The 63,705-nt window shown below is 44.6% G+C and overlaps 2 protein-coding genes across 4 annotated transcripts; one reads left to right on the forward strand and one right to left on the reverse strand.

Annotated features, from left to right (window-relative positions):
* Positions 1-9,472: 9,472 nt before the first annotated feature.
* Positions 9,473-34,984, reverse strand: CAPN9 (calpain 9). 3 transcript variants are annotated; one of them, XM_086627251.1, is made up of 20 exons: positions 34,772-34,984; positions 30,027-30,096; positions 29,447-29,565; positions 28,698-28,831; positions 27,912-28,080; positions 26,283-26,366; positions 25,944-26,029; positions 24,332-24,409; positions 21,226-21,386; positions 20,371-20,528; positions 19,499-19,707; positions 18,822-18,858; positions 17,252-17,332; positions 16,703-16,760; positions 16,078-16,142; positions 13,631-13,699; positions 12,146-12,224; positions 11,379-11,495; positions 10,322-10,380; positions 9,473-9,499 (listed from the first exon to the last, which is right to left on the reverse strand). In XM_086627251.1, the coding sequence occupies exons 1-20, from the start codon at positions 34,982-34,984 to the stop codon at positions 9,473-9,475; spliced, it is 2,073 nt and encodes a 690-aa protein (XP_086483377.1). The 3 variants fall into 3 exon arrangements, with proteins under 3 accessions (XP_086483377.1, XP_086483385.1, XP_086483392.1); XM_086627259.1 differs by lacking the exon at positions 24,332-24,409; XM_086627266.1 differs by lacking the exons at positions 29,447-29,565; positions 30,027-30,096.
* Positions 34,985-52,135: 17,151 nt separating this feature from the next.
* AGT (angiotensinogen) lies at positions 52,136-58,720 on the forward strand. Its single transcript, XM_009986452.2, has 4 exons — positions 52,136-52,928; positions 56,768-57,032; positions 57,519-57,663; positions 58,529-58,720. The coding sequence occupies exons 1-4, from the start codon at positions 52,136-52,138 to the stop codon at positions 58,718-58,720; spliced, it is 1,395 nt and encodes a 464-aa protein (XP_009984754.1).
* The last annotated feature ends 4,985 nt before the right edge of the window (positions 58,721-63,705 follow it).

A 63,705-nucleotide genomic window follows, 5' to 3' on the forward strand; every position in this document is an offset into this window, starting at 1 on the left:
AGGAAAAATTTATTCACCAAAAGGATTGTCAAGCACTGGAACAGGCTGCCCAGGGAAGTGGTGGAGTCGCCACCCCTGGAGATATTTAAGACGTATAGATGTGGTGCTTAGGGACACGGTTTAGTGGTGGACTTGGCAGTGCTAGGTTAATGGCTGGACTCAATGATCTTCAAGGTCTTTTCTAACCTAAACGATTCTATGAAATCTAGAAGCATAGAAATAAGCAGCAAATACCTGCTGGGTGCAGATCATCCTTCAGATCTATGGATGGACACAAGGGACAGCTGGTTTCTTGTTTCAAGAAGACCGACCGCATTGTAGAGGCTTCCCCACCCTACAGAGCAAAAGGTCTGACTGGGAAAAAAAAAGGCATTTTTCTGGAAGTTCTATGTTCGTTATTGCCTGCTTGGCCCAGCCAGTTGGCCAGTATTTCGAGTTCTGAAGGCTGGCTCCTGTTTAGAGGCAAAACAAGTGATGAGAGTTTGATAGGGCCTTTGGTATGACAAGGTGTTTTGATGGAGAGCACCCACAACGGCTGATTCCCCTCTTGCCACGGACACTGGCCACAGTGGCCTCTTCCTTACAGCCACCACATCCAGGTTGCCCACGTGGGAACACACGCATGTGCCTATGTCTTTCCCTTCTGGAGTCCATGAAAACCATGTGATATTTTTGTTGGCTTTTCAAGCCCAATATGTTACTGAGTAACTGGAGAAACTGAATTTTCCCCTTGGGACAGAGGTGGGTCTGTGGCTAAAGGCAATTGTCTGTGCAGAGCAGGCTTGCGGCTTTGGTACCCTTTCCCAGCTAATTGTGAAACTGGATAATCCATGCATGGCAAATCAAAAGTTGGCTGACAGTACTTTTAGGGGTCCAGCCGCCTTGCTACTGGGGGTTGTTACTGAAGCCTTGTATACAAGTTGTCCTACATGTATATAAATATATGTATCTATAGAAAAAAATCATTATTTATATTACATATTTTATTTAAAGTATATACATCTAACTTAATATATATATTGCTATACCTCTGAAGCAGTGGTTTTCCATGTCTCCCTCCCTTGTTTGTGCATCTGAGAGATATCCAGGAGCAGGAGACTACGGGGAGGAAAGGAATACCGCTTAGTTAAAAACCGCAGCATTAGAAAACTAACGTTAGGTCCTCAAAGGCCGTTAAACCACTAATTCCCACCCTTGTGGCAGTTTGGTGCTAATGTTTTTCAAGAGCTGGTTGTTAGTGATCAGGGAAACTACTAAATTAACAACTCTGGAGACTTAATTGTCTGAACACTTTCAATCATTTATTAGGGAAGGAAATCCCTGCCTGTAAACAAAGCCAGTGTAGGGTTATTTGATGTCAGGAGCAGTAACAACACATCGAAGCATTCCCAAGCCATGAGTTAGGGCCACTAAAATGATCAACAGGGTTTAGACTTCAAAAATAATAAATTTGGGTTAATCTTTATTTGTATTCTGGTTTCTGAACGTTTAAGGCCTGCTCGAATGCCATTTTCTAGATATTCTCTGTAATCATAAAAGCTGAGACTTCCAGTAAAAAAAGCTGGCAATTCTCACAGTCTCAGAGGCTTCTGGAGAAGATGAAATTCTGTGGCACTGACAACACAGCTGTAAAGGCTGCCGGTCAGGAAGGCACCTTTCTAAAACAGATTAAAATTCCGAGCAGCAGTGGAGTGATTTCCACCCCACATGAGGCACAGAGTGTCTTTTCAGTGAGCCCAAATCACGGGCCATGCCTTTCCACCATAACCAGGGCAAAAGTGCCTCGTCTGGTGCCTCCTGGGCCATCTTAGGTCCCAGGTGTTGTGTGGTAAAGATGCCTTTGCTGTCGTCTATGGAGGGGAATAAGGATGGGGCCACACTTGCCTTACGCAGGCATATTGTCCCTGTGCCGTGGGTGTTGCGGGTACATGCCCACATCCACCCACAGTAGAGGGGTCTGGCCTCTGCCTACCCAGCCCCTCAGACCATCCTTGTGGGGGCATTTGGGGTGCAATGTGGCTGCATCCCGAGAACAAAGCCACTCTGTGCGCGCAGCTCTTCAGCTTTGATACCATGGGAGTTTTTTTTACTCCCAAATAGGCATCTGGTTTTAGGCAATGCGGAGGTCAGATGGCTGCCCTCTAGGATATGCCTGGAAGAGCATGAGGTCAGCTCAAATGCAAACTTTATACACAATCGGGAAAGTTTATTTCCAATGCCATCCATAGGTGTCTGACTAATGAGGTTAAGTGGTTTTACTGGAGGTCTTTACTTTATAGGCTAAAATAATGAAGACACGCATCCCAACTCCAGAAACTGCATAGAGACAGCCTCCTTTTCCCAGAAGAACTTGCCCCATCCATCGTTCCTGGACATTTGTGGGCTCTGTGGGACGCTCAGCCCACCTGACAAACAGGTCTCTTCTCCTCAGGCCCTTCAGGATGGGGACGGAGCCTTTGCTTCAGGTTCCCAAGGCTTAAACTCATGACCATTGTGGCTGTTTATGGCTCGCAGGCTTTCATTGCACTGGCAGAAGGGAGCAGCATGTTTGCTCCTCAGTGGGCTAGGCAAACTGGATCGCCACTTAGTTAAGGCAGACTTGCAATGAAATGTTTGTGGACTGCAATGTGAGCTGTTGAGGGAGCCATCGCTCCCCAGCTCCTTGCAGACTCAACATGTCACGCTTAATCCAGCTCTCATTTTCTTTTCCTCACACTGAGTACATGTCTTTCCCCCAGGGGTTATGCAAACTGCACCGTGACTCTTTTTCAGCCGGCCAGCCAGCCATGCACCTGGTTTTGATCAAAATTTTTCTACTGTAGCTCTTGTTGGCTCAGAAAACTGCTTTGACAAGCTTGAAATTTCCTGCCTCAGGAAGGAAAAACATCTCTCTAAAAGAGAGCCATGGGTATTACCCATGAGCTGCAGAGAAAGTTGGACTTATTAAAAAGATCAGAAACTGAAACAGCCCTTGTGGTGGCAGTACTAAAGATGTCCCAGAGCTCCTGACTCCAGTGTTGAGTCTCTGCCATTGTGGCACCTTCATTATGACACTTCTCAACCTCTGTTTCTTGTGCTCAAATGTTTGCCTACCCCAGTTCAAGAAAATACAGCATATATGATGTCCTTGTGAGAAATAAAGTCAGACACTCTTCAGCTGAGCCTGGTAGGGCAGAAAGCTGAGCTGAGGCTGCAGCTGGTCGTGACTCCCCTTTCCCTCATGACATGAAGAAACCCTCCCTGAAACCAGAGAAATATTTACGCTTGCTTTCATGCTGGAGAAGAAACCTGTGAGAATGGCAATTTTTGTACAATGGCCCTTTGAATTTTGTCTCCACTCTCCTTGACCTGCGTCCTGCTAAAACTTTCAGTAAGCTATTTACCAGGTACGTATGTAAACCAGCTATCATCATATCAACATATGGTGACAGTGACTGAGAGCTACCCTATTAATTGCTGACCCCATTTCTATTTCAGTCACTTGACATGTCCTCTAGGAAATGAGTGGGATCAGTCATGATAAATCCATTCTCTGTGGCACCAGATAATCTGTTTTCAAGGAGAAGCAGCCCATGCTGGCAGCCTGCTCCTGAATAACCAAGGGGGTTGTAGTGCAAGGTAGCTGCATCCTTGAAGACATGTATTGGTGCCTTCTTGTACAATAAATGGTTTTGCACTACAGTATTGTGTCCTAAGATGCCCTGCTGAGGTATGGAACATTCCGCTCTTGCATGCTGCATGGAAAGGATGCAACTTTCTAAAGGTCCCACAGATCAGTTCATGGATGGCTGACAGCCTTTGATTTGTCTGTCATTAAACTGATGCAGTAAAGTTGAGTGTCTAACAACTAGAGGAGAGATAGGAGAAAGGTAAATGTTATTTGAATTGTTCAAGGGTTTTAAGCCCAGATCTCCTGTTTCTGCTCTAACCACTGAGATATGAGACACCGTGGTGTGGTGGTAGGAGTCTTCTCAGCTCCCCGTGCTGGAGCTACTTTGCTCTGCACTGAAACAAAGCAGTCCTTTGAGAGGTCAGGGATGGTGGAGGGAGTATCTAAGTATTTAAAATTTAGTGTGATTTGCCAGTCGGTGGAGGGAGTATCTAAGTATTTAAAATTTAGTGTGATTTGCCAGTCCTGCTGGTCAGACAAGGAGAACACTTACCGTAAAACAGTTAACCATCGAGAGGAGCAGAAACCATCCCAGCAGTGGGTGCCCTGAGTGCTGGGCTGGAGAGCTGGACATAGCTTTGCCCTCTGGCTCCAGTAGTGTGTAAAGCTGCCATGCACAGACATGGCTGCAGCTGCAGGGGGAAAACCATGTGGGCCTGAGCAAGGAGGGGAGAGGAAGATGAGGGATCCAAAGTACGGGGTGCCCTCCCAGAGCAGTGCAGCTCTTTTCCCGCGGGACAGTTTGTTTTCACTGTATTTGTGTCCCTGGGACCGTGCTGCCTAGCAACTGGGTAAAATTGTCACAAAATGCTGGCAGTGCCCTCCTTACCAGAGCAGGGGCCAGGCTGTGTCCCTGGGGGGGATGTCTGCCAGGCGAGGTGGCCACGCAGTGCTCATGGGGGACCCCCATCTCTGTCCCTGTCCCCCCTGGTGGGCTGTCCCAAAGGCATGAAGGAATCTGGTCTTCACGCATGGCAAAGCTGCACTGCAGGCAAGGCATGCAGGCAGCACCTCCTGTTGTGCCCGTCTGTCTGCAGAGCAGGTGGCACCTCGGGGGCAGATGAAACGTGGGCACTCTTGATCACGACATCTTGTTGGATCTGAGTAGATAAATGCTTCTTCCTCTCTGAAAGACCAGGGAAAAAAAGTACACTCAAGCGTATTAGAATCATAGAATGGTTAGGATTGGAAGAGACCTCAAAGATCATCTAGTTCCAACCCCCCTGCCATGGGCAGGGAGGCCTTCCACTACACCAGGTTGCCCAAAGCCTCATCCAACCTGGCCTTGAACACTTCCAGGGATGAGACATCCACAACTCCTCTGGGCAACCTGTTCCAGTGCTTCACCACCTTCATTGTAAAAAATTTCTTCCTTATATGTAATCGAAATCTCCTCTCTTTCAGTTTAAAGCCATTGCCCCTTGTCTTACCACTACATGCCCTTGTAAAAATCCCCTTCTAGCTTTCTTGTAGGTCTCCTTTAGGTACTGGAAGACTGCTATAAGATCACCCCACAGCCTTCTCTTGTCCAGGCTGAATAGCCCCAACTGTCTCAGTCTTTATTTTCTTGAAGTACCTGAAAATGAAAATATTTGCCATTTCTGGCTGTGTATTTGGGAGAGATGGGGATAAATACACAGTCTTACTTGAGTTCAGGGCATTTTAAATAAAAACAAAGGAAAAATGGTGATGAAGAGTTACAGCTATTTATTCTTTGGGCCAGAAGAAGAGCAGCCATGTGACTAGTGCCTGCTGCTGTCCATGCTCTGTTTGACTTCTCTGCCTCTGTGGATAATACTCAAAGATGTGTTGGCCAGGAGGCCAAACCCTGCTCAGCGGAGCTGACTTCCCTTGAAGGGCCATGCAAAGGGCAAGGGATGAAAATTAATTAGAGTTTTTAGGAGAGCAGTTTGCAAGTTCACTTGCTCTTGTAAGTGGCTGACGTGCAAAAGATAGTTGTTGGCAATTGCTGACAGCTTGTGTGTTTACCTCAATCAGCAAGTATTTGTAATTCCTTTTAAAAATGTTGAAGTTCCAGCCTTATTGGGAACATTATAAACTGCCCTCAGCACTCTGATGTGCTTCTAAAACACATGCTGCCATGAGTCAAAAAGCACAAAAACTCAGATATTTCAGGGGAGAGGTGAGGGAGAAGTGGGGAGATGGTGCAATTGAAATGAAAATGATTTAGATAACTTGGTATCTACTCACAAATATTAATTTTCATGACTGAAGGCAACCACAACTGTTACAAATGGAGTGAATTGCCACATCACTTCTAGCATCTCTCCTCCCTGATGCCACAGCACCACAAAATGGAGGCTTTGCCAGCTGCGGGATGACTAGGCTTCACTTTTTTTCTTTCCCTCCACTCTCCACCCCTACAATGCCTCATGCACCCCCTGTGCTGACGCATGAGTTTGTGGGGCCCCAGAAAACCTAGTGGGGATTAAAATAGGCCTGTGAAAAAAACATGATTTTCTGAGGCAAGTATTGCTGCTGAAGAGTCAGCATTGCTGAGCCACTCCCTGGGAGCTGTTCGAAGAAGCATGGAATACTTTTGCCCACTCTTGTGCCTAAAATATTTATTGACAGTTTCTGTCTCCATTTGCATGGAGAAATGGCAGAATGCAATTTCACTGTTTTTCAGTTTCTTTACCTTTTTATGGCTGTTCTTCATGGCAGTTTTCAATAACTATATCCCTTCTGACCTCAGCAACAGCTTGGGCAGGAGACCTTTTTCAAGACAGGAAAATGCCATTGCCAAATCTACCATCAGGGTGGTTAGGGTGGTGGAGGTGGCTGAGTTCAGGACAGACTCCAAATGAATCCTCTCTCACATGGGTTACGCCTTGAGCTGACGTTGCTCCTTTAAACTCAGAAACGTGCCGTGCCTCTGAGCACTGCCCAACACCTTGGGGAGCTGAGGCTGCTGAGAAGGCGGCAGCCAGCCCCTGCTAACACCTGGGCTGAGGCTTTAGCAGCAGGTTTTAGAGAGAGATTTTTGTTTCTGTGAGGGAGTGGGAGAGCATGCTCAGATTGCAACCCCGCAGCTAAGCGATTTTTAGTTTTTTTTCCAGTAGTTTAATTATGAAAAATGCCCCTCATGTTCCCCATTAAGGCTATTAGTAGACAGGCAGATCTCCCAGCATGAGCCAGTTCTTGCTAACAAGGTCTGTGTGTACCACATTAGGGAATGCAGCACTCATGCAGCTTTCAGAGCACCATAAGTGATTTGCCACAGCTCCCGTAAGGGTACGGAGCCAAACATACCCACACCTCGTGTCAGAGAAGGCAGCAATGTCTAGCTTTAAATTCAAGATCCTTGATTAAAAGAAGACCAGCAAGCCCAAACCCCTGCTTCTGGATACTGAGTTGCCCTCCTGCTCAAACACCGGGCGGGTGCAGTGCTCAGAAGGACTATCACTTTCCGATGGGGTCCTCACCCACTCAGTCACTCACATGAGCAATATAATAGCGGACTGAAAAAAAACCTTACCAGGGATTATATAAGCCTCCATCTTCACATGCACTTACTTCTAAGGTTACTTTTCCCTTTTTAAGGTGGGCCTTACCCCAATGCAGAAAGAAAATGGTCTAGCCCATAGGACAAGGGGGAGCCATTGCTGTTCTTCACCTCGATTTTAGTCAGGCTTTCAGCACAGGCACCCATAACATCCTTATAGCCAAAGTGGTGAGATAGGGACTGTGATGTAACAGCCCGGTCGTATGTATAGGTTTTCTTGTGCTTAACTCCCTTACATGCACCTCTGCCATGGCTACGGGTGTTGTGTGAACCCCAAGGTAGGACAGGGACTTGGATCTCTGCAGCGAGCTGGCGGCTCAGGAAAGAGGCTTGATTCATAAAGGACTCATATGTTAGCTCTCAAATTCCTTGTGATACAGACAGCGGGCAACTGCTGCGAGTAGGCATGAAACTCCTCAGGGTGTTTTTTTCTTAAATGAATGAATTTTCTTTTAAATGCAGGCGAGATTTTTACCTGTGCTCTGTTGCTCCCACCTCAGTATTTATCACTTTCTTATGTCAGTCTTGATTCTGCCAAGACATTGCCAGCTCTGTGTAGAGGAACAGAAAGCTGCACTGGTGATGCTGGACATTGAGACATCTCTTTTCTTCTGCATAGCTTGTGAACGATGCTATATTACAACAAACTTGTATCCACATCTAAGCTCACACAATGAACCAATTAAGGATCTGTGATTTTTTGTTTCAAGTATGTGGCTGAATGTTTATAGGACAGTCTAGATTTTAATCCAAACTTTCACAAATTTAGACAGCTGTCTCCAGTGCTGTCAAAAAGGCATACAATCAGCACATCTGAAAATCGATACACCTCATGGGACTGAGTACCTCGGTTAATCAAATACTGCAACCATTAGCTTTTGCTCAGCTTTCAGTTAGCTCCAAAACATTTTCTGCATAGTTTCAAGATTATAATCATTAGAAAAAAAAGAAAGTGGCTATTTTAAACATCGTGGTCTCTATGTTTTTTCATTGTTTGAACTTCACCTTTACTGCAGCTTGATTTTCCTTCCAGAGTTGCTCATTAGGTCTACATCTAGAGAAAACAAAACCCTGGCTGTCTCAGTGATCCTGGACAGTAGGGAATGCAAGGCTTGCCTAGGGCCATCTGCTTCACTGGATGAAAGGTTTGAGAAAACAAATCCAGACAGTTGATTCATTACAAAATAGACATAAGTTATGAAGATAATAATGGAGACAAATCCTATGAAGATCTCTTAAGTCCCTGGCCTCCATTACTGTTATTTTTTAAGTCAGCACTGGCTACCCACATCACATGAATATGTAGAGTCCCAGATGCAAAATAGCCATAGCTGCAGAGATCAGGGTCTTACCAATGGGTACATTTTATTCATCTAAAATTATTATAGTTGCTATTCTGGAGTGTGGTTGGTGTGGGACACAATCTCAGACTGCCTGGAGGAAAATGGCCTCACACAAGGACTCACTGTCTCGGAGGCCACGTGTTTCTCTGAAGATGAAAGCAAACTGTGTGCAACTCCACAGGGATTGGCTTGTGGGACACACTCTGACCACAGATTGAAGAGTGTAGCAGAGGAACTTTGTTGGTAGCAGAGGAAAGACTAAGGGAAGGTGAGATGCAACAATTTTTCCCTAAATTAAATCTAGAATGAATGTCAAACCTTAGCTTAAGCATCCTTCTAAGGAAGCCTGGACCAGGGATCTTTGTCATAAATATTCAAGGATTAATTTTCATCCATACATTCACTACTCTTCCTTTGTTTGCAGTCCATCAGACTGCAAATGTATGTGGCTACGACAAGGGACTTGTTATGTAGCCACACAGCATGCCTGGAAATAAATTCCAAACTGAACAAAGTTTTACGCAACCTTGTATTTTCAAAAGCACCTTACAGTAATCTGTAGCCAAGCAGCAATAAAGACTTTTAATGACTGTAGTCTGTGCTGTACTGAAACTAAACACAATCCTATTTCATAAAAACCTGTGGTCACTCAGGGACATCAGTTTCAGTCTGCTTGAGAGGCATATGTGCCCCGTCCAAATGCCTCTCGCAGTAACAAATCCAGTATCAGGCTTTACCAAAAAATAAAAACAAAACGTGATCTGACTGTTGAACTCATCAACAGGGCTGGAGAACAGAAAAGGTGGGCAGCATGCATGTTCCTCCACACGAAATCTCCTGGTAAAGTTTGCATGTGAAGGGGACCTCAGCTGTTGCAGCAGAAATCTTGGCAGCAATGTCGCAAGAGACTCCCAGCATCCAAGTCAGACTTCTTCAGATGTTCATAGTCAAGTTGATGAACTAATATCGGAAAAAAGATCAACTTTACAATAAATTATTTCACACCCCCTCTCCCTCCCTTTCCGCAAAGGAGAGAGAGATGAGCAAAAGCAGTGCCTTGCTCTGAGTTTATCCCAAACAGGGAAGAGGAGGACCCTTGCTCACTAGGCTTTTATGTCCTGTCACTAAGCAGAGACCTCAGCCAGCATTTACTTCTGTGTTTGGAGGGAAGGATGCAGAGCTCTCCAAGCACTAGATGCTGATAATGACAGTGATTTTTTTTTGCATCCCAGGAGTCCACAGAGGCTCCCACATTTGTTGTGCCAGGGAATTCATTGTGCCTTGCCCCAGGAAGCTTTGGGTTAGCGTAAAATAAAAGACAACCCACGTAGGCAACAGGGAGACAAACAGAACATAAGAAAATAAGAAGTCTGTGCTAAGCAGTGAGAGAAGCAGGTTATGGACATGCACAGAAGAGGCTGATCCAAAGTCCTGGGGGATTCAGGGAGAATGAAGACTTTCCATCCCCATCTGCTGCTTCCCCTTTGCCCCACTGAGAGCTGACAGCCAAGGAAGGAAAAAGCAGAGAATCTAAAAAGAGGGATGGGAAGTCATCAATATGGAACAGGGCAAGGAAGAAAGGAAATAGCGTGGAGGAGATGTAATCAGTGCATGCGCTGTAAAATCCCAGAGCTGCTGAAACCTGTGGCAGATGTCCCCCATACTCTCATGGACATAGATGTCACCTGAAGCGTTGTGCAGAAATACTCTGGTTCTCACAAGAGGACAAAGCCCTAGAGAAGCCCCATCATTTTGTCAGTGTTTATGAAGCTGTGCTCGTACCTCGCCTATATTCAGGTTAATGAACTCCTTGTTTTTCACACTCAGTGCTTGGAATACTCCTGAAATGAAAAACAGGACACTGCTGCTATAAATACATCTCATTCATATTCATACATGTGCTCCCCATCCCACAATGATGGGTGGCCGTGCCAAGGAGATGAATGGCCTGGAGCAAAAGCGGATCGCTTAGGACTGCTTGGTGGTAGTAGCTGTTCTGACAAAACAAAGTCCTTGTAAGAGTCTTGCTGACTTAAGGCGTTGGTGCAAGTCCCACTTCAGGACTTGACTGGAAGAGGGTGTCCTGGATGTGCTAAACGGTTGGATTTGGATGACACTCCAAAATGAAGCCAATTCAGCTTTTCTCTCTCAGTAGCTTAATACTTCTACAGCGACAGATCAAACCAGAAAGTAAAGAGAAGAACAAAACAAGAAAAAAAACAGTCAAGAAAGTTGATTTTGCTTCTCATAGAGTGAGTTGTGTTTGATTTGAATCTGGAGCCACACTAATGATCACTTCAGGATTTATCTAACCACTTTCCCTATCTCTACTACTGCTGCTCTGGAACAAGAGTGATCCAGCACACAAATGAACTGAGACCTACAGTGCCTCGATGTACGAGGAACCATACCTTCAGCCAAAAGTGGACAACTTATGTAAAAGTTACAGGAGATACCTGCCCAAGCACATGTCTATTATCTCTTTGCATGAGGCACAAGCAATATTTGAACCTTGAACTTCTGTGATCCCAAATTAAGCTCGCGGATGAGCCACAAGAAAGGCTTTAATACGAACTTTGCCAGCATTCTTCACATGCCTTCTACGTTGCTGCCGTTTATGAAGCAGGCTCTATTCACATGGGGAGATTTTCCATTAGCAGTAGAACATTTTTCATTTAACAGGAGAAAAGCCACCCTAAAAGCAAACGCTAAACACAGCTCCTTTCTGTTGCTGTGTACACATTTAATCTCAGATATTGTGCAATATGCCCAACAACAGCCGAAAGTGGAACTTTTTTTTTTCAAAGGCGAAGAAATTCCAGAGGAAGAAGATACTCACGACTTGCATTCTCTAAGCGAACTAAGCAGTTCAGAAAATCATCAAATTCAATCTGGAACTGTTCATTGGAGTATCGGAGGACAATCAGTTGCAGCAGGTAGTTGTTGAGTCGGTATCCTTCCCAAAGACACATGCACAAAGGAAAAGTGAACAACCTCATAGGTCAGGTAGGACTGTGTAGATCTCTACTAACTAATCTTGAAAACTAGTTAATGAGAGGATACTCTGTGGCACACATCCATCCAGAAAGAGATCTGGCCACAAAGTTCTTGAAGCTTGCAATGAGTAAAAAACTCTGAACAAGAAGTTTTGCAGTCGCTGCAGTTTCTAGTCCATGCACTGTTTAATGTATGAGGGACCATTCAGTCTCCTTGAAATTTGGAGCGATTTCTGCAAAACTAGGTGCTTTAATAAAACTAATTTGTAATGAAATACAAATGCACTGACTGCTCTTCATAACAAACTGCTTACTCACTGTTCCTCCAATTCTTAACTGGAGATGGACTCTGAAGTGGTTTGTTTCAGGGTCTAACCTTGTACATGTGCAGCTCTATTGAGTTTAACAAAGCGCAATAAAAATGCAAAGATTTCTCTGACTGACAAAATTAGTCTACTCGGTGTCCTCTCTAAGTGTCCAGGACCGCCTCTGGGGTTTAGATCTCCTCTCTGTTCAGGGGGACCCGGCTTAGGTAATTGTTTGCAGCCCTTTTCACCCACAGCCGATCTGCCTGGCAGGTTTCCCAGATAAAATGCAGTGTTTGTCTTACCTGCAGCTTTAAGAGCACTGCGAAGCTCATAGGAGGACATGGAGCCAGATTTATCAAAGTCAAATTGAAGAAAGATATTCTGTTACGAAAGGAGCAGATGAAAAGTTCAATATTTGTATAGGAAAGGGAGCACAGATATGGCATAGAAAGGCAAGATGTTTATCTCTAACTGCGTAGCATAAGCATTTAAGAAAGCTGACAAGACTTTGGTCTAGATCCAGTCTGATTTCATAACTGAGGAGTAAATTTGGGTCTCAGTTGTCTTTGTCATATGAACAGGCTGTTGTGAAACTTAAACAACTACAGCCAAACCCAAGCATTCAAAAACAATGAGTTGCTCTTCATAAAAAATTCCATTATTTTTCAGAAAGTGATTTTATCTGGGAAGGATGTGTTGTTCTTTATCTTCTAACTCTTAACTGATGCATTCTCTGAATCTCTTTTTATGTTTTTCTCTATAATTCAAAAAGCTAGAAATAAATTGTTTAACTTGAAGTTAAGATTGTCACTTACTCGTTTTCTTGTAGGTTTAGAAGATCTAAACAGCTACCCTCATGGTACAACCAAGAGAACTGGTACAAATAGTTTGAATTTTGACCTAAATATTAAATAATTATTAAGCTGAAGTTAAATTCCATCCTTTTAATGAGACAACAAAAACGACCGCCCCTTGCAATATGAGTTATTTAGAGCTGTCGTAACATTCAGCTTAAAATTTTCCAGCAAATATAAGTACAAATCTTCCTACAAGATACAAGGATTTCCCAAGCCCCCTTGTTAAAAAACAGTGCGTCCTTTGTTGAAAGAGATGTGGCATTAGTACCCAGAAAAAGTGTTTGCCGTTTCTGATGGGCTAGACAAGAAGCAGAAAACTGCATATTTTGAATGCTTGGGTGAAGCATGAATTCAGAAGAAACTATTAATGACCATGAGGAAATAATTATGATGTCTTTATTTGAATATTCAGTCTGTGGCCTGATTCTGAAAGCCTGCTTATTCTTACTGCCATATACAGTGGCAAGGAAATGTGTTTAAAATTAGGATCAACGCTTTCCCAGACTTCAGTACAGTCGACTCCTGAGAGATCAATAACGAAAATTCAGTGACTTTAGGAAATGGTTGTTTTCTACTAGTCATGAATCATCACTTTCTTCTGTACAACTAGCAGTAAAGGAAACTCCTTAAGTTTCATTTTGATTGGCTTGCTCATTAGTGCCCATTGCATACTTTATCCCAAACATAGTTGATTAGCTTACAAAAATCTCTGTTATTCGCAGAAAACCATTATGATTTAGTATCATGGAAAGCTAAGAATATCTTTGACTATCCAAAAACAGCCCCCATATTTTTAAAACATTTGTTTTGAGTTAAAATTTGTGACTTGTAAACACTCCTGTCTCCATTTTTGTCTGCGCATATATAATAAACTATGCAGGAAATCGCTGATGAAACAGAGAAATAAATGCAATGAATAATGTCACCTACTATCCATTTCTTCATTCTTTCCCAGAAAACTTTGAACTCACTAAATTCCAATTTCCCGTTGCCGCTGGTCTGGTAATCTGAATTAAGGAAAAGGAGTTGTTACATGAAGGTCCAAATTCTGTCTGAATGTATCAGCGCTGTTCCTTTAAGCAGAAAATGTTGCCTGGAAAGCCTATGGAGCTGCTGAAATGGATATTGGGATTTCTCACGAGGTGCAGCTCAAGCAGTTACAGTCATGGCTGTGGCTGTGATACTTGGGGAACATGATGTGATATGAAAACACAGCTGAGCAATGCAGGCTCCACAGGAGAAAGACAGACAGATTGTTCTAAGGCAAGAACAGTTTTGGATGTAAATGGGCTATAAATGAGCCAGAAAATTAAATAATCACCTAATACTGATTAAAACAAATTGCTGCTATACTCGAAGGAGTTAGTTAACCGATGTGCTATTCAGCAGTTTTATCTAAAGACCAGGTTCCGTTGCAACGGCTCAACCGAAAAATAATAGGATTTGTGGGGTGAGGCTGCCAAAATCTGATCCTTATGGTCTGAAAAGTTTGTATAGCGGTTCTGAGAGGCAATGATTAGATTTGTCTGGCTTTCCCTCTGCCTGAAGGGTCTTGATACTTACTTTAGTGAGTTACTGATGTCACTCAGGCACAGCTCACTTGCACGATGGGACACTTGCTCTGAAATATTAAATAAGGTATGGGCCCATTCCCCTCTCCATCTTACTTGCCAGGACAAAGCCCTTGCTCAGGTGGACACCAGGTCAGCGAGCGTTCACAAAAGTCAAAACGTGCCAAGTGGGATCTAGCTAAAGCCTGCCATTGTTTAAGCACCGACACTGGTACATTATTGGAGGCACCCACAGATTCTAAGGACGTTACCACTCCTGCAAAAAGTCTGTCTTTTTACCTAGATGGGTTCTTCTTCTGGGGCCGTGTAGAACTTTGCTCCCTCTCTGCACCACTGCATGGTGACTGTAGCCAGGGAATTTGGTGGCATATGACACAAAGGAGACTCTGCCAGCATTGACCTGAGTTTGCATTCATGTCATTTTGCTCCTCCATTGTGCTCCAAATACTGTGTTCAGAGTGGGATGGTTGTGTCTGCATTCTTTGTGCTTCCAAAGCAGAGGAAGAGATGTCTCCCCATTTATTCAAAACTATGCAGAGATTTGCTTGGAAGCACTGCAAATCACGGAAACTATTTAGTTATATCCTAAATAGTAAACCTAGGACTGCTGCCATGCTCCTGAGTCGAGTGCAGACCCTGGCTCTGTCCCAATACCATGTAAGGATGAGATGTGAGCATGGACCAGCTCTCTACTGAAGCCTGGTTTTTAAGGGAGGAAATTTAGGACGGGTCTCCTGTTTCTCATTTCATACGCAAAGATGACTGATATGCACTGAATTTTAACATTATGGACATAGCTTTAACGTGATAAAGTTTTGTCTGTTTTAGTTTTCTGTTAGAAATGTTTGAGAGGATGTTACCTCTGCCATGGACTGGAGCAACAAAACCAAAATATAATAACTTCTCAGCTGAACAAGCAAGACATAAACCAAATGTTAGATACTTGCCTTCTTAGGAATGTATCTGTTTTGTTTCACTTCTAACAAAATTGTCTATCAGGAAAGCATACTGCAAAAAACAGCTCTACCTGAGGAGAAGTCATGCTAAGCAAACTCAACAGGCATCGGAACATTGCAAAGGACAAATCTGTTGGGGAAGTACCAGGACTGTGATTCATCTCGCCTAATGTCTGGGTAGTTGTTTAGCATCCCTCACGGTTAGGTGCATCCAGAACAAGCATAACTACCCCATCCTTTTCGCTGTCTACAAAGGAAGTCTTGAAAGCTAGCTTAGATGTAGACACCTACAGCACAAGTGCCTAAATTTGGACAGACAACTCTCGCCCACATGTCTGCTTCCTGGAGTTGCAGGATCTAGCTGAAAGACCAGATTTTCTAGCTTTTAGTCTGGTTGTCAAAAAAATCCACAGCTTTGATATTGGTAATTTTCAACAGTCTGCTGATCCTTCATTTCTGACCCATACCTTGCATGCACAACTCTATCTGGTGAATTTAATCTTCCAGACAACAGACTTCTCTTGAGTTATCTCTTCTAGGCCATTTTCAAATAAACCACAGATTGAAAAATGCACTGTTCTATACAGAATTAATCTGAAAATTATTTTTAAAAGCACTCAGCATCAAAGCATCTGCCTCTAAGTCTGCAGTAGAAAATGGCCTCTCTTGAAGCTCTTAATCCTAAATTTCTAAAATAAAAATCAACATACAACTTTCACATTTTTTTTTCTTTGGATAGTGTTCTGCCATGATGTTACCGCATCCATCTCTGGTATCTATGACAGATAATGCTATGGACAAATATATTCAGTATTCATTTAGCCTCACAAGGTCTTATTTGAAAGGATACATCCATAAGAGAAATTATATTTCGGCATGAAATTAGACTTAAGTTCTTGAATTTGATGTTCTTTGCTGGAAAAAGACAATAAGAAGAAAGAAATCATTGGGCAAATCTGCCTTTTATAAATTGAAAGTAGAAAACAGGATATCATCAGCAGAGATAGCTGGCTCTTAGTCCTCATTGTGGGAGGACCTGTGCACTGAAAGATGAAGACAGCCCTCGCTATAGAGAAGTCACAGTCCAGACAGAGGAGGTATTTACTGAAGACATGACAGGAAATACTGTCCTTGGTTTGTAAATCAGGAGATGAGGATCAGAGAGCCACAGGTTTCCTGTTGTACAAAGGGCCTGTAGCAGGGTCAAGAACTATGTCCAGGTCTTACAGGTCCCAGCAGAGTGCCTGTCTCTCCACAGCAGTGCCGTAGCGCAATGGAGAGCTGGCCTCACTGTGCTGACATGGATCATGCTGGAGGCAGGGCAAGCTTGTAGCTTGAGGACACAAGCTCGGTTGGCTGGAGGACACCAGGCAGGAGTTGTAACACAGCCTTTATTTCTCTATCTGTAGGTGATTTTAATGGCAGGTTTTATAAAGTGCTTTACAGCCCTTAACTTAGAGGTTATCAGGACTTACTTTTTTTTAATACAGCATTCAGAACATATTCGAGTTCTTCTGCAGCTATCTCCATGTCCTAAAATAAAAATTAAAAAAAGTGCAGCATCTGTTACTTGAATGTTTCTGTAATCAGACATACCAAAAACTGCAGAAAACACAAACATCACCCATCTGTACTGTATTGCAGGAAAAGCGAACCATACAAACCCCAGAAAAGGCTAAAAACCAAAGGGCTGGCAAAATACAGGAGCGCTACTGTGCATAAAGCTGCCTAAGATCTCAAGCAGGAATCATTGATTCAAAGAAAAATAAACTGCAGCTGGACACTGAACCAGGTAGGCTCCTTCAGGAGCTTGAGCTCTGTCTTTGGTCCTCCTGCTTGCTCACCAAGAACTGCACCCTTCTCTATCTAGATATAAGGCATGGTGACATCTGGTGCCCAAACAACACACTGCAACTAAGCATACTCCTCCCCAAACACGTCATTTTCATTTCACCTGGCCCTGGGTGGGAGCAGAAGTGTCTCATTCTACATCTTGCTATGACCTACAAGGGTTTTTCACTGACCTTTCCTGAAATCTGCTCAAACAGTGCCCGGAACTGCTTTTCTTCTTCAGTTTCTTGTGGGCTTGGAGTTGGGTTTGGAGGCTGCAACATCAATCACACAAGTCATGATAAGAACTGTAAAATATGACATTTCTCCTGCACACAGACTCTCTGTGCATCAGGGCACCGTAGTACATCTTAAAATAAAGATACACATGCTCCTGAACATTGCTAGACCAGTGGCATCCCAACGACCCAGCTGTCTGAGAGGAGTCTCACTGTCTCATTTGTTTTACCTGGGCAATTTTGTACTGTGCCATTGCCTTGGCTATGTGAAAAATCAAGATCACCCATCCTGGAAAGCACCTCTCCTTTCATCCCATCCCTGCAGCACTCTGCTTCCCCGGTCCTTGAACAACCACAGCTCTACTGAACTCTTTCCAGAGGCATCATCCAAGGATCTCTAGCTCTTCTTGAGAGCACCAGCCAGAGGTGGCCACTCTTCAGCACATTACCCAGAGCCATCCTGAGCCTGGAAGCACTTTCAGCTGGCTGCCAGCTGAGTGTCTCAGGCAGACTCAGGGGTGTAGAGTCCAGGTTTCAGTCTACACTGATGAACAGAGGGATGCAATAGTGTAGAGCCACTGCTATAGCTGGGGTGACAATGTGAACAGACAGCAGTTCTTGTGCAAAAAAAAAGGGGGAAAAAGAAGACAACAGCACAGCACAGGAAGCAAAGAATCAGGCTCTGTTTTCTCTACCCACAGAAGATACCACATGGATGTTTAGTGTACTGTCACTGGAGTGGCCTGGGTGACACTGCTTGGCCACTTACACTTTTTTTGACTGTATGCATGTTCCTCACTTCCATCTGCTCAAGTTTGGATGCAGTCTCTTAATGATACTGAGACGGTGAATAGATTTACTTTGCTACCGAGCATGGCCCTCAGATCCCAGAAATGGAAACACACTTGTTAGATGTTCCCTGGAGGAGAATTTTACTAAAGAGGGACACATGAGATCTTGGCTTAGCTTGTTTCCGTGGGGATGCACACCACAATCAACGGCTTATTTGCAGGGGTACACTTAAACAGGAGCTGACTCAGACTCAGCTGCAATTAGTGCTCAGCAGGCAGACCAGACCATTCAGAAACAAAATTAATTTAATCATTTCCGTAGGCACGCACACATGTATCAAGCATTCCCTCTCAAGCCCTGTGGGTATTGATAAGTAAAATAAAGATATTTGTATGCAAAATTAATGTCTGTGGACATTCTCTTGCCTCTTACTTTTTCACAATAAATAGAGTTTTAAAACACGTGGATGGCCAAGTCCCTCCCTGATAGCTGCCTCCAGTGCCGTCTGATGCCGATTGCCTTGAAGCGGATGCAGAAGCGTAACGATTATGATTTTGATTGTTACAGCTCTTTTACCATATTCAGCAGAACTGACTGTTTCAGTCACGTACACAAAGCTGGCAATTGTGTGACATTCCTGTGTAATGAATGTGTTTTAGTCAAAGACGGTAAAAGCAGTGTGTGCCAGCTTCTGCTGAGCTATTCTTTTGCTATTTTGACTCTGTGGACTTACCTCAGGGAGATCAATGGCAACATTTTCATCCAGATCCCTGGGGAAAACAAAACCTCATTCAGTATCTGAAGATACGCAACATCTGCTTGGGGTAGGAGCTTGCTCATTACATTTTCCAGAGCTGAATGATAAAACTGCATTTTTTGCTGAACAGGTCAAGTTTAGGCAAAACTCATCAGACAATCAGATTTTTACACTGCTTAGATTTTGATATAAACCCTTAAAACAGACTTTAAGCAGAACTGAGGGAGAGGACAGCTGTTTATGCTGTCTGCTAAAGAATTCGTCTTATTCTTTAGTCATTGTGCACACATTTTTTTCTTTAATACCCCTTTTTAAATACAAAGTTGTCATTTCGACAAACATTGAGAGGAAACAAACACTGCAGTATTCACAGAGTACTGAACAGTATCAGGCAGCTAGCAACTCTTCTTTATCAAGATTCCAGAGGATTCAGCATGGCAAATTCTATTTCCTCACTTTCTAAACTCCTCTCCAAAAAACCGTCAGGTTTAGCAAAAATAGTCAAATGTAAAGAAAAAAAAAAAAACACCAGGAGCTTCCCATGCTAGGGCTCTGCTATAGCACTGGGCACCTGGCAGCCAGATCCTCCCATGGAGCCACTGGCCTCACATGTGGGCAAGTGCTGGAGGGCCTGGAACTCGCTGCTGACTTACTCAGTGATGGCCTTCTTCTCGGAGAAAATCCTCAGGCAGAAATCTGCCTCCTGGTGCGGCTCAAAAGTGGTAGGAACAAGAACATAATCGCCTGGTGGCAGCTTGAATCTGTTCGATACTTCCCTTAAGTTAATGTAGGTTTTGCTCCTGGCCTTGGAGGGGTGGTACCTGAAGAAGTCTTTGCCCAAGTGTCCATCTCTGCCAGGGCTCTAAGGGGAGAAATGAAGGCAGTGCTGCACTTGCCGTGGTGTGCAGGGAGCCATCCTCCCTGCCCCCATCCCAAACAGAGCCAAACTCTGCCTTGAACAAGCCTCTTCCCCAGCTGTGGCCCTGACTCTCATCCCTTCACCCAGGTGCTTGCAGCAACTTAGCTCCTCCATGGCAAGAATCTGTTACCGGTGGTCCTTTCCCACCCAGCAGGCAGTCTAAGAGAACTCTGGAACATTGCCTTCCCACTTAAACATTCCCTGCCATTAAATCTCACCATCCCAGGCAGGGTATCACAGAGCAGTGATAACAGATTTGCCAATCCCAGCCTCACTCAGGGGCAGGCATTCCTGTGTGTGATGTGCTTCAAAGAGGCTCATAAGAAGCAGCATCCCCTGTCCCGGGGAGCCAGGCAGGGGATAACAGAATCATGGGGTCAACGAGCCTATCCTAGGAACCCATGGCCCCGTAGGGATTCCCAAATCCTCCTCTGAGAGGACTCCATGCCAATCATGTCAAAATTCTCTATGGGGCTTGATGTAACTGAGAAGATTATTTTGAGGGTAAGGGCCCTAAAAATGCGTGATGACTGGCAGGGGTACAAACCCAGAGGAAGATTACAATACTAATAGCGTAGCTACTGCACTGTAAAAGCAACGGAGCACCTCATAAATAGAGTAGCCGATGGTTAGCATTTCAGCACCAAGCTTCTTGAGCTTACGGCGATCCTTTTGCATCAGCGCTGCTATGAACGTGCAGTCGTCTTGCCCATCGTCTGTCTCTGTCAAATGCAGCTTGATTTGTGGATTTGTCCAGAAAGTGTCTGCCAATGTGAAGAACACCAGAGAGTTTCTTGCCTCAGAATAATAATACCACCACTACAACTACTAAAAAAAAAAAAAGAAGACAAAAAGGACAATTAAGCTGAGGTTTTGCTCAAATTTAGTTTTTCCATTAGCTGTCATACTTCTTTCCACTAAGCTCTGCAGAAAATAAGCCAAATCCCAAAGTCCTTCCTGGAGCTAAGTGCAGAAAAAAAAATGTAGGCCTGATATTTTATTGAGTTACCATGGTTTAAATAAAGTTGTCAGATGGAATTTTGTTAAAAGTACATCGCTACAATGATCCCATAGTGCTGGTGCCAGTCTGGAGTTACACACTTCAGATCCTTGATGCTACTTCAGAGCCTCACAAACATGTTGGCTGAGATGGATTTTTGTCTCATTTTACACTTACTGCTGCAGTTTAAGTGACTTATTTGGAACTAGTCCTGCTCATGCAAATGTAAATGAGAGGCAAATCAGATCCAACAAACTCGAGAGCAAAGAAAGCAGCTCTCTTACAGCAAAGTCTCAAGTGAGACCATATGAACATTTGTCCCTTTGGCTAGTTGTGCTAGCTGAGACTCAGCTGACCTGGCCTGCACCCACAATTCTGTCTATGGAGTAACAGGAGAGGTGGCTGAGGGTGGGTAAAAACTTCAGTGCCTGCTTCTCATTTTCAAAGCAGTATCTATTTACCTAGAAAATTTCTACATCCTCCTGCGGTGGACCCCCGGACCCAGCTCCCCTGGTGGATGGTCACCTCCCACTTGTGGGCAATGTTGTCTTCCAGGGCATCTGGAGTCAGGTTGCAGATCTCAACTTTATCAAAATGCACTTTGAAGTCTTCAAATTTCATCCTGAGAGAAAGACATGGCAAGGAACAGGCAGTCATTCACTTCAGCGAAGGATGCCCAGCAGAAGTACTTACTCCCAGAGTCCCCGGGACAGATCACCAGCCCGTGTGCTGAATAGTTTCAGTGACCATGGAGATATGCCTATGGACACCAGGGGAGACACTAGCTCTCACTCACTGTAGAGTAAAACACAAACAACGTTACTCTCTGATTCTGACACCTCTTACATCTTTCTTTTACACTATAACTCTGCTGATTTTATTCAGTTACAGTTGAGTATAAGATGAAAAGAAGTGACACTGGCACAAAATCTATCGTTGGAAAGAGTTATTTCACCAACACCATCCTGGCCTTAATGGCTGCATCTGTATTGCCAAAGAGCCAACCGAAGGATGGCAGGCATCTGTGCAGGAGCCAAGCTTGCCTACAAATCAGCTGTGTGTTCAATGCCAGCCACATGACAGCTACTAAAGGGGACACATGGTGATGGACTAGCCCAGCCATGGTATGATTGGCTTGTCCACACTACAGCTGAAGCCACATTTGGGGCTCTGTAAGGTGCCTAGGCTCAAGTTGCCCACCTTCCCCTCTATGGGTGCCTGGGACCTTGTCCTAGCAAAACATACACCAAACACAAGAGACAAAAAGTGTGTTTGGACTTGAGTAGTGACTCCAACCTGCCCTTGAAGGTGGTATAGACTCTGCTGCCTGCTATTGAGTCATGTAGATTGCACTACATATATTTTATACCCAAGGTGGACACATAGACATGGCCATGGGAAGGAGGAAGCAAATGTCACAATATGGATGGTTTTGAGCTGCTTTTCTTTTTCCTCTTCTCTTTCATTAAACAGAAATGAGCCTGTGTAGGAGAAATGACCATTGCTTTGTATGCAGTCAGCACATGGAATAAGCTGGGTCCAAAACCTGCAGCACAGTTACAGAAGTTGTTCCTGAGTGTCCCCTAGTAGGTGTCCTGGGCTCCCTTTCAGCTTCCAGACTCGTTAAGAAATGACATACAAAGAGCTCGTTGACTGTAAACTTACTATTTGGTCTACTTCAGTAGAAGTCAGTTGTGGTCAACAAGAAGAGCCCTATTGCACCTTATGTTATTTGCTAAGCCCAAAGATAATGCATGTCATGGAGAACATGTTTTGAACTCTTGAGGACCTAATTCCTTTGCTACTCACTATTTCTAGCAGCAGGTTTCAAAGTACCTTATAAAGATTACCCTAGCTTTCCAGGGAGGCAAGCCAAGTCATCACCAGGAGTGGTGGATAGACCAGCTGAAGGTCCTCAGCTGCAGAAGCAGGAATATAACTCGTTTGCCATCTCCTTTACCAAACTGCATCAGCAAGAACCACAATAGGAGCCATCTGAAAGCTGGAGAGAAGCAGCTATGTTCATCTGTTTTGTCATCTGACCATTCTAATATCTTTAGGGAAACATCACATGATTGCTCATGCAAAGTCTGTATGTGAAGCCTGATGGGGAAACCGTCAAGGTGTGCCTTGGAGGGGAGCAGAGGCAAACACTCCTTAGAGAAGTACACAGAAGTCAAAAGGCATTAGGAAAAGTAAGTCCGATGGGCTGGGTGGAAGGTTTAGATGTTATCAAACTTGCCTGACTTGTTTTGGAAGCATTTCTTATTTTCTACATGTGATTTTTGTCCACTTAACCCCTTCAGCAGAAATTTTGTTCCCAATGGCTTTTGTTTCTGCTCTGAATGGCTGAGATGCTGGATGAGGAAGGCCAATATTTGTTTGGTTATGCTTACCCTCATTAATTTTTATTGGCTTTCCGAGGACTTACTTAACTATCAGCTTAGCTCTGTTGGACAGATGACTTTTTAATTAATTTCATTGCTCATTTGATGCCTACTTTCACACTTGTACCTCCATTACGCAGTCATGCTTTAAGTCATGCCCTGTATTGAGAGACTTGCTGGATACTTGGGTTCCAGGTGAAGTCATTGCCTCCTTTTCATTCACCCCATAAGCTCCAGCTGTAGCCAGGTCAAAAACAGACAAAAAAAACCAAAAAACCCACAAAAGCTTTTTGGAAAAACTGTAAATGCCCTACTGAATTTGCAATGTCAATAGCAAAATAATTCAAAATATCCTGTGTAAAAACAATAAAGTAATGGATCAGCCACTGGATCTACTTCCCTCCAGAGCTATTTAAGTTTGGGACAAATAATTTTATGTGACTTAAAGTGCTGCATCGTCTATCTCAAATCACTTTTCAGGCCTAAAGTTTAACTTGCAGGAAAAATCTGGAATATCTGCACTGCATACCTCTCTAGATTTACCTCTGTGAAAAAGAGATGAGCATTTGGCCCTAGAAAATGTGACCATACACATCATCAGTATGGTTGATATAGGGGGGGATCATGTGCAAGTCAGACATCTGCTCTGAGATCGTGAATTTCGCATGAAGAACACTTCACAATTCTAAAGCAATTTTCACTACTTTTTGTTTTCCATTTCATTTCATCTTTTCTTAAAATTATCCATAATTTCACACCTATCTTGGTGTTCTTTTACTTTCTGTAACAAGTAGTATTGCTTCTCAGGACTCCCTTCCCTTTCAGTGTATGCCCAGCATCAACCCTGAAGGCGTTATATAGTACAATACAGTCCTCCCTTCTGTAGAGCCTGCCTTTGTTCATGGGAAGGATTTAAAGGGTGTTACATTCATGGGAGACACACAGCATTTCAAATATGCTGATGCCATTAACTAAGCTGACTTTTAAAACATTTTTTGTTATTAAAATAGACATGGGCACATACAAAACACAAAGAAAACCTAGTGAGCATTCTACCCGCCCTCTCCCAGGCAGAAACTGAGCATTTCCTTACACAGAAACTTCTTCCTGATTGCTCGTTTCGGCCACTTGTGCCTTGATTTCTGACTAGAGCCAAACACTTCAAAAACCTGTGGCTTACCAGAACTCGCCATCATCCAGCGCTGCCTGAGACAGGCGTCTCTGCTCTGATAGGCTGACTGAATGCCACTCTGGAGAGCTGTGAGAAAACAAAACCAATCTTTACTACAGGTGTGTGGCAATTAATTTTTCCCTGGCTCAGAACAACTGGCTGGACACAGGAGCAGGCTGTTCTTCTAGATGTGTGTTATTTGAGTGGCTCACACAAACACAGATGCACTTAAGAGGTTTCCCAAATCCTGCTGTCACTCATGGTCGCAGAGACCCAACTAACGTAGCTGGAAGCAGCACCAGGCCAGAGATCCCGAAGCTGCTGCAGTATGGTCCTGCATGAGTTATTGCCTGCACTCAGGGTTGGGACTGCTGTCAAGCGTTGAGGTTGGGTATAACAGGGCTGTTGGCAAACCTCAAGATTTTAGTAAGTCACTCCCCTCCTTAAATCTGCTTTCCATCTGTAGCATCATCTCATCTTTTATGTTTGTCAGTAATTTTGGGCCAGATGTTTCTTCAAAATTGAGTCAATGGGAACTGAATAGGCTCCTTCCCCTGTACAGAAAGATTTGCTAGAGTGACTGGCATTCCAGGTACAGCTTTTGCCTCGTTTTTGTTCATCCTTACAACTACAACTGTAGCAGGTCAAAACCAAAAACCTGCTAAAGCTTTTTTGAAAAACTGGAAATGCATTTCCAATCCGACATAATAAACAAGGAATAGCAGGCACCTTGTGTTCAAGTTTTAAATTCCAGCAACCAATGCAAAATGTTAATACAGATTCCTGTATTGACCTGCGAGCCTCTCTTCCTCTGGAGTTCCAGAAAACCTCCCAAGTGCAGAATCAGAGCTCTGCTTTGCAGAGACAGCCTTTTCAATAAACAGCATGAACTGCCAGATGCCTGTCCTGATCTTAACCTCTCTGTTCTTTTTAGATTTATTCACTCATTATATATGCCAATTATCCACATTTTTCTTTTTCAAGATAACAAAGGATCAGAGCTGATGTGGAAATATTTCATTTATTCCTGAGTCATGCTAAGGACAGGAACATTCAAAGTAGTCCTACAGATGACTACATGTCTCAGCAATTTTAAAGGACCAGGTAGGTTATGGCTCCTCTCCTCTACATCTGTGTGAATTAAAAAACTTAGCAGAAGAAAGTGAAAAAAAATTAAGCCATGCATATGTGCAAAAGTATATTGAAAAGTGTATGTTGGAGGGGAATGTAGCGTTGTTTTTTAGTTTATAGTTTTTTACTATTTTTTTTTTATTTCATGTTATTTGCACTTTGTTTACCTTTGGTAGTAAAAACTGCTTTTCAGACCAATCCTGTTGTGATTTTGGGTCCTTCCACAACTTTGGTGGGTACCACATGGAGAGGGTATCGTTTAATGATCATACATAAGCTGTAAGGTTCCTGTCTATTCCTGGTTTAGAAACCCAGAACAGTAAATGCAACTAGAGACTCATAAGCTACTTAGAGGGGGTAACACAGTATCAGTTACCACCTTATCTACAGTAGGACAAAGTATGGATGTTGTGTTACAAGTACTACAGCAACAGGCTTGCAAAAATAAACAAAAAAAAAATCACTCAAAAAATATAATTTTTCCACGTACTTGTCACTCCAAGGGCCATTCCACTCGACTTGTCCCCAGGGGTTCCTTATCCTTATGAGCCGCACTTGCCGGCCCCGGTAGCTCACCTAGGGAAGAAGGAAATAGATAAAGTTCCAAGTGTCAGTAGTTGGGGAGCAGGACTTATCCAGTGTGCAGAACCTGGGCAAACTGGTGTAACAGCTGGCCAAAAGGTGTAGACTGCTACAGGAGATGTGGGAGGGGAAGATGGATGGGAATTTGGATAACTCCCCCAGGATAATTCTTCCTGTCACCTCAGGCCAGGGAAAGATCCCTTATCTTTTCCCCAGGTATCTCCTTGCCCTGTGCTGCTGAACGTACCTCATCGATGCCAGTCACAGAGTAAGCATGGCCCTTTATAAGGCCAAAGGGGGTTTTGGCTTCTGACTCGGCAGCACTGCTGGTCTGAAATATGGAAAAAAAATGTGAATCTCTTCAGAGTGAAATCACAAGTGGTGCCACTTGGTCCCTCCCAAGCATCGGTGGGAGGTCAGTGACTAGCCAGTACTATGGACAGGGAACACGTCTGTCTGCTTGATGCAGACAGTGATGATGCAATGGTGCCCTTTGAGGAAAGGATTTTTATTTTTGTTTTAGTGTTGTTCACTCAGGGGGAAAATAAAGTGGTTCCAGGCTGAAACACCTTCTCTGCCCCTGTGATTTTGTATCAATACCATCTACATTTCCAGGATCTTAATCTCAAGTCCCATTCAAATGTAGTTTGTGTCAGCTAAGGGATGGGAAAAGGTGCTCCCAGACTGAGATCAGGTGTTGATATGGCCTAATTTCTTGTAAAAAGACATTGATGGAGCAGTGATGGCAGTGAAGATACATCAGCTAGCTGAGTATCACACTCTCTCTAGTCCGTAAATATTTAATTAGTCTTTGCAAGCAGCAAAGCTTCATCAGGAGAGAAAGGGAAACTCAAATCAGGAAACACTGAAACAGAAAGTTGAGGGTACAGTCTTGAGTAAAAGAAGGAGGTTGTGGAAAAGCCCTGCTTTCAGTCAGGCAAGCAATGGGTTTGAGACAATAAGTCTCCCTCAGCCCAGCCGAATGTTCAACGATGAGGCTTTTGGGCAGAGAGCAAATGAAAGCCTCTCTCTTTATCCCCCAGCCTGGGCGCTTCCTTTGCCTTTGTTACAAGTGCCCAAAGGGAAAATGTAACATTTTGTGCTTGGTGAGATTTTTCATTTGCTCTGAAACCCTTTCCTCCAGCTGCTCATTCTGGTGGAGAAACCTGGCACACTTTTGTTTCCGAACTGCCTTTCTTGCTGAGCACAGTCAGGAAGGAACAGCAATCGGCATTTCACTCTTGCCGTTGGGCAGCTCAGGCATTTTCCACCAGAAAGCCAAGGACACATGGGTAGCTCCTTTTACCCTGGATCACACATGCTGGCAGAGCAGTGTAAGTACCCTATGCAGGTGCTACACACTGGCAGCGTTTTCTCTGGGAAAGCTGGAGCTTTCAGTCTCTGCAGGGATAAACCTGATGTACCCTAAGCCCCAGCCCCTGTTTACAAACAAACACACTATCCTGAAAATTGTCTTGAATCGCCCAGGTCCCCCACAAATGTTGTTACAGAATTCAGGGCTGAAAGAAAACAATTTTGTAGTCTCTGGAACCAGTAAGTCCTCAAAAAGCTGTGGCCAATTTTAATGTTAAGTGACCGGTGTTCACTCTCACCAAGTGCTCATACTCACGTCATTACTGCGTTAAATAGAGTGGCCATCACCCGCTGAAAAGTGATTAATATTTTTCTTTCATTTTAAACAACTGTATTAAGGACTGTGTTAATATTACATATCTATCAATTCGCAGCTATTATTTGCAGAATTAAGTGCATATCCATCTGCTTATCATTAATTTAACCAATCTTTAGAGGTAAGTCTTTTAACACAGAAACCACGAAACTAGACTGAGAAATTCAGACCCAATTTCTTACTTACATCAATAGAGCAGCCCACCATTGAGCATCTTTTCAGAGCTTTCTCCAGGATTTCATAGAAATTGTCAGGAGCCTTTTTAACCTCATACATTTCTCCTACACCCCCAGTGAAATCCTCCATGGCTTCCATTGTACTGCCTCCTTTCAGAGCCTCGTAGCTGCCGTTCAGCCTGGAAAACACATGCTGACCGTAAGACATGCTTTCAAAGCTTCGAAGATACCCATGCTTGACAGCTTTCTCACATGGACGTAAAATTGCAACAATGGCACTGAAGTCAAAAGAAGTACCCCAGAATGGACCTAGGATATATAGGAGAAGTATTGGGATCATTTTGCTTCCTTGTTAACTGCATTTTAATTCATTAATTTCTCCATGTCCTTAAAGCCTGGGGCTTTTCTTTCTTTAGAGCCAGTTGTCAGGTTGGCAAGGACTGAATATCACTGCCTGTCAGTGGCTTGCTACCTGCCAAATCATTTAAAAATACAGAGTTAGCCAGAACCATCAGTTGAAGTCTCAGCAGAGACACAAATGGCAGGATTGAGGCTTTGATCTAACTCTTTTGCTATCAGCTAGGGTTGTATCTAATGATGTGCTGGAAGCTGGACCAGCTCACAAGAGATAGACATAACATCTGTAGATCAGGGCAGCAGCAAATGCAAAAAACCCCACCACCATCAGCAAAAAATACTGGATAGAAGCTGTTCACTTAAGTTGTGAATAATTTATGTACAAACTGTGAATAATGTATGTACGAATAGCAAATCATGTATGCACAGTGTGACTTACTTGGCATAGGCTTTCTCCAGTAAGGCACTCCAAAATTCGTTGTGTTCAGCTGAGTGCAGGAAAACCAAGCGGCCTTTGAAGGTGGGTAATCGGTCATCGATCACAACATCCAGCCACTCGTTGTGCTGCCAAAACTATTTAGAAAGGATGGGGCATGAGTTTGCTGACAGCATGTCATTTCCTGAGCATAGGATTCTGTCGTCCCAGCACTTCTGTTTGTTAGTGACAATCATATGCTTGATTAGAAGTCACATGGAAATCACTCGTTCCCACTATACCATGCTAGGCTGCTCTGAAGGACGGGTAATCTATCTTAAGAAAAGACTAAGACTAAAAGTGTAGAGCTGTACTGTAGCTCCTTGTCTGGATAACATCATTCATGTAGCTACACAAGCGATCACCACGTGACTCAAGACACCTTTAAGACACACACATATTACATGTATTACAGATCCCAGTCCAACTCCTTTGAGACTTTATATCCTAAGTGGGGTTTGTGTGCCCAGGAGAATGTGAAATGATTTCTAAAGCCATATATCTCTTTACAGAGCAGAAGTGGCTATGCATGTGCCTGTGGGAGGCCGATGTAGCCCTCTAGGATGTTCCTCAAAACACGAACAAGCTCAGCAATCCCTATTTTTTCAATATTTCCCCTGTAATAACTGGCAACCCCATTGTAAAATAGACCATGACATGTAATGACCAACTGCTCAGGAATGTGTTCATGCTATGTCAGATGTTCATCTTACCTGAAAGTGAAATATTCCAGCATAATCCGGCCCAAAATCTTGATTTAGAGGCACCACTCTTGCTAATGTTTTTTCATTCAGTGTGAGAGAAGCTATGGCTGCTAATAGCCAGCAGTCACCTGTGAATTGAGAAGAGGGAAAAAAACCTTAATTTTCTTCCCTTAAGGAGGAGAAGAAAGTGGTGTAGAGGCCAGATGAGATACTATGGCAGTTAGTTGCCATCCCTCCTGAAATCCAAAAGACAGCCCGTGTGTCCCCAGGAAGTGTATCCCTGCCCAGCCAGGTCAGATTGTGTCGCAGTTTGAGGTGCTGGTGGACAAAAGGCTCCCTTGGGCTCACAGTACCCTTGTGTGGGGATCCTGCCCTGACCTCGAATCCCACTGCACTAGGATGGTCCCTGACACGGGTGGGAGGCTGCTACCAAAGAGGTGTCTGTGGGAAAGGTGAGCATGGGCAGTATCTTCAGCTTCACTGCTCCCACCAGTTTAGGAGGGACAACATCCCCTCATGTGTGAGGATATTCCTGCTGCTCCTCATGTGGTGTAGGCATGAATGTGTCCACTCGAGGGGAATCACTCACCAAGATCCCCTTGGCAAATGTCAGTTCTTGTAGCTCCTCCAATGATAAATTTGGGGTCTTGGACAATGTCCTGAGGGAGTGGGAGAGAGATACAGAAATGACTTTAAACATGCCAGGAAAATACTGCCACCACTCTGAGTCCAGCACAGTGGGTGCCACATCAGCTATGTTATCCTGCAGCAGCATAGTCACCACAAAAAACTAGGTGAGGAATCTTTGCTCATTAATTATAATGTAGAGCAATTAAAGAATCAACTATCCTAATTTTTTCATAATTAGTTGGCTGCTAATGAAAGGCTGGTATTCTTTATTCATCTGTAGGCAATCGTTAAAATATCATTGCATGTCCTGGTCCAGAGTCTCAATGTTAGGATACAACCCTGGCTAAAGTTTTTTTTCATTTGTATTTCCCCCCGCCTCGATGGCTGGAAAAACTAAAATTGACAATTTCCCTTTAAATGCACTATTAAGCCCTTTATTTATCTGCAGGCAATACCTGGCACATGCAGTGTCTGACAACCATAAGACCATTTCCTCCTCAAATAAGCAAACAGCAAACGTAGATTCCAGCCTTGTTTGTTTTACCAAGTTAGTTTTGAGGAGGAGCTAACACTACCCACCCTTGTGTGCTCAGAGGTCAGAGGGACTGGTGCTCAGTGTGGCATTAAAGCAATTGTCAAGCATTCATTTGACTGTTTTGGTTCAATTACTAGTACCACAGCCAGATAGAAAAACTACAGTGGTAAACCTATAAATGTCACTGGAATTCCCCTCTTTTCTCCCCTTTCCCATGAACTGTAAATTGCATTTAATTGATTGAACTGAACGGAAAAAGGAGGAGGAGGGTATCTAATATATTACTAGAGGAATATGCTTGTAGCTGATCAGTCTGCCCTGATACGTTATTGCAGACCCTATGGCCTGAAGCAGACCCTTCCGTCTAAGCAGCAGAAGCTTGGAAGAAAAAAGAACGTTAAAGAGAGGGGAAAAACAGAAGAACACATTCAGTCATTTAATCCCTGCATTTGCCTAGAAGGAAACTGAGTTGCTTTTGGTTCATATCACTGCATTTTTTGAGGCCATCAGGGCAGGACATTGATAGTTTTGTTCAGCTTCCTTCACTTATTGCTGAAGCATCTGCTGCTGGCCGCTGCTGGAGCCAGGACTCCTCAATGAACCAGCCTGCTCCTGCAAAGCTCACCCTGCAGAGGCAATACACAGGAGGAAGCTGGTTTGCGTATTTTTTGTTTGCCTTTGCTGGGGAGGAGGTGGCGGCCAGTTTGTGCCTCAGCCACAGGTACCCTAGGGAGAAGGCACTGCAGCAGTCGTGTCCCCAGAGGGAAATCAAACAGTAGCTCCTCCTTACCTGGCCTGCCTGCTTGTTAAATACACACAGTCTTGTTGGAACTGGACGTGAACAATAAAAAACGCAGCTTATTCCCTTTAGACGCAAATATAACAATGGCTGATAAAATAGCTGATCTTTAATAGTGTGCCTTGTTTCAGCATCACTGCTCCTGGAGAACAAGATTCTCACGGCAAGAACTGCATTTAGCTGTTACCAAGAAACTCCATGTGTTAACAAGGGACAAGATAAAAACCCTTTCCACTGACGTGGGTCTGAACATTAGATTCATGGCTCATTGCTTATTACACAGCTCTACAATGGACACATGGAAAAAATATTTTCAATCTCCTATGTCTAAAGTAAACAAAAATAATAATTAAAAACTCAATAAAAAGGAATTGAAAGGATTTTGACCGAACCTGTGCCACGTTCTCTGCTACACAAAAGAAAACCACACTCGACAGTTTTTGAGTGGATGTTGCAAAAATATTATTAATTTTAAAGAGATTTTCAGACTGGATGGTATAACAGCGTGTATCAGGGTTTTCAGCATGTTAAAGGACAAAACCCAGAGCTGAATCTTGCGCTCACACACAGCATACAGTAATTCAAGGATTTGCCTGCACAAGGACATTGCTTAGAAGCAGGAACATGCAAACCTCAGAAAGATGAAACAAGGCGATCCGTGACTCTCCTGATGCTACATCAAAGCTGTGTTTCTTTAGACTTAAAAGAAAATAAACTGCATCCCCTGTGTCTCTGTCCCACATTGGTAGAGGGGGTATATGGACACCTAAGAAAGGCTGAGGGTGAGGCTGTGATTACATTTCTCTGCCTGGTTCCGGCATACAATACCTGTCATACCAGCTGCTAGCAGCTGTTCATATTAGGAGAATTTCGTTCTTACTTCCTCCTGTAGACCATAGACTCATTTGGCACTGGTAAAACATATTTTGTCTTTCCCCTTTTTTTTTTTTCTTTTCATTCTTCAACTTATATGTCTAACTTTACCAGACACTGTGCTGTTCAAATTATCCCAGCAGTTGGATTTAGATAAATTAAGAAGGAGGAAAATGAAATGGAAATGGAAAGGGGAAGGGGAAGGGGAAGGGAAGGGAAGGGAAGGTGGGAAATACAACAAGAAAAGGGTCATCTTTTCTTCAGATTATTCTAAAATTTTTAAAAGGTACCGTCTCAAAGGTTTAATTTGTAGCGAAAAGGTATTGCTAAACAAAATCGTTAAATATCTTTCTGATCTTAGAGCATTTAAGATATATGTAGAAGGCGAGCTACCCATCTGGTGCAGATCCATGTAGCTCACTGATTGCAGTGGGCGGTTTACAGATTAGGGTTAGCTGAGGGTCTTGTTCACACTGGGTACATATGAGTACACATACGGGTATATGCATGTCAAAATAATAAGAAAACCTTCTCTACTCTCATTACTACAGATTAAACTCTAACAGGGTGTAAATCTGAAGACTAATGTTATTTGGCCCTGCAATTACCCATGTGTATCGTGCTGCACTTCATCCGAGCTACTGTAAAACATTGGTAGCAGAGGCAGTAAAAACCAGTCACTGTGAAAAGCAGTTTGAACACAGAGACCTTACACAGAGGCCATGCTCTTCTGCTCACCCTCTCCAGCACCACGGCTTCGCCAACTGAGCTTTGGCAACTAACCTGGCACATGCTACAGGTCTATATCCCATTTGCAAAGTAACAGCGTTAACTTGAAGTGGTGTTACAGAGCCTCTATTTTGCTGCTGTTCCTGATGGGCAATGGAGATGAAACTAATTTAGCTTCAATGCTGAGGAGCCAGAGAAGAGTATGACTAAAACCCTGTCCTTACACATCCTCTCAGCCTCCCCTGAGCTTTATTTCTTGCTGTGCAGCTCACAAAAGTTCACCTTTTCGCACAGTAGGAATTGGAGTGTAAAGGCAGGACCTGTATCAAGTAACTGACTCATCCTAGAAATGTTTCCAGTTCAGCGTACGAAGATCCTGAAGAAGAGAGTGACAACTACAACAGACAGATCGCTCTTTGCTGTCCCTGGGTACCATGTACAAGGACACACAAGCTCTCGGACGCTCCTGATCATATTTTGCAGCAAGTTTAACTATTGTGAAGCCCCAGATGGGGAAAAAGATAAACTAGCACCTAACAGCTGGCCAAAGGAAAACCGTTCCATGTGTTTTAGTGTCACAGGCACTTGCATTTTTGATGCTACACAGCATTCCAGAGCCACCGCATCAAAAGCATCTCAGCCCCACAGCCCCATCCTGTGCCTGGGGGCAGCTCTACAGCCCACCTGGGTTTTGGGGCACAGGCAGGCAAGGCAGGCAGAAGTGCCTGCAGGGGCTGTGCTTACCGTGTGCAGGGATCTCCTATTTTTCATAGCTGAAACTCATACAGGAGTAATAGATTTAATTCTGCTCTGCTCTACATTAACTGATGCTGAGGCATTTGAACGCCTGTCATTGTGGATTAAGTTAAGCCAAAATTTAAACCCATCTTTAAGCCTATTTTGTTCTTTTTCTCTCTTGGTATCGCTATCACCAAAGGAAACTTCTCTGCTAAAGGAGAAGCTTTCAGGCTATAAAGAAAAAGAGAACAAACGTCAGTCATTAGCAAAGAAATGAAATATATCCACAGATTTTCTGTGGTTATTAGTTACAGAGCTAAGTGGGGAGAAAAAACCTGGAGTGACGTTGGGTTTGTGATCTGAGAGCATGTTTTTAGTGAAGCTTCAGGCTCTTTCTGTGTTATTAATGATCGTTATGCAAGATGCATTAAGAGATACTCATCAAGCCCTTGGCTACTGCTGAATGGCTCAGTGACCATGGCATGTATTCGTAATCTCTCAGTGTTTCATGATGGAAGTGAGCAAGTTAGTATATGAGTCTCTAAAAGTTAAAAGGTTTGAATTTTAAAGTTAAGCTTAACCATTAATTTCTTACATTAATGGCGTTTGATTTTTACATAGTTAGAACATCATCATAATGTATTTTACCCTTAATTTCTTACATGTCCTCTTGTTTTCATCTTAACATTGCTTTTGTTTGTCAATAACGTAAGAGAGAAGGCCGATTACAAGTTGTTTGTGCATGCACGTAAATATACATGCACAAAGTGTGGCTATTGAGCATGCTACATCTGAAGACTGGGGTGAAGCCTTCCAGCCCTCTCGTCCCACAGCTGGAGCCCTTTGTGGGTGACATCCCGACCCTGCGCTGCTGCCCCTGAGGTGGGAAGGGTTCCCTCCCACACTTCGCCTCCGCATCTCCTTGAACACGCCACGCGTTTGGTGCCATCCCAAAGTACCGCCACGTCTAACTTTTGGCAGGACAAACAGAGAGGAAGGCTGACCCTCCTCAACACAATGGCGTACTCACCCCGGGCCTCTTCCAGACGAAAGGAACAGGTGGCTTTTCACTGAAGAAGAGAGAAGAGTTGGAGGCGGGGAAGTCGGGGTCCTCAAAGAGGATCCCCCTGCGCAGGCACTCCTGCTTCAGCTCCTCGTAAGCCTTCCCCGAGCTGTGGGTGGCACGCGCGGCCCCGGGCAGCGCGGCTGGCCGTGGCTTCGAGTCCTGGTACACGTAGGGCATGGCTCCCGCCTGCCTGCCGGAGAGAGATCCCAGGGAGCCGAGGATGAGCAGGCAGTGAGGGGCAGAAGAGGGAGGAACAGGATGAAGAAGAAGAGGGGGAAAAATACCTCTCGTGCCTTGTGAAGGAAAAGGGGGAGGAAAGGAGCGTGCTACGGGGAAGCCGATGGCGTCCTCCAGCCCTCCTTTGTTGCGCCTCCTTGAACCGCGGTGAGATACCAACCTCCTGGCTGCTCCGAACAGCAGCAGAGACCAACACCCTGAGAGCAAACAGGGAAGGCGAGCGGCCGGCCCCAGCCACGCCAGCCGCTCAGCCGGGCGGGGAAGGGCGTGCGTGGGGCCGGGTGCCGCTCCCGGCGGGCACGGGCCGGGTGGGAGGCTGCCGCTGGGCCGGGGGTGACTGTGAGGCAGGCAGCACCCATGACGAGCCCTGGGAGGGAAACCAGAGGCTCACGACGGCGTGTAACCACCGTTTCTCACAGGTAGGAGCGCAGCCCGGCATGGCCGGCGGCGGGGCCATCCCAGCAGGCAGGTGGTGTCCTCGATGGATGACGCGCAGGAGGCAGAGCAGAGCCAAGGGGTGGCCCGGGCTGGGCTGCTCTGCCAGCAGGGTCCGGCCACCGGGCAAGGGCTGGGTGTGTGCAGGAAGGGCGGTGGTAGCTAGCGGGGAGGGCTCGGAGCAGGACAGGTAGCCAGCAGCAGGGCAAACCCATGGAAAGCATCAGAAAATGTTACCCTGAGGAGGGATTTTAATGGGCTGTGCATCAAAGGAGTTCTATGTGCATTGCAACACAGGATTTTTAAAAAAAATACATATGTACTTGCCACTGATTTCCAGGTTTCACTACCTTGTTTTTCTGTCGCTGTGCTTCTTCCACCACCCAGCTTTTACTTGCAGCATCGTATCTCATGTTGGACAGTAAAACGCTGTGCTGGAGAGGACACCAGTCAATGCTCCGTGGATGCTCTGAAGGAATAACGGGCAAGGCTCAGAGCCAGACAGGCATGGATATTCCTCTCTACTTGGAAAGGGAAGAGGTGCCACCCTCTTGGAACAAATTACAGTTTCTGTAATACAAAACACAGCCCTGAGTACAGACAACGCTCAGCCTCCGCTTGCTTTAATTGGCCCTTTGGTGGACCAGCCGAGCTTGCTGCCAAGAGATGATTTATGGAGAGCAATTAGGTGAAACAGAATTGGTTCCTTTCTGTTCTGCTATTTTTCACAGCAGTGCTGCGAGGAAAGCGTTCTTTTTCAGAGCATATATTCCCATGTTTATTCCTCATAATTGCACCCATTGTTGATGTCTGCAGGCTCCCTGCTGAGGCTGAGTTCCCATTGTCCAAATACATGGATGCTGTCCAAACATGTGAGAAGAGGCAGGCCTGGTGCTCCAAACATGGCTGTCATTTGACTGAGCTTTAGGTCTACAGAGCAGAGTCTAAGCTACTCACCTCAGCTTTTTCTACAGTCAGTGCAGAAGATTGTCACCTCCAGAAAGTGATTCACTATGTACTCATCCATAAGATCCTGCTGAAGACAACTGTGTCTTTCATTTGCCTGTAGACGGACACTCATGGACCACCGTGGGGTAGATGCCCAGCTTTAAACACGTATAGTGAAGTGAGAGGGGCCTCAGCCAAGGGGCTAAGGCAGGCAAAAGGCATTTAAATGCCAACACAAGCCCAGGGATGCAAGGTATCCAACATCCCACATTCAGCTGGTGGCAAAACCAGGAACTTACTTTATCCACAACACCTCTGTGTGGGCCAAGGCATGTTCTCATACATCAGACTAACATGCTGACAGGGGAAGGAGATGTTCAGCATCCTAGACATGCAGCCTCCACACCTGCGATGGCCCAAGGAGAGTAACTATATCGCTTAAGGGAATTTCTGCATTTCAGAGTTCAGTTACATACAAAAAATGTGTGGGCTGAGCTCTATTGGGTGCCCATCCTGCTGCGTGGGAATTCACTCATTTCTCTCCTATGTGAACACTCTGGTATGTAATAAAAGATGTTTTCACACCGCAGCCTTTCTCCCAGAGGGCAAGGACAGCATTTCCTTCTTCTCACCCTGCTGCTTCACGTCATGACACTGCAGGGAAACTTAACATCTCTGAGATCTCAGCCTTGGTATCGAGGCACTGAAAGTGCCCAGGAAAGATGGAGCCTGGGCAGAGCAGGTGGAAAAAAGAGGAATGAGCAGAAAATGGTAACAAAATGTCTCAGTTTTTATTAAAATACAACACCTTGCCAGTTACATGTTAAGAATCATGGGCTCATCCCTGAGGCTGTCCAGTCTGGAAGGACAGAAATCATAGAATCATAGAATGGTTAGGGTTGGAAGGAACCTCAAAGACCATTTAGTTCCAACCCCCCTGCCATGGGCAGAGAAACCCTCAACTACACCACATTGCTCAAAGCCTCATCCAACCTGGTCTTGAACACTTCCAGGGATGGGGCATCCACAACTTCTCTGGGCAACCTGTTCCAGTGCCTCACCACCCTCTGAGTGAGAAATGTCTTCGTTATATCTAATCTAAATCTGCCCTTTTTCAATTTAAATCCATTGCCCCTTGTCCTATCACTACATGCCCTTGTAAAAAGCCCCTCTCCAGCTTTCCTGTAGGCCCCTTTTAAGTACTGGAAAGCTGCTATAAGATCACCCCGGAGCCTTCTCTTGTCCAGGCTGAACAGTCCCAACTCTCTCAGCCTGTCTTCATAGAAGAGGTGCTCCAGCCCTCGGATCATTTTGTGGGCCTCCTCTGGACTTGCTCCAGCAGCTCCATGTCCTTCTTGTGTTGGGGACTCCAGAGGTGAACGCAGTTTTCCAGGTGGGGTCTCACGAGAGCAGAGTAGAGGAGCAGAATCACCTCCCTTGACCTGCTGGCCATGCTTCTTTTGACGTGGCCTGGGATACAGTTGGCTTTCTGGGCTGCCAGCGCACATTGCCGGCTCATGCCGGGCTTCTTATCAACCGGCACTCTCAAGTCCTTTTCCTCAGGGCTGCTCTCAATCCATTCTCCTGTACTTGTGCTTGGGATTGCCCCAACCCATGTGCAGGACCTTGCACTTGGTCTTGTTGATCGTTGTACAGACATATGTACAGAGATATGTATCACTTACCTACCTACCTCACTCAAGTGTTTTACAAGGAAAAGGACTTCAAGAAGTTTTGCTCTTTTACCATGAAATCCCCTTTTGGAAGCAGTGAGAAGTGTGTTTCTCCCCTAAGACAACTCTTGTTATTGCTGCCACTTAGTGCTGTCTGTGGATACTCAGAGACTGTTATAGGTGAGAGGAAAGAGAAGCACAGGTATTGTGATACTCCGTTATGGAGAGACAACAACGTCTTGCTACTAGCTCAGCAGAGCAGCAGGCAGGATTTGAACCACTGACCTAGAATGGCTTTGGTCCTTAGATGGGCTCATCCACTGAGTAAAAGCAGGGTAAATTTTAGCACTCCCTGAATGGCAGGTGAACACAGATGATAAGAGGCTGCGACACCAGACTGTGTACATTTTCGTTGAACGCGCTGTTGCAACAGACATACTGTGACATTAAAGCAATACAAGACAGCCCTGAGTCATAAAGTCCTTCCTCCACGATTACACTGTCTCAGGAACAGGAGGTTTCCGATGCACCAGCCCTCTCCTAGCAGGGGCGATAGGGTAGGTCTGTCCTTGGTCTGCAAAGTGAGTGCCTGCCAGGCTGTGAAGGTGCTGTCAGTTGAGAGAGAGATGTCAGGTCGAATGTGATTAATTCCAAACAGGCCACCTCTGGAAACCATTAGGCTCCTGCAGTCTGCAGATAACTCTCTCTGAGCCTCACAACCAGTCAAGATTTCAAAGTGACGGTGTAGCAGCAGAAGTGATGCACAGGCTGGCAATGTATGTCACAGCTGAACACCATTTTCTTCTAGGCACCATCGTTAAATGCCTGTTCCTGAAACACCAGGCGTGTTATCTGTTACCTTCAGCCAGGATTCCAAAGCACACAGAGAGTGTGAACACCAGGGCACCTGCAGCTGCCCACAGGCTTTGCCCTCCTGCCTAGCCACACTGCTCATCCCATTACATCTACAGAGGGGGCTGGGTGGACATATCATTGAAGAAGCAGTGGCCCTGGTGGAGGGTAAGCATCCTCTGCCAAGTGCAGAGCCTCAGGCATGCTTACTGCTGATCGAAACAGAAGCAGAGTCCTTTCTGTCATTTGTTTTTCTATGATCAATGCTATTGGGTCAGACTTCCTTGGATGTTCCTGTTTTCATCAAGGAGGCAGAAAGTTTGATTTGGTTTTCTGTGGTTTTAATCACTTTTTATCTAAGAGAGACTCTTATTCTCTCTCTTTCCAGCTGTAATTCATGGAGTAGAAGGTGACATAAAGGGAACCCAAAAGGCCTGGTGTAGGAAACTATGATTTCAGCTTCTCCTTGGCTTCCTCGCTTAGCATCATGCTACAGCTCTGACTTGCAGCCCCCGCTGTTCAGCATCTGGCATGTGATTTTCGGAGACACACTTATGTAATTCCTTCCCCATTAATATCAAGTGGACCTTGGTCATTCAGGATTTCAAGCTGGTTATTCAAAGGACAGCAACCTGATTAAGTCTTCTATAACCCTGCTATCATTAAACCTCATGCCCTGTCATCAGTTTAACATTGGAGGGTTTATCCATAGCGTTTGACTTGGCCGATCCCACGTTCTCCAGTACTTGTTGCCTGCTGCCTAAGGCCCTTCAGTGGCATCCAACCTTCTCTATGGGACGGGTTTAGGCTATATGATCTCACTTTGTGCTCTTTCTCCAGGGGTTTGAGAGACATGACTTTTTTTGTCTTGGTTCCTTTATAGATCCTTTAAGTTTGCAAAGATTTAAGGGTAAGTGTTATTCTGTGGACTGAGGTACTGTCTGTGAAGCTCAGCAGCTCTCTGTCCTTCCTTCTCTGAATTTGGATGAAGTTATATAAAACATCTTTGTTCTCTCTCTGAGATTAGTCTCATTTCATATTGCTTGGCACTCTCTGAACCTTGCGTTGATTTGAATCCAAGTGCCACAGTCATGTTCACATGAAACCATGCAGTTTCTTATACTTTCCATTACTTTGACTCAATGCAGAGCATGGAATTCTGCCCGGTGGCTGGCAGCCTGGCAGGGTTTGCACATGCTCCTGCACACGTCTTTGCTAACTGGGGACATGTTACATTGCTCTAACAACAGCCAAGACTAGATGAAATTGAGCCCAGCTCCGGGATGTTTTTTTAAGGACTTTTCCTTCAGCTTCCAGCAATAAGGTAATACACACTCTCTCTAGCGTTTCCAGGGTTCTCTACCTTGTATCCCTCATTTCCAGAGGCAGAAGTGAGGCAGAAGGAGAGGAGAAAGGTCACAGAGGGCTTTAAGGATTTTTGCAGAGACTGCAAGTCAGGCCTGAGGACTGGACTGCCCTACGAAATGTCATGGACATTGCTGGCGAGCAATGAGAAAAAGGGGACTGAAAATCAAGGCGAGGGGTTTTAAGAAGTGCCCTTAGAAAATCGTACCCTGAGCTGATTAAAGAAAAATAATATATAGTGGAGAAATTGCAGGATAACAAAATCTCATTCAAAAAGGATCCTAAAATTACAGTGAATATTCATTATAATTTTGCACAGTGGTGAGAAGCCAGAGGCCACAGCCTGGCTGCTTTCACTATGCTGTGTAATAGCAAAAGGTCCCTTTCCTAAAGAGCTGTCAATCCCAAATGTAGTTTTAGGACTAATCTGTGCTCGCATCACCTGCAGCTTTGCAATCACTGCCATGCCTGGCTATGAAATGCTGACATGGGCCAGACATGCTGCAGGGCTGAGGGGAGGTGGATGCTGAGCTGTCACCCTGAGTCAGGGTGACCTCCTGGGGTAGCTCTTCCACGGTAGCCCACCTTGCTCAAGTTACCACGACGCTTAAAGCATGCCAGGGCTAGGAGGCAGGCTCTGCCCTGCCTGTCCCCTTTCTGCCCAGCATCACCTGATGGGCTACCCCTCCATTTTGTACACCCAGAAAGAAAATGAAACACGTCTTCTTGTGTGCTTTGATAAGTAATGACAACATTATCTGTGCTGGCAGCTGAAATATTACCATTAGACAGTCATCAAAGTGCTTTACTCAGGCGAATAGGCATGGCTTTCCGAGTTGTTGTTCCAGGCTTTTGTCAGAGCTAAGCGTACACCACTGCATTAATTCATTACTTTGGAGGAGGGGACATTTTACAAACAAAAGAGGGCTTTTAAGATTATTTTAATTTTATTTTCTTTGGACTGTGGAACACCAAGTGGCAGTGTGAGAGAGGAGCCAAGTTGCAGCATGCCTGCAACCCCCTGAGTCAGAGACAATCCCTACAAGAGCTCGAATTTTCCTGGGAGAATAGCTTTAAGACCACCCACTGATCTTTTTCTGGGGGAGCTTATGGTTTTCAGAGGGTTTCATCAGTGTGTGTTTCAGCTTCCTGACTGGGAGGCAACCTTAATTCTTTTCTCAGTAGGAATATCCTGGGCTGAATTTACTGTTCCTCAGCTTTATCCCTTAAGCAGTAAGCTAAAATGCTATTTCATGTTTTTACAATTAACATTGAAAAGGCAGAAAAATAAAGCAAAGTAAAAATAAAATGAACCCAAAACTGCAGCAAATATTTCAGCCTTTGCTTAAAAAACATCCAGTAAAAACAAAAGAGCAGGAAATTCTGATCTGCAAAAAGACTGATTTTTGCCACTTATTGAAACCCCAGAAACTTCAATTACAAGCTCTTTCATTTTTTTCCTGTAAAAAAGCACCACTGGGTATAAATTTAACTTTTCCTCCCTCTTGTTTTCAGAATTATTGGTTTAATGAAGTGCAGTAAGGTAATAACATTTCCACATGTTACTGGCACTGCAGCCATGGTGGTCGCTGAGCACAGCCCCTGCTGAGCTGGGAGCAGCGATGCGGAGGCGCTCCGCACGGAGGCAGCTTTGGCTAAGGAGAGAGGGATCCACAGCAATCCCTGCAGCTGCCTGGATTAGTGCAAACTTTAGACCTGCAAATCCACATGGGCATTACCATGGGAAGTCAGGTCCCACTCCTGCGTGGAGTGGCTGGAGCTGGTCCTGAAAGAGGTGATGGGTCTGCACCACAGCTCCGAGGAGGCTCTAGCAGCCTTAGTTTCATGCTGCCTGTCTCTGTCTGTCTCTCTGCTTTCTACAGTTCCATCTTTCTACCAGGATTTGAAAGCAGGAGGGAGTCCAACAATTCTGCCATCATCCATTGTGCACCCATCAAATTAGAGTGAATCTGAAGCTACACCCTTCTCTCAGGTGGCAAAAGGCATCTGTCCTTTTTCATACTATAGATTATTGCTGCTGCTGGCCCAAGAGAGTTGCAGTTTTGCCCCTGTAGCTGGCTAGCTATGTGGGAGCTGCCTTTCAGCGGCTACAACTCCTGAAAATGGAAGAGCCCCATAACACCCACAGTGGGGAAGGAGCCAGTCTGTTTCTCACTAATGAACTGCATAAACCATATAGGATTAAAATCACTCCTCGAGTGAGGCAGGAGACCACCACAGATGGTATTCTCAGAGGAACATCAAATAGAAGCCAAAATAGCAGAGTCCTGCTGCTTGCCACTATTTCATAGAATTATAGAATCACAGAATCATTTAGATCGGAAAAGACCTTGAAGATCAGGGTCCAACTGTTAACACTGCCAGTTCCACTACTAAGCCATGTCCCTGATCATCACATTTACAGATAATCTACATTTGCCCATCTAGGGCAAGAAGCTGTGGGCAGGGGAGTGGGAGGAGGGGTAGAGGTGGCTTGAGGGAGGCTGGGGAGAAGACAAAGGGGAACCTGAGTTTGCACAGGGAATAGAGATGTCCCAGCTTCCAAAGTCTTTCTGGGTCTCTGCTTTTAGTTTCACTGAAGAGCAGCCATTTCCAGGCCAGGAGAAAACAACTGTCTTGCATGGTGCCCTGGGGACAATTTGGCTCGGGACCAAAAAGTGCAATGAGAATTTCAAAATCTCAGTAGTGCCAGAAAGGATTAGCCTCCCAAGGTCTCACTTAGAAGATCCCAGGGAGTAAATCTTCACTGAGATTTATGCAGCAACTTCGCAATACTGAGGGGAGCAGGACGTTTGGTGGTGGAGCCTTTGAAGCGGTATATTGTGGCATTTCCCAAACTGTGGTCACTTGGCTGCTTCCCTCACTCATTTTGGGGAACAGCTTGAAGACTTCAGTGGCTGACTCAGCTGTGAAAAGTTGGGACAGTGCAAAATCCCTCCCTGATACAAAGGCGTTGGGCAGTAGAGTATCACAGAAAGCCTGTCGGCTGTAATAAGAGAGGTGGCTCCAGCCCTTTGAGGTGGGCTTTTTGCTGTGCCGGCGCTGCCATCCCTGCTCCTCTGCCTCGCAGCTCTCACTGGAGGGATGCAGACACAGTGTGACCAAATCAGTAACATGCTGGGCTGGGCATCAAGAAACCTGGATGCTTGTCCCTGAGACTTTACCAACCTGCTGCATGACCAAAGGTGAGCCGCGTCACCTCTTCGTGTCCACTTTCCCTTTTCAGACAGGCTGGCTCTGTCCTGGCTGCTTCAGTCCAGGATTGTCTCTCGCTCCTCACAGGCACAGCACCTGCCGCAGAGAAGGACTCAAAACCAATTACAGATCACCAATATAACTGTTATGCTGCAAAGTCTTTTGAGGTCCTCAGGGTAGGAGGTTCCTTTTGCTCACACACAGTGTGCACATGGTTGTGCCTGTGAGTGCATGTGCAGGCTGTGCATGGACCATTCTTAAAACTCTATTAAAAACTGCATCTTCCACTGGGAGAGGAAAAATAAACACATTATAAAATTCAAAGCAATCTCTACACTCAGGGCCTGCAAACGGAAGCCATAAAAACCCAAATGTAATTATAAGCTGCAACAACGTGCTAGTGTTAATATAAGCTCATTTGGGTATTAAATCGTTAGAAGAGCTCCACAGATCAGAGATCATCAGCACACAGACCTCCCTTAAGGGGACCGTTCCTTAAGCAGCAGAAAGAGATGCGGAGATGGTGATGCTCCCTCCTCCGTCTCAGAGGGTTTGCAGCACTGCCGGGGTGGTGGCTGCCAGACCAGCGGGCACAGTCAGGGCGCCTCTCCTCCTGCCAGGAGGTAGTGCCATGCCACACACGCCCTTTTGGGGATGCCTCAGCTACCTGAGTCAGTTGTCTGGCCACCCACTCACCATATGCATTTCGGCATTGTCCAGGCTGGCACACCGCGTCTCTCCATCTCGGTACAGAAGTCGCACATATATTCCTTGGGGTTTGTAGCAGCCATGTTACCAATTTTTCCGTTGCTTCTCACTGTGAGAACCTGTGACAGAAATGGGATAATCTGACTCTTTCTTCATCTGTACTTTGAATGTGATTATTGAAAAGCACTTTTGCAATCCTCTTTACACAAAAAATTGGGCAAGCTGAATACATTCTCCATGCTCACCAGCTGCTTGCACAGAAAAATGGTTCTAGCCAAGAAGGGCAGAGGTCAGTGTGCAGAGAAAACAAGAGAAAAATCACATGCAAACATATTCCTTATCAAAGTTTTATTAAAACAGTTAAAAAAAAAAATCACTTTGCACAGCATTTCCCCACCAGAGTCAGTAAAAATAAACAAAATTTGGCCCCTGGCAGCTTGCCACTGTTCTCACAGAAAGGGGGGAAAATTGGTTTGCTAATGTATAGAAACCTGCCTGACCCATCACCACAGCTGTAACCCTTCTTCCCTACTTATTTACTCTGGAAAAACGCATCGAGCACTTTGTGCGCAGCTGAAGTGAGAAGCCAAATGTCCAGCAGGAGACAGAGACGCCTTTCAGATCCCAGTGTACTAACTCTGCAACTAGTTAGTACGCGTAGTCGGGTTAAGAGGGAGAAAAACCTGAAAAGCAGCTAACTAATATGAAAAGCCTACCCACAGTTTCTGAAAATTGGTCATATTTTCCAGGGCTTACGTGGATTTTGAAGAGAGAGCCGTGGGTTCCTAAATGCACTGTGCACAGGAGCACAGCCCAGCAGCACCGGGGCCGAGGGTCATGTTTGCTGGGTGTGATGTTCCGCTGGCATAGCTCTCCTGAAAGAACATTTCCAGGCTGTGCTGCAAGATGAGCCAGTGTAAGCTGGCCTTGGCTCAGACATCTCTATTTCTATTGCAAGTTGAAGACAAGCCCTTAGAGAGGAGTGCGAGGGCTGTTATATGGATCAAGATAAAATTCAGACAGTCGGCTGTCTGGGAATTTCCCGAGTTAGCAATCGCACCCGGGCCATCATGTCTGGCAGCTTCCCATGGCTGTGCCCTCTGTGATTTCATTTAATCCCTTTGTACCAGCTAAGGCTTTTGGTCTCCACAGCATCCTACAGCAGTGCCTCCTGCAGCTTACACCTATGAAAGGGCCCTTCCTTTCATTTACGCTTGCTGCCTGATAATTTTGCTGGGAACCTACTGATTCTGGCATTGTGGCAAAACAGTGACTCGGGACTTTCTGTTGGCCTTCATCAATTTATGTTTATACTCTCCATATCACTGGTTGTTCTTCCAAACTGAAGCATCTTGGTCTCTGTAGGCATTTGGCTGCTTTACAAAGTTTCTGGATGTCTCACAAACAGCGGTCCTTCCACCATCACGACTGCCTGCCACACCTGGGGCAACCACTGCACCAGCCGATGAGCGATATCCTGACTCCCTTTTGTCAGATCCTCCCATATGGGCATCCTCTTTTTCCTGCCTGTCCTTTTCCCAGTGTGTATTTGTCCTCTCTATTGAGTGCCTTGTCCAGACCACAGAAGAAGACAGAACATTATGAATGTTGATGGGGTGTAGAGCCTTACGATTACCAACGTTAACCCACAGGTTGTATAAACGAACTGTTTGTGGCATACTTCTCACTTAGTCTTATAGTCTTAAAAAAAGAAACCATCAAATTTAGTAGTTAATGACATATGACCATGTACGTGCCATTATGTCTGAGTTAGCCATGTACTAATTCATAATCTATGTAGGTCAGACATGTCAACTCAACCTAGGAAGGGCCCATGTGAAGGTCTGTGGTCTGAGGCTGAGAGCAGAGTAATTTATTATTCCTCCTCCAGGACTCACACCATAACCTTGCAGGAGACAAGAACATCATCACAGGAGTACGTCTGGCTCCTTTGAATTCAGATCGCAGAGCAAAATTTGAGAAAGCTGGGAAACAAACCGAATAAAACAATAAAATATTTACTATTGCGTCCACACAAAGTGCTGAATTTTATACAGCCTTTCTCGAACGATCTGGATCAATGAAAGCACTTTTCAATGGTGTGGAGATGTGATGTTCTTCAGCAAAAGAACAAACTTCAGGTCGATCAATCGAAATTCTAGCTCGGACAGAATCATTTTCCCGTTCAAGACAGAATTACTTGCTGCTGGCTGTAGGGTTAGTGTTCCTCTGCCAGGGTTAAAATTTCCAAAGCCTCTTTGATGGCATTTACACAAAGTAGTGCTAGCAGGACTGGTTTTTTGATGGGGCAGGAGAGCACTTCCCTGATAGCACTTGTCAATAGAGACCTCAATAGAGCGAAGGAGGCGAGGAGCGAGGCTGCGAGGGAACCCGCAACCGCAGCACCAGTGTTTTTCCACCCCTGTTTGCTCCCTCTCAGCAGCAACCATGAATAACAAGCAGGAAAAACAGAGGCAGGTTTTGAAGAGAAATGAGGGCAGCGGGAGGGAGGAGGGAGGGCCTCCCTTATGCAAGAGAGGGTATAAAAGGGGCAGCCGAGACCCACTCCCCCCAAACTCGGGAAGAGTGGGGTAAAAGGAGAGCACGAACCTCTTCGCTGAAGAGCAGGTTTGAGAGGTCTGTGTTTCTTGGTACCTTTACTGGGGCTGTCGTAGAGTGAGATTTGTTAGCAAGTGTGGGTGGGCCCTGGGCTTGCTTTGCACAGGGGATGCCTTTAGGAACAGCCTTGTTTTCACCTTCTTCAGTTCCTAGTTGCTGGAAAGCTTTTCACCCAAGATCGGCCCGACGCAGGTTTTCTGGCACAGCTCTCTTTGGGGAGCCAAATCCTTGGACACTGGAGCCGAAGGGCAGGATAGAGACTCTCTTCTTTCTGAAGTCGAAGCTCTATCTTTAAGCACACACTTATTCCTAAAACCATGGCAACCCAACAAAAAAAGAGTCTGACAAAAGCATCCATATGTAGTAATTGAAATAATGCTTGTACGGTCTTGCTTAAAAATGGATCAGAAGTAAAACTAAAGACTAACAGACTAACTGTAATTAAGTCCTACTAGGATAAGGCACATTCCAGGTGTAGCAGTGTGTGTTCTTCATAGTCTGAAAACTTCTCCTTTCGTAGAAACTGTGAGAAGATAAAAGACAAAGATCTAAGAAGTGCGCTACTGCATGATGCATCTTAATAGGGGAATATTAATTGAATGAGCATAAGTGATCGGTGAATAAGGGGGAGTTTGTGTCTGAGCTTTGTAGTAGGGCATGAATGTAAGCTGAAATCAAAGGTTCTCCCTCATCCCTGAGGCCAGCCAAATTCCCGGTGGTCTTAAGCAGGAGGAGCACTGTGGTGAAAGCAGGTCATTGAACGTTCTCTGGTGAAACTTTTTTTCTGGAGAAAGCTGAGTATTTTAATTCAATTACTTTGTTGATTGAGTGGAGGGGGAAAAAAAAAAAGACTCCTGCGTTCCTCAAAGACATTGACTAATCTTTTGTCTACAGAAAAAAGTAAAAGTAGAACTGAGTTCATGAACACTAAAAGAGCTTCAAAGGTTGACTTGGCTGAAAACCCTGAGAACTTCCCACTGAAATCTGAACTTTGTTTATGTGACAAAGCCACCAGAGCAGCGCATGGGAGTTATCGTTCAGCTGCCTCCTGCTCCCCTTCTTCGGTGAGGAAGCATCCTCTGTGGCCAGGGATGCCTGCCTTGGAGCTGGTGCCCATAGCAAAAGGAGACCAGCAGGAACTGCAGCATGGCTTGGTCATGGACAGCAGTGGAGCTGGAAGCAGGAGATATCCAAACGACGATGACCTCAGGGTGCTAAAGCAGCATTTCTGAATCATGCATAAGGGCATAATGATTTAAGAAAAAACCCAAACAATACAGTAGCTGTGGGTTATGGGATTTCCCCTTCCAGTGTTTATCGTCCACAGCAAACATAGAAACCTGGCAGCTGTTGTATATCTTATTAGCATAGCTTATTAGCCAAAGTCAATAATTCTTGTCAACAAGGATACTTTTCAGAGTTTTACAGAACACAAGATGCCCTTCACTGAAACAGCCTTGGGTTCTGTGTCTTTGATACTGAGTATCAGACTGGATTTACTTTTTCCCCTGTGTTGGGGCTTGGCACAGGAGGACGTAGCAGACTAGCTATAGCTCACAGGCATGGCATGGTCTGGCCACTTGTGCCTAGTGCCTCTCACAGACCCGAGTGGGTGGTGGTGCAGGAGACACAGATTTGGGCTGTGCTGTCACACATCCCACCAGCACCTCCACCCGTCTCTAAGGGACCCGCTTTCTCTCCCAGCCTGCATGTGGAAAGGACTCTTTGGGTGAGAGGGGAAAGAAGGGGGATTGCAACCCAAAACTTAGCTCCTTCCCTTCAGCATTTAGCTGAACAAAATGCATTTTTTAACGAGGCAATTGCTTCGCCTGTCGTCTGGATCCACGGCTGGGCTGCATGCATTTTATAGCTGTCTCGTGATGGTACAAACGCTCAGGAACTGTTCTGTTGTCAGATGCTTCCTCAACTGAGATGCTCAGGCAGCAAGAAGACAGAACACCTTAAATATTTCAAGCTGTTTGTTTAAGCCTTGTGTGCATGGTAGCGTATCATATGGGCCTGTGCTCAGAACTGCTTTCAGACCTCATTAGAGCTAAGGTAATCAGATTGTTTAAATGAAAAGCTGGGCTGCAGAGACAGAAATTTCTTCTCCCTTTGGCGTTAGTCACCTGACACACGGCTCTCGGGCCAGCGGGACTCTGCTGTCCCTGTCTCCATCTTCAACTCCACCACTCCATCTGCCTAGGTGCACTGAAAACATTCTTCTCTCTCTGCTCTCTCCTTGAAGCCAATGTATAACTGGGCACCACAGTACAAACCACACCTGACTGGTCCTCTAAAATGAGGGCATGGATTTTAAATCAGCCCTACTCCCAGTAGAGCCATGGGATTTTCATTACTGACTGTAACAGAAACACTGAACAAGATCCAGTCTAACACAGCTGTATCATCCCTGGTTTGATTCACTGTTTACTTGATTAAAGAGGGAGAAGGGCCATGCAAAACTAGAAGGCAATTTCAAAAGCAGCAGAAAGATCTCTGGATTCCCCCCGCCCTCTTTTGCCAAATAAGGCTTGGGAAGCTGAAACTGGGAGGGATGACGACTCAGTGATCTGGCTCTGGGAACCTAATCCATCTAGCTTTCACCCTCTCCTTTTCAACAGATACTGTTCTGAAGAGGAAAAAGAATAAAATTTTGATCTTCTGGATAGGTCAAGAAGGAAAGAAAGCATAAAAATTGAGAGTTTAATCATTTCACTCTGCAGTAATGTACACATCCCAGTCACTGCTGGGTACCCAAGCTGCAAGGTGGAGATTAAAGGCAATTTATCTAAGGAGAAAAAAATCTAGTCCAACTGTACAACAAATACAGGTACAAAGAAATCTGCATCTCTTTGAATCTGGCATAAAATGAGCTGAGTTATTTTCAGCTGCTATAGTCGGTTGTTCTGCGTAGTAAAACGCCTGTGTCTGTCTTAGTAAATGTGTAACTGCAGGCTATACAGATGTGCTGGGTCTGGTTAAAGGTTGTGTATCCATCACTAGAACTTTCTATGTAGCCGGTGTTTAGCTGTGCCCAGGTTTCATCGGGTCCTGTCTGGCCTGAGCTAACTTTTTTTGGCTGTCCTGCCTGTGATGTAAAGTAGCTTTGCGCAACACTGCTGCAGACATGTAGAAAGGGCCCTCCCATGGAAAGGGCATAAATCCACCAGCACTCACACTGTGCTGCTCCTGGGAAAGAGGTGCCGTGAGGAGCCTGCCCGAGGGGGACGGCGCCAGAGGGGCAGCACGCACCAGGAGGGAGGCGAGTAAGCACACTTACTGGATTTACTATGAATGCCAAATTTTTTAACTCAAGTTTTCCTGCTTTTCTGAAAGGCTCGGGGCTGACTTCTTTAGAGAAATAAGCCACGCTGGCGTTCCACAAATGTGGCTTAGTGTAAGTGCTGGCAGTGAGAACTGCCCCCCTTGTTTCTGCTCATGAGAAAAAGAGTTGACATGGTGGCTATGGTAACGGTGGAGAAGTACCCACTGGGCACCAGCGGTGCCTAACGGCACAGCCTGACCATGTGGCACAGTCATCCTCACCACTGCTACAGGAAGGATTAAGAAATGCTTCAGAAGAATTGTATGATGAGGAGAACAGGGTGGGAAGGGCGGTGTCTGTAATTCATGTTTTTTTGGTTTGCTTTCCTGAGCTGTTCCGATCTGGAAAACACAGAGAGTAGACTAGAAATGCACAGTGGCTGGGCTAACTGTGAAGACGAAGTTGGGAAAACACCTCCCAGGATAATTTTTTTAACTGGTTATAAGGAATGAGGAAGTCCTGCAGTGCTGCATGTCCCCTCCTGCCAGTAGAGCTGGGGAGATGAAGACGTGTCAGGGAGCAGAGGGGAAGGCAGCACTGATTGCCACTGCCTACACACTGGTTTAGAGGATGAAGTGAGAGTTAACGGGGAAGAACAATCCTTGGATGAAGGCACAGGGCTGGAGGTTCTCCTCTACTTGCGTCTGGGAAGCAAATAGGAAAATGCTCAGACATCCTGAGGAACCATCAGAACAGCAGAAACTCAATTTGCAAACCGAGCTGTAGATAGGAGCCTTCAGCCTGGGAATGTTGATATGCACGTTAGCAGGCATATGCACTTTGCCCATCCCATGAGCACTGCAGAGCTTAGAAAGAGCAAAAAAGGGTGAACAGAGTTACAATAAACAAGAAATGACTAGTAGAATACAAACACAGCTCTGAATAACAGCGTTTTGGCTAATGGTAAGTGTTATAGATCCATAATTTCCAATGCATTTGGATTTCAAATACATAAATTCAAATTCATATACTGGAATTCCATGGAAGATACAGCAGAGTTATAAGTTATCAAAAAATCAGATCTAGGAAAGGTGAGAATTATAAAAATGAAAAATTTGTCAGTGTGTTTGCATGTGTGTGTATGTACGTGTGTGTGTCCATGACTTTCTCACTCCCAATATGCACCAGATGCTTCGTGTCAAAACACCAGTAAAATTGTCTACTGCTCATCAGGAAAAACAAGAGTAGCAGGCAGTCTTTTACTGCAGGAGAAGACTGCCTGTACAGTAGAGCAAAACTCAGTTTACGCTTTCTAACTCGGCATTCAACTAAAGAAGGTGCTACGAAAATGGTTTCAGTACTAGCACATTTGTATAAGGAAGCCTTGAGTGTGTTTGCCTAAAGTTAGAATGAATGTTTACATTGGGCTACGAAAACAAAAAATGCTCTGCTAGTGCCAAGTATTATCCTGACTAGACATACAAAATGGGATCGTTCAGTGGCCAGACCTTGAGGGACCTGGTTTCCAAATACAATTCCCACATAACAACTGGCAAATCGCTTGGCCCGTCTGTATCTCAGCAAGGTTTAGTGCAGCAGATGCAGACATAGCTCTGACCGAGTCCCACGAGCAATGCAGTTGCATTATTATAACGTTTTGCCAGAGACAGCACACTAGCTCGCAAGCCTAACTTGTCAGCACGCACAACCGTATTGCTTCCCGTGCTAAATCATTAGGGTACTGCAGCAGGTAATGGAGTCAAATCTGTGCTTAGAATTTCCCCACCACTGCCGCCGTTGAAACTGGTGGCCATTTCACCCTGGGCTTTTCAGAGAGCAGAGTCAGATCAGGCAGCACTAAATACTGAAACTCCTGTCTTTGCAACTCAAACTCAGCCCTAGCATCTCGCCCTGCGAGTAAGAGAAACTGCACTTACAACAGGCTGATCAGGCTTCTTTCCCCGCCACTTTTTCTTTCAGCAGACACTGAGGAAGCAATTTATCGACATGAACCTGGCAGCAGATCTTCTCTGTTTGCTGACGTGCCTCACTGCAGTGACTTGTGATCGGGTCTACGTCCACCCTTTCACTATGTTTGCATTGAACAAGAGTACCTGTGAGGAACTGGAAAGCCTGGTCCAGGAAGGAAAGAAAACATTTGTCCCTGTCTCCATCGAGTCCCAAACCACACCTGCCTACGAAGAAGACCTGAACGACAAGGACAAGCTGGAAACCCCAAGCCTGAGTGGCTGGGGGAGGCAGAAACTGAGCCTCCTGAAGGACTTTGTGTACATCCTGGGTGTGCGGTTTTACAGTGAGCTGTGGGAAGCGCGGCGAGGCCAGAACGTGCTCCTGTCCCCAACCAGTCTTTATGGCTCCCTGGTGTCTTTCTACCTGGGGGCCTCAAACCAGACAGCAGCTGATTTGCAGGGTTTGCTGGGATTTGTTCCCCCCTCCGGAAACCCTGACTGCACTTCCAGGGTGGATGGACACAAAGTCCTTTCCAGCCTGAGGACAATCGAAAGCCTCGTCAAGAGCAGGGACGAGGAGCTGCTCTTTTCCAAGACGCTCTGCCTGTTCTCTGCCGCCGGTGTACCTCTATCCCAACTGTTCGTGCAGGACTTGCACCCTTACGCTGACGCTCTCTACGCCCGAGCTGTTGACTTTACAAACCCAAGCGAGGCAGCAAAGCAAATAAACGCCTTCATGGAGGCCAAAAGCAAGGGCCGAAGTAAGTGCTTACTGACAGACATCGATCCATCCGCCGACCTGCTGTTCGCAGTGGACATCTGCTTGGCAGGTACGAGGCAGCACTGCTTGTTTTGGGGACAGGCTGGGTGGAGGACGGGCAGTGGCCCTGCTCCCAGGAAGGAAGCAAGGTCATGCCTGGCTGGTGGTGAGAGGGAAGGGCTCAGATGAAAGGCTGGACCCCTGCTTCATGTACGGTGCCTTGCTCCCCACTGCTGTGTTGAGGGACCTGCCTGCACCCTGCCATGAGCCAGCAAGGGCAACAAGGAGGAGTTGGAGGGAAATGGCCTCCATGAGATTTTCCTTGCCCAGGAAGCTAAGGATTAGGAAAGGTGTGGGAAGGTCAATAAGAGAGGATTGTGCAGCATTTGTGACTCCAAAAGAACTAAAAGTCATGAAGGGCCTTCAGCAAAAAGGATCAGGCAGTGGGTTTAAAGCAAGCCAAAGAACTACCTTTCCCCAGAACCTGTATTTCCACATGGGAGCTGAGGGTAACAGGCTGGAGGTACAGATTCAAGAAAGGCTGAAAAATGTAACGGGCATGACTCCTCTAGTGGCTACTAAACACAGAAATCTGGAGGCAGCTTCTGGCTTGGGAAGCAACCAAACAAGCTACCAGTTGTGGAAGCAGGCAGCATATACGAAACCAGAAAAATTAAGGCAATCCCTTAATTACCTAGGGTCATTCCATGCTGCTGTCCCAGAAATCCTCCTGTGCCACAACTGAGCCTCCTCTTCCGAGAGTAGCTGCTTTTCAACATCCTTGCAACTGAATACAGTACCAGCAATGGCACACTTTAGGACAGCTTGCCTATCCGTGACTGTATGTCAGGAAACTTGCAGTGAGCCATAAGTTTCTAAGTGGGCCTCTACTGCTAGAGCTGGAGCTCTGGTGCCCATGAGATGCTTCTGTACCTTCATCTTCCCATGTGTAAACTGGATATCAGATTTTCTTTGCCTTTCATGAGTGCTGTCATCAACTGGTCTCAACTCCTCAGGGAGCTGTGGGCATCAGCTTTCTCTTCATATAGAGGTCTCATATAGAGATGATACTTCAAAAATAATTTTTGTGTTACAGACTTGGGCACAGTCATAAGTGCAGAGTTTTCCTTTTGCAAAACAATTTTTTCCTCTTCTTCTGTATTGGAAATTCATAGCTTTATGAGCTTAGGAACACATGCTCAAGAGTCTGAATCACTGGGTCAGCTCTACTACCTCCTCTCTTTTGGAAGGTTGCACTTGAGACGTAGTCTCCACCCATGGGATGGGGAAAATTGGCTCAAGAGCAAATTAATTAGATAAGCAACTCTCTTTTAATAACTGCAGGAGATGACTTCAGCATTTGCTTTGCCATTTGGTTGCAGAAGGGCAATCATGACAGATGAGGCTGTCATGTTCCATGTCTGTCCCTATAGCTACAGAAACAAAAAAGTACATTTTTTTTTTGTCTGAAACACATTATATATGCTCCTGAGATGCTATCAACAGGTATGGACAGAAATCCATACAAAACAACAGCTAAATGTTCCAATAGTCTCAACTGTTGTTCACTTGCACACAGTTATTTTCACGTTTGTAGACTTGCTGCTGAGCAGGGACTGCCATTTAGAATCCGATGCAGAATATCAGGTGCAAATTTTACTGATACACTTTTATTTTTTCTGAAGTTGCAAAATAATTACAAACCAGTGAACGAAAATAGCACCATGGAATTGCACAATCTTAAGCACCCTTACCTTTTCCCATTTAAGCTCTTTTTTTTAACAGACAACCCTCAATAACTTCAGTTTCAACTAGAAATTTGGTAGGATACTTTTTGCTGTTGGTTTTTTTTTTTTTTTTTTTTTAAGTAAAAAGTCATAGGTTTCCACAGAAAGTCATCCTCTCATGGTTGTCAGGCTGGCATAAAGCTTGTATTACAGAACATAGAGATCATCACCTGAAGCAGAGGTCCGACACTTCTTTCCTGTACTCCCAAGTCAGTACTGCAGAATACTCTTGTACTCTCCCAGGCTACATCTTTGCTCTGTGATTGACAGCCTTTTTCACTTCAGTTATCTTCCCTGTGCTGCAGACACAGATTTCTTCCCTGCTTTGATGTGGTTGCCGAAATGTTGCCCAATGTCACAGCTTCCATGTCCTGATATGAGAGATCTCACTGTAAGAAACGATTTCTTCCAGTGTGTCAGCTATCACCTTCCATAGAAGGGCTGTTTATCATCTTCAGTTTTCCTCATTTTACATTCCGGGTGTCAGAGACAAAAAGCAGGGTTTCTTTAGTAAATACATCTCTCCAGTGTCAAAAAAAAAGTACTGTAAGAAACAAATAGTCATATTAAGACTACTAACACCTTTTAGAGCACTTTCAGGGGAATGCACACCTAGTTACACGTTTGAGGGCACAGATGTCCTGCCCCTCACCTAGCAGAAGGCCACGGGAGCCATTTCAAACGTAGGGGTGCTGATTTGTCATGATTCACAACTGGCACAACATTAATGGACTCAGTCCCAAAGCCGATAGCAGAGCTTTGAAATTTTGCACTGTCTTTCCCAAGACTATTTAAAATAATTACTATCCCACCTTGATACATTTAGCTATTCGAACAATCAGTTCTTCTTTTTCCATTTATATAACTCTGTTACAGTCTTGACCTTTGCTATACTGTGAGAGTAAATTCCGCAGGTTATATAGACCCTCTGAAAGTGGCTCCTTTCTGCTTGCAACCGTTGTTCTTATAAAATAAAGAAAAAAAAGTGAACAACTCTGCTTCATTATTCTTTGTTTCACTTACACCTTTAACATCTCCTACCTGTTGCTGCTTTTTGGTGAAGTTGCAGTAGGTGGAAGTGCCTAAATGCTTTTTTTATGCAAGGTTATTTAAAAGGCAAGTGTTCCTATGCAAAACCACTTACATATGTTATGGTCCAGCATTCATCTGGGTTTATTGGAGAACAGGCTATTTAACAGTACAGCTAGACCAGCTCCTATTTTATACCAATATTAATTACTTTAACGCAAGGAGGTCCTTTCCTTACCACAACATGTACATCTGTATTCCTAATTCCCTAATTCCCCTGAACAGCAATTTTGAGATGTCTGAACTTCGCTCTTCTTGCTGATGGCAGTAGTTTCTTTAATGCCAGCAGAATTATCTGCCTAAACGGGCAGCAGTGCTGCTCTATGGCAGTGAGTAGATAATGAGAGCAGTGGGAAGTGAAAGCAAGGATTCCTAAACTTCTGAACTGGGTAAGAAACTTTTATTAAGGTTTAGCAAGCATTCAGATGCATCCTTTGTAACCTCCTTGGCTCAATCAACACTTTGGTGTTATGCTTACTACCTTCTCCATTGCTTTGGTTCATAAGATCACCAAGGGTGAGACCTCAGCCAGAGCATGTGCTCCCTTCCCTCTCCTGAGCCCACTCAGCAGCCTGAGAGCACTCCTGCAGCAAGGGCTGGCCCTGATGGTTGCTCTCCCAAATGTGCCATCACAGCTTCTAGGGAGATAAAGAAGAAATCAGAGCAGACCCTTCTTTTGCACAGGCCTACCAGCCAACCAGGAGCCACTCGGAAGTGTGCGAGGATGCAGGCAACCAAGCAAGCAGAAGTACCGTACCCACAAAGCCATCAGAGTTACAGCAGCTTTGGTCACAGTCCCTGATGGTCATGGTCCCTGTGCTGTGAGCTTGCACCAACCTCTGCCTGATGCTACCAGAAGGCACATTAAAGGCAGGATACATGTTTACAGTAGCTAAACATGATTTTATACACACATCGCTTGCCCTAAGGCACAGTGTGTGGTTTTAAACAAACAATTATACCCGCTAAGGGGCAGAGAGGAGGAGGGAAGAAAGAGAAGAATCAATCTCTCCTTTCTCAATCTGTTTTTCAGTGAACATTAAGCAAGCCTCCCGGCTCGAAGAGCCTCAGGAGTTCTGGGTGGATTCACACACGAAGGTCTCAGTCCCTATGTTGACGGTCATGGGGACATTCAAGTACAAAACTGATGCCAGTGGGACTTTTTCTGTGGTGGAAGTCCCCATCGGCAAGACCGCGCTGCTGGTGCTGCTGCAGCCCATCGACGGCAGTGACCTGGAGCACGTGGAATCCCAGCTGCCGTTGCAGTCCTCAGCCTGGCTTCAGCAGCTGTCCCCAAGGTAGGGCTGAGGCTCGGGCACGCATGCCCACCCGTAGGGACGAACAAGACAAGGTGCACGGGTTCAGGCCTGCCTACTCGCTGGCCGAGGTCGAGTCCTGCCAAGGAAGGTTTGACATGGAGAAGGAGCACAAAGAGAAACACCTGCAAACCCAGGGGCCCTGTCTCCCAGGGAGCACAACTTCAATGGGATGGGCTTTTTATCTGGGGGTATTTCAAGGAAACAAGCAAGTGCCTTTCCACAGCTGACAACACAGGACCCATGAAGGGGAATGACCTGGGGTTTAATAGCATCCTGGGCAGATTTAGGGTGACTCCCCACTTGGAAACAGTAACATGATGCCTGTTGACCCTTGGTAGCTGTCTGTCCCCACATTCTAAGTGCTTCTGGAAGCTGTTTGCACATGCCCGTTCTCCAGGACTGCCCAGACACCATGCTTTCATAGTGGAGAGCACGCACTCACATGTCTCTCTCTCTTTTCTGCAGAGAAATTAAATTGACACTGCCAGAGTTAACAATAGAAGGCAGCTCCGATCTACAGGAGCTTCTTGCAGATATGGAACTGCCTGAACTGCTGGGGAAAGGGGCAGATCTCAGTAAAATAAGCGACGCCAATCTAACAGTGGGAAAGGTACGGTACGCATCACTGGCATTTAAGAAATATGCCTTCTGCCCAGTTTCAGCCTCTCTAACTGCATAAATTTACCTAGAACAAACCAGTCGGAGCCACGTGGGACACATGCTAGTAGGGGACTTTCTAGATGACTGAATGGTAGTGAGTATTTTTTAGATTAAGCCATCAGCAGGACCAGGTTTGCTTTAAACTATTCGAATCTCGTCACTGCAGCAAACATAACGTGCAACAGAGGGATGAAGTTTAAGGTCTGAGCGTGCTGGGTGCTCCAAGTACAAATTAGACTGAATTCATTACCACCTTCAGCGCAAACACTCCCAGGCACCACGGCTGGAGCCAGTAGTAGAGGCTGCAGCTACTGGGCTGTTGAGGATATAATCCCCCATCACTTTGGGACTACTCCCAGAAATCGCAAACACTGAGGTGCCTGCAGCACACAACCTTACCTGAAGAGGGACTCCAGTGTTCAAGTCCCAAGGGGAAGAAGGCAGAGCTTGAAGGAGAGGGCTGTCTTTCATATAAAGAGAGCAAATTTTGTTCCTCAAGTATAATTCAAGTGCCTTTACTTTTATTTAATTTTATTTTTAGAAGGTATCCTAGCTTGGAAGTTCTGTCAGGGGCTTCAAGGGTTATCGGGATTTCATATAGCCCAAGCATACAAGCAGTTGTAGAGCTTTTTCACATGTTATGGAACGAATACTCCAAGGTCTTTTTTAAACATCCATGGAGTCTATCCTGGGCTGCTTATAGCTGATCTAAGTTACTGATTACTTCATGTCCTAGAAAGCACTTAAAACCTCATTTTTCTCTTCACTATCATGCTCTGATGACTCTGGATTTACTCACATGTTTTGCCTTACAGGTGATAAATAAAGCCTTTTTCAAACTAACCAGTGTTGGAGCAGAACAGCCAGAAGACCCCACAGCACAGAAGGAAGATTTGGTCTTCCTGGAAGTAACGCTGAACAAGCCGTTCCTTTTAGCTCTTTTTGAAGAGAAGTCAAGGGCAATGCTTCTCCTTGGCAGAGTCACAAACCCCCTGCAAGGGGTTTAACTGTGAGCACGGGGGATGGAGAGGGAGGGGAATGATGCACATTTCCCATCACGTTCTTCTTATTCATCAGCTATTTTTATCACCTTATTGAGTGTTCTACTTAGCTTTGAGATGAAGTACGTAGTGTTTGAAGTATAGCTTTTTGAAAGCTAAAACATTGCAACATTTCATCCTTGTTCATCTATTTCACATGAGGTGACTCAAACTCTTCCTCCAGCTTCTCTTCTCTCCTTATTCCCACTTTGTCTCCCTTCTGCCCCCAGCTTCCTTTTCTGATGAAGTGGGGACAAAGTAGTAGCCAGCAGAGCACTGACTTCAAAAAAAAAAGTTTTATAAGCACAAGAGCATTTACTATAGAAATGTACAGACAAGGACCTTAAGAGATCTTCATTCCTTAAGAGGTCACTTTTTAATTTTGTTTGGTCAGTTTTGCAAGAGAGAGATCTCATTTTATGTTACAGTTGAAAGTTTTACAGTTATCCAGAGAGATTTCTAGCTACCATCAGCAACATTTTCCTTTAAAATGCTGCCAACAGCATGGGCAGCTTCACTTGTCCCACTGAGACAAGATTTTTTGCCTTGGAAGCAAAAACACATTTAGAGGAAGTTTCTTCTTTCTGCAGCCCAGATGGATGTGTCCATTTCTTAACTCCATGGAAAAGCTAAAAATAGAGTTTGGTAGTGTTAATGAACTGTGATGGACAAATTCTCATGGCCTGACAGAATTATCTCTGATTATTTTTAGAAAAAAAAAAAAGGAAGGCCTACTATTCCAGTACAATTCCATTCTTGGATTACTTTCTAACTTGGCAGGCATTTATTATAGCCTTATAGTGAAAAAGAACATTACCGGTTAAGAGTCCAGATCTGTAAACTTTAACATATCCAAACCGTATGTTCTTAAAAAATAATATTAATGTCAATAATCTATACTAGTATAAAAGGTGGAGGTACTGCTACACATGGATAAAAAAGGCTCCGGTGGTCAAATCCAACTCTTAAGAGTCATAAAGGTTTGAAACATTGAAGTGGAACAACAGATTATTAGATGACTCTTGACTTAGAGAGTGAGGAATTGGGAGTGAAATATTGGTACTAAGGAAAGCCTCTCAGCGGAACAAGGATTTCCACCTCTCATTTCCAGATTTGTCTTTAGCACTGATGGTGTTTAGAAAAAACTGCAAACCTCTTTGGTATGTGATGTCAGATGTATCCTACAGAACATGGTAGCTCATTGTCATCCACAGTGGCCCAAAAGTCTATCTAATCCAAACCTACTAATGCCAGTGGCTTGCTATCAGTGACGTAGGCACGTGACAGATCCTTCTAGCTTAATGGAAAAGACTAACAAACAATACAACTCACTCTCAAGAACATTAGGATTTCAAGTGCTATGATACAGCATCCACTTATTTATCCGATTATACTGTATGTATTCCAGATGCTTGAACATCTAAATACTGTACTTGTATTGTATGCAGAAGCAATTAACTATAAATATGCAGAGATGGAAAGATGCAAATAAACACACTTCCAAGTTCCTTTGCCACAATTCAGTTGGGTTTTTGTCCGTAACTACATCCCTTGTTCTGGCTTCTGAAATCTGCTCCAAGGTAGATTTATGTTTTTTAAGACAGTAAGTTGCAAATTATCATGCAATACAGGCAATAATATAGCTGTAAGCATGAGAGAGGGAGCTTTCAAGTGTTCATACCAATTCAGAAGTTATCCCATTTACTCATTAAAGTCAGAAGGTAGTGTCAGCCACAAATAAAATTTCAGACCACAAAATGCTCCATTTCTATGATGAAGCTGGAGAAAAATGAAAAGGAGCCCCTGGCCACGCTGCCAGTAAGTTCTGGGACAAAATGCCATTATTCAGAGGTGAGGGCTGCATGCAGCTGGAAGACTCCCCACCCACTCTGGCCAGTGGTTACAGGCAGAAAAACAAACACTCCACCATTCACAAAAGCAAACACTTTTCTGAAAAGAAACTTTGTGGTGGAGAGCACCTCTCCACTGACACCCTGGAGAAGAAAAAGACACAAGAAAGGGTGGAGACAAGGAACTAAAAGCATACTGGCCAGAGCAAGGACTGGAAGAGAGATGCTGGAGCAAGTGCTACAGTACCAAAAAGATGAGCTATCTGTACATGTACTCATTCTCCTAGATATTCAAATGGTAAAAAACCAACAACCAACACCACTCAAAAAAACCCAATTAAATCTTTCGATTTCCCCAACAATACATACTCTCTTGAGACTTGTTTCTGACATCAATTCTACAACTAAAATTTTTACGGCATTTTATACTCTTTGCTCTCCTCCAGTTCCACCAAATTCCTCTGCCAGGTACACCATGATGCACACTCCAAGCATCCTAAGCATCACTCACACACTGGGCTCTCAGCTGCAGTCTACAGCTCAACAGTCTAGTGAATAAAGCACCTAAAATCATGCTCCAACAGTTGGGAAACTTGAAGAAAGAAAAAAAAAAGACAAGGACAGGCTTTTTAAGTTTCATCAAAACAATATAGTTTATCCCTGAGCATAGCTGACAATTATGCTGATAACCTTAAAAAAAAAATAAACTGAAAAAAAAAAAAATCTAGGCAGTTTGCTTCCTCATCCCTCCCGTTCAAACATGAAAATACAACTGCTGATGGAAAAAGAGTAAATATTCCTCACCACTGAGTGGTCCAGCCAAATATACATATTGCTAGTTATTGTTAGGTGATGAAGTTCAAATAGTCTGGTCTATTTCTGGTATAACCCACAAAATTGAGAATCTGATTACCATTTTAGACGAAAACATGCCACCACTCCTTCCTTCCTCAATGCTATTATACAAAACCTCTTATAGCTAAATTCCTTCCAGACTTAGAAAGGCACAGCAAGTTTTCTACAAGTCCTAGAAAGGAAGATGAAAAAGGCACAATCTGCATTACTGTCATGAAGTGAAGTGCACTTAAGAAACAAACAAATCTGAGGAGTAGAAGAAAGAGGATTAGTAGCAGAAGACATCTCTGTCAGAACACACTTACTTAGACGGTAGATCCTCTCCTCCTGACTGATCCCCAGTATTTGAAAACGCTAAAATTCATTTTACCAAAGACAAAGCCAATTCACACCTCTTCTTTCTTTCAACAAGGGTATTACAGAAATTTTTAACTAATGTCATATTCCACTGAAAGAAAATTAAATGCTATTCAAGTGAACAAAAGTAAAAGATGGGGAACCGGCATAAAACTAGTGATGTAGCAATCACAGGACCATTCAATAACTTTGATTTGCTATACAATGTTATTTCCTGCCCTGAAATTAAAGCTGGTCTTCAATGGAGGAAAACAGAATTCAGCCTGTATACTCAGCAAGCCGACAACGACAAGTAGGAAGTGGTGTTACTGCAGGAAGATGTGGGAAATCATGCGCGACAAAAGGGCAAGTAACCTTTTCATGCCTTTTTGGTTTGGTACACAGATTTCAGCCTTTTCCCTGATTTTGGAGGATACAAAGCAAGCTGTTCTATCTTCAATCACTAGTATGCACAGATCTCAGAATCTGCTACTTTTGTGACAGCTGTTATAGAAATGTAAATTTATACATATACACCTTCCAAAATAGAAGCTGCACAATCCATTTACAATACATCTCAACCTCAGACTACAATTTACACATTCATTTTATAGTAAGAAAACATCGTTTCAAACAACAGTAGCTAGTGGTAGCAAGATGTCTCTACTCCTGACTCTTAACAAAAGCAAATGAAGAGGTGCAGGGAGACCAGGCTTTCTAGGTTCATCAATATTTTTCCATTGCCTGGAAAAAATACAATACAGACAACAGAATTCTTGTTCGTAAGCAGTAGGAGTTACATTCATTCAGCAGTGTGTCCCTAAGCCGGCTGGCCGAGGATCTCCATGCCAGTGAATGAGACAAACAGATCTGACATCGGCAAGGTGGTTCACTTTGCTGTTCCTTTCTTCAGCAATAAATTTGGATGCTCTCTTACTCGTACATGTTGTCATGAACAGAGAAGTGCTAAGCAAATTAGAAGAGCCAAACCCTGCCCTCCATAACTCAGACTGAATCCAAGAAGAACCAACACAATTTTAAGCAGCAGTACTTTCCCAACTGCCTCCTTTCATAATTTTTTTTTTTTTAGAAAAGTCCTAATAATCACCTATCCTAATCACTTCAAAAGCACAGTGATGACAGTGTCTTCTCAACTAAAATATGGTCAATTCTCCAACAATGAGGAATAAAAGCCTTAATGCTGTGAAAGGTTTGCTCGCTACAACTTCAATGCTACGTAACGGCCATGTGCTATAAACTCTGTATCTCTTAAGTACTTGGAAGATTTGCGTCATCTTGGCTGCTCCATTAAGACCCAAGCTTCCTAAATACTTTAGGAAGAAATGGGTATCTTTAATTAATAAACACGAACTAGGATTCCAGTATTAAATTTTCACAGGGTAAAAAAAACAAACACACAAACCACAAAATCACGAACAAAACCTTCCTTCACTCACACAGGGCATTCTCTGAAAGCCTCAAACTCCCCTTCTACTGTCCCCAGACTGTGTTACCTGCCCTTCACACACAAACCAGAAGTGTCAAAAGGCAAATCATTCTAGGCTCGAGAGAGCTCTTTGTTAATTGTTCTACCATTTAAAACCCTAATAACGCTTTCACATTTCCTGCTATATAAAGATGCACCCTGTACTGAAGTAACCAGGTTTGAAGTTACGAGAATCCTACACATATTCAGGCAAAATATTGTCCTGAATTCCAACAAACAATATAATACAAATCAGAAATATGCCAACTGAATAAATTCTGGCTTAGTAAATTAAGCTTTAGTTTGAAGGAAACCAGGAAGCCTGAATGAAACAGCCAGTAAGTTAGATACTGACACTAGAAATTATTTTTGTAGTTTAAAATACTTTAAAAGCTCTTTTTTTTTTTTTTTTTTAGGTAGCACTT

The sequence above is a fragment of the Tauraco erythrolophus genome, chromosome 2, assembly GCF_009769465.1.
Source record: "Tauraco erythrolophus isolate bTauEry1 chromosome 2, bTauEry1.pri, whole genome shotgun sequence".
NCBI classification, from domain to species: Eukaryota; Metazoa; Chordata; class Aves; order Musophagiformes; family Musophagidae; genus Tauraco; species Tauraco erythrolophus.

What these genes read in the sequence shown, in the direction of transcription:
- CAPN9 (XM_086627251.1), bottom strand. Translation starts at nt 34,984, where the DNA reads ATGCCCTACGTGTACCAGGACTCGAAGCCACGGCCAGCCGCGCTGCCC. An exon ending in CTGGAATATTTCACTTTCAG is followed by an intron (nt 28,832 to 29,446) that starts GTAAGATGAACA and finishes CTTTCTAAATAG; the next exon opens with TTTTGGCAGCACAACGAGTG. An exon ending in TTAACCTGAATATAGGCGAG is followed by an intron (nt 9,500 to 10,321) that starts GTACGAGCACAG and finishes TTCCGATATTAG; the next exon opens with TTCATCAACTTGACTATGAA.
- AGT (XM_009986452.2), top strand. Translation starts at nt 52,136, where the DNA reads ATGAACCTGGCAGCAGATCTTCTCTGTTTGCTGACGTGCCTCACTGCA. An exon ending in AGTGGACATCTGCTTGGCAG is followed by an intron (nt 52,929 to 56,767) that starts GTACGAGGCAGC and finishes TCTGTTTTTCAG; the next exon opens with TGAACATTAAGCAAGCCTCC. An exon ending in CCAATCTAACAGTGGGAAAG is followed by an intron (nt 57,664 to 58,528) that starts GTACGGTACGCA and finishes TTTGCCTTACAG; the next exon opens with GTGATAAATAAAGCCTTTTT.